Raw genomic sequence first — 72089 nt, 5'->3', positions numbered from 1 at the left:
GCACCCTTGTTGCTTAAGCACAGTCCGAAGGCTTGGGAGCATTGAGTAGGATTAGTGAGGCCGTTGGCTTCGCAAACATGCTCAAATTGCTCCACAAAGCTATATGGGTCATCGGTTGCTTGGTATTTATCTAGCTGCTTTACCACCATAGGGATTTTCAATTGGCTCCTAGAGCCTTAATTGACTCCCAACCCTGTCAGTAGTGATGTTGCCAATGCTGCGGAGCTTTGTTCAGCCCGGCCATGTTATCTACCAGCCGCTTTGTCAGGAGCTTGCTTAGCATGAGATATCCTTCTAGCACTCTGTCGCTCTATGACTGATTCCTGCCTACTAAGGCTAGCACTTTCTGGATCTTTCACATTTCTAAGCTCCAGCGTAAGTTCCTAGTTTATTGATATCATGGTTGTACGCAGCTAGGCCTTGCATAGCTCTGCGGGCCAGTTTTCTTTCCTCCTCTAGGTATACCATGATGTCCTCAACTAGTCTACCGCAGTGTTCTAGCCAAGTTTGAGCATCGTATTTGTACACTAACTATTGGATAACCTCAGGAAAGTCTCCTAAGTTAAGCTCCTCATCACTTCTATGGCCTGAGTTACCTTCTTCCATGCCTAAGATTTCATGTTCTGCCAAGTTATCTATCAAATTGATAAGGCCGGGCAGATCCACTTCTGTAGTATTTTCTGTCCTTGTTGCGTTCAGATTTTTGGTCGTGTTCTCCGCTTGGTCCTACCTTTGGGGATTCGATATCCCTTCTATGTCTTTGGGTCTTCTCTTACTGGTGGGTTTCTTCCTGTTCTTAAGTCTAGGTGTGTTCCTTGTTACTTAAAATCAATCCTCAACTTACCCTCACTCTATGCGTGGGTATGCGTGTATGCTCTTTTCTGTGGACTATGTGAAATCATGTTTTTAGCTTTCCTTAATTGAGCTTTGAGTGATGGAAATCAGAGTGGGTGAAAAAACAAAGTGTGTGTGGCTCCAGTGCTCTTGTTTATGGGTTGGCTTGAGAAGGTCGTGTGTTTGGTTTCTAACTGTTCATGCCAGCTTCTAGGTTTTTTTGCTACGCTATCTCATTTGGCTCTTGGTCTGAGTCGAGTTGGGATCTTGCAATTAGCCCACAACACTGAACATCCTTTCAAACCGTTCGACCACCATCCCTAGGTTTGTAATTGCATGTGAGGCGATCGGTTGGTTCTTCCAGCGCGGGTCATGCTTCTCATTAGCTAGGGTCCAGGCTTTCCTTCCCGTGCTGTGTTTGATTTACCAATGTCCAATTCTGGGGATCGGATAGGTTCGGGTCTGATTGTCACAATCAGACAGGTGTGTGTCCGATCGGACAGCTGCAGTTGGTTCAATTCTGGCAGTCTGATTTTCGTGTGGTCCGATTCTGGGAGTCCAATCCTAGGAATAGGACGTCCAATCAAACATTGTCCGATTTTGAATGGTCCGATTGATGTATGTCCTTTTGGACAAGGTTGTTGGTCTAATTCTGTGATCTGATCATTGTGATCGAATGGGTCGAGCATCAAATTAGACGGGTAGTGTGTCTGGTCCGATCAGCTAATTTGATGGTCTGAGTCCAAGCGGTTTGATTATGGATTGTCCGATTTTCAAAATTAGATAGGGTGTCCAATCAGACGAGGTGGGTTTGTCCGAGTGTCCGATTCTAGGAATTGAACGGTTCACTCGGTCCGATTCTGAGAATCGTACACTATGGGAGACGTCTAGTTCCGCCAGCCGAAACGTGTGTCGATCAATTATTTGCCAAAAATCTAGATATAGGTGTTGCTAGTGGCTACCAGAACTTCCAGGAATCAAGGAGGAGTGTAGGCCAAGGGCATTCCATACCTGAGCCTCATTGAAAGTCCCGATATGCTCCGATCAATATGATGTAGATCTGGACCTATAAGCTCTCTCTTTCTCTCTCTCACACAAATCCAGTACTGTAAATGAGGTTTTCCATGGTCACCCAAGACCTTAAGCCCTCACTGGCCTGCACCTTAGCCTTCCCAATCACTCGACCCTCGACTCCGAGACATCTGAGGACTCTTTTGTTCTCATTTTTTCCTATTATCGCCATGTTCATGACTGTTTTACAATAGTGAACTTCAAGATTCCCTCTCTGATTTTCTCTGATTTCTCCTACCTATCCTACTCTAAATGCAACAAAAATCAAAAGTAAGGTATTGAATGGATTTCTCCTACTCAACCAATAATCAAAAAACCAAAAATACTTATAGCACAGATTAAAACCCAAAACCTTCTGTCTATCTCAAGCTCTAGTTCAGGGATGAAATCCTTACTTCGATGCTTGATTTGAAGTGTGCAAGCACTCGAGCTTGAATCCGTTGGCCCTGGCAACGGAACCAAAAGAGCGCAAGCTCAACCACCAAGACCCACAGACCACTTATTGTTCAAGTATTTCAAGTGAGCACTAATGGCTACCTCTCACATAGCCCATCACTTCTGCATCCACATCAAATCTCCCATTCCCTACAACCTCTAATTCATTTTTTATGACCATTCATGCTCTATCAACAAGAAGGATATGATATGTACAAAATAATACCTTCCTCTATGCTGCTCAGATCGCCAATCTAATGCTTCCAATGGCTTCGAAAGGGGGGTTAAATACCAGGACGCCTAGCTAGAATGGTTCTGAAAGGGGGGTTAAATACCAGGACGCCTGGCCAAAATCCTGCCAGATCACTCCTTCTTCATCTCCCACTTTTGGAGTGCTGTTCACTGCCTGAAAATAGCGATCGCGCATTGCGCGATTTTGCTAATCTCTTTTTTTACATAACTCTCAAATTGGCTAAAAGCTACATGCTTTCTTTTACATGTCCTCCTAATCTAGAAGTTATCTATAGTTTTATGGATTTTTACAATAGATAATATCTAGAATATCAAAAATTGACTAAAAACTTGTCTTTAAAAAATCTAATATTTTGAACCATGGACACTAATACTAATGTCTAAAGTGGCATTGGATCTCTAAATCTAAAAGGAAGCCACACTCTAGATTTTTTTACATAGTGTGCGCGTAGCGGAACGACATTCACCCCCTCCTAACCTGCACATCCTCTGGCATGTGCCAAAGTCTTACGGATTTGCAGTGTCAGAAGAAGTATCTTCTGCCATATTAATGTCTTCATCTTCTGCCTCTTCTTCTTCCTCTATGTCTTCATGCTCTTGAATTATATTTAAGTCTTCTAGCTCATATGTTGAACTTTCTCTTTGTTTGAAGAGCTTGATTCTTTTTCCAGCTATGGGTATCTTCATGCTTGTTCCATCCAATTCAGCCAATGTGGCATGTCATGAACGACCTTTACCACATATGGGCCAAACCAATGCTTTACCATCTTCTTAGAAGCACTCTATTGATTGTCTAGGCTACTGTCATAGATAAGCACCCAATCATTTTCTTGAATTTCTCTTGGCCAAAGTTGATGTCGCTTATCAAATCTTCTTTTGTTCTTTAGTATTTCTTTCTTTAGCTTCTCAATAGCTGCTTGAACATCTTCAGGCCTTCTTTCTAGCTGCCATATGCGCAAAGTCAGCAACTCTTCTCTACTAATGCCTTCCTCCCAAGGTAGAAGACTCCATGTGAGAATATATTCTTTAATTGGCATAATTGGTTGTTGTCCATGCATAAGTTCAGCTGGCATATAGCCGGTCACTGAACTGTGAGTAGTTCGGTCAGCCCATAATGCAAAAGGTAGCATTTTAGGCCATTCTTTGATCTTTCCTCTACAAGACTTTGTTAGAGCTTTGAGAATAGGTTGATGACCTCTCTCACTCTTTCCATTGCCTTTAGGGTTGTAGGATGAAGTTAAAGCCAACTTAATACCCAATTGAGCAAAGAAGTTGCATGCCTCATCAGCATCCAACTCTCCTCTATCTGCAGTTACTTTACCCACACAACCATATCTACAAAACACTTCTTCAAGCAAAAAACGAAAAACAGCTTGAGTGGATTTGGTTGTTAAGGCTTTGCCTTCAACTTGATTGGTTAGATCCTCTCTTACAAGCACTAAATACCCCATATTCCATATTCTTGTAGGCATGGTTACAAGATCAATAACCCATCTATAATGTATAGACAAAGGATAAGTTGGTTGTAACCCATCTCGATGCTTGACCATAGAATACATTTGACACACATAACAGGTTTCAACAAAATGTGCTATGTCCCGATACATGTTTTGCCACCGATATTTTTCTTTGACTTTACTAAAGGTTCCCCATATGCCTCTATGGCTAGCCCACAGGCTTTCATGAAATTCCTTCATTACCTGTTGTTGCAATCTTTTGATACCTAAAACTCGGACATGTGCTCCTTTCTTCTTCTTTGCATGCTTCCATAGATGTCATTCTTTAAGAAAAAAGCCATAAGCTTTCCTCTTGATATGTTTGAACTTCTCATCATTCCAAGTCTCCTTCTTCTTCATTGTGCTCAAATATTGGCCACGATCTTTAGCCAATCTTCTTCATAATCTTCTTCAAGGAAATGAACTAGAACTTGAGCAATGCAATGAGCATGTTGGCTTTTAGTTGACCATCCTGTTGTTTTCAGCTTTGGACCAGTATATGCAGTAAGTGAAAATGTATTTTCAGTAGCCATGGAATGAAATTCAACAAGTAGAGATTCTTCAGCTTCATCTTCTTCCATCAGCTCTTCTTCGTTGTCATATCTTGCATGTGATAGCATGTCAGACTGGATTCTCCTTTCCTGCAATATGCTTTAATTCGGGGTTGAGTGACTTAATATATGCAATCCATCTTAGCATAGCAATGTTGGGTATAGAGCAGTTGGCAATCATGCTCAAGAGTGGAAGACAATCAGTTTCTACCACTACAGAAGCACCTATAAAGTATTCACGATCACACTTTAATGCTCTTACAACTCCCCACAATTCTCTTTTTACTTGTGCATACTTTCTTTGACGTTCATTGAGAACTTTTGTTCCAAAATGAATTGCATACATGTTACCTTCAAGATCCTCTTGGCCAACAGCCCATCCTATCCCAATGGGACTTGTATCCACAGTAAGGATGATGGGTTGACCATTTGAATAGTCAACCCTTTTGAGAGTGGGGGCTAAAATTAATAGCTTCTTTAATTTACGCATAGTGAGAGTACGCTATTTATTCCAATAGAATTTTTGGCCTTTTCTTAATAATTGATAAAGATTTTTGGCTACATTAGAGAAATGTGGTATCCATATGAGATAGAATACACATGCGCCAAGAAATCTTCTCACCTCTGAAACATTTGTGCATTTTTCTTGCATTCTGCTGATGGCATTTATCTTGATTGGAGAAGGTTTGCGTCCATAGGGGCCACAAAGATGACCGACCACTAGGACTTCTTCTACTCCAAAAATCAACTTAGCTCCAGAAAGGGTAAGATGTACCTCTTCTAGCTTTGTCAAAATCCTGTCACAATCTTGAATATGGTTAACTACAAATGTCCTGCAACCATCTTTGTCAAGCTCCTCATTCTTTTCATTGACTTCACATCCCTTGATAGGTACATCATCAAGAAATGGAAAAGTAAGTTGTGGAATAAAGTCCCTTAAGACTTTGTGCATGGCATTCATCATATGGGCTACGGAGTTTGTTGCACCTTGTGGTAGAGTGCACATGCGGACCAATCCAAGAGGTGTCTTCATTGTGGTAATGTCTCGGCTTTCTAATGAAAGCTGAAATTGGTCATATCCTAAATATAGGTCTCCCATAGAATAAATTGCTCTACCTGCAAAAGCTTTAGCAAACTCATCAACAATTGGACCCGAACCAACATTTCGGATTGTGACACGATTGATAGGCTGTAGATCTTGAATGAATTGCAAAGATCTATTTTTCTTAGGCACAGTAAACCATCGGTCTGAGTAAGGTGCTGAAGAAGGTTCTAAAATCTTCATTCTGATTTTCTCATTTAGAAGTTCCAATAATTTGGGCAGATGCGCCTTTGGAACGGGAATGGGCTTGAGGTTCCAAGGTACATGTGGGACTGTAAAAATGATCATAGGAACCACAATATTTGGATCCACACAGCATATTTCACTTGGTTGAAAAGCAAAAGCTTTTCCATGTTTCATTAGCATTTGCATAAAAAAGTGTTTTTCAGCCGGCGAAAGGAAAGAATTTTCACATATTTTGAGCTCTTTTATACTTTCAGATGTAAACTTGTGACCAATGTTGGAAGGATCACGAAGACTTGGCTGATTTGCTGCCCTATCAGCGAGCCCTTCACTTTCAAGAGGCGGTGGGACTCCCACAGGTTTGACTTTCTTATCCACTGTCTTGTATTTTGTCTCCACTTGTGCTTCAGCCTTGTTGAGTAAACCATTGTCTTCTTGTTCAACAAATTCTTAAATTGTTTGATAAAAATCCAATGTACATACTTCTATGGACTGATTTTTAGCCTGATTTTCTGCATGAGAAGCTGTATATATTTCAGCCAATGTGTCAGTAGTAATCAGTCAAAAAAAAATGCCTAAAATATCTTCATTTTCAGCCATCATATCATAAGTTTTCAGCTCCCTTTTTACATGACATAAATATTTTCTTTCAGCCTTAGTCATGGCTGGAAGAGACTTATAACAACCCATACTATTGGCTCTACATACATATAAATTTGCTAGAGACATAGTTTTTGTTGCATGAGGAGGTTCAATCTTTTTACATGACGCACTACCATAGCCTCCCTTTATAGTAGTGCAGCTCGAAAACCCTTGAATTCTCGAGTATTAGAAGGCATAGGATAATCACACAGTCGATCTCTATTTCGATGATGGTTAACACAGATAGTAAGAAATTGGACAGCTCGTTCATTATCCTTGCTTCGAATTCGAGCATAGGAAGAACCATCATCAAGAGCTTTTGTTTCCAAGCGGGCTTAAAAAATGTAAGGTTGCCCAAGAATGATAGGGTAACTACAAGAGTCTTGAAAAAAAAAGTGAAAATTGTCTTTTATGTCTCCAATAGTTACCTGCACATTAAGACATGCAGCATATAGCTCTCCAAAAGAGTTGTTTGCAGCTCTCATTCACCAACCTGGGTCAACATCTATGGGCCATCCGCCACTTTCATAGAGACTCCTTGCCATGACATTTATCTCCGAGCCATGGTCTAAGAGTGCAATACATGGTGTTTCTCTTTCTCCAATTTTAACAATTGTCTCCGTTGTTGCTCTTGCCCAATGCATACGAGAGTAGTGACTGCTTGGAATGAACCGAGCCTCTTCTTCCTTGTGCATGTGCTGTAGACGGCCTTATTTTGGAGAGGTGGGCTGCCCAACTGGTTTGGACCAGCCAACCATTACATTTTCAACTTTCACTTCTTTAATTTTTGCATTCATGTTTTCTTTATCTTCAGCTTCAATTGCTGCAATTAATTCTTTAACTGCTTCAAGTTGAATTCCTTGTGAAGTTAGCTTCTCTTCATCTTGCACAAAAACTCGAAGAACTTGCAAAAAAGCATACACTATTTCTTCATCACCAACATATTGTCTTTTCCTTTTGATTACATTAATAATTACATCATGGAATTCACGTTTGGCAATTCCAAGAATTTCGCCTAAGGTGAATTCAATTTTGCTTCCTAGAATTCGTTCTTCTAGGACTCGTTTGAGATCGTTGCAGATTCTATGTCAGACTGCAATTTGTAGCCTGGCTGCTTGCCTTTCTTCTTTTCTTTGGTCTTCTTTGTTTGTGGCGCATCTTCCATCTCTTGATCTGGGGTTATATTTTCAGCAAGCTTTGGTTGTTCAGGTGTTCTTTTAGTTACCCGTTTTGGAGGGCCAGAAGAGGAAGGCCCTGGTTCATCTTCTCTTCTTCTCTTTTCTTCAATCAAGACTTCTTTATGATTGATGTCAGCCAAATGTGCAAAGGCAGAAAAAGAATCTATTGGTTCTTTCCAACCAGTTGATCCTCGAATATGCTGACTGGCATTAGGCAAATCTTCTTTGGCTGCTTTACCACGTTCCATTTGATCTAGTGCCTGCATCCATACTTTAGATTGCACATTAGCTTTACATACATTCAAACTTGATTTAATTGGCTCAATTTGCAGCCCATAGGTAGCTGCATCAATTGCTGCATAGGCATTCTTTACAGCTAAATCTTCTAATCTTTTCTTCATTTCACCATTGCCAAAATTTGGCTCTAGTGAAAGACAAGTTTCAACTGCATGAATTTTTTCGTCTTTCCAAAAGACGAGCTTCTATGCTTCAGTCTCACGAAAGGCAGAACACTCCCTCTTGTCATGTTGTTGGCTGTCACACCAAATATAGCACCTCTTAAAGCCTTCTCTCATGGGTCTTTGAGTTGATGCTCATCCTCGCTCTTCGACTTTGACATCCAGCTTCTCTACTTTGGAACTAATTTCTGTAAGATTAAGATGAAGGTCACACATGCTTTTAATAAGTTCATCCATTACATCATTTTTAGAAGGAACAGAAGAAGAAAGAGCTGGTTGATTAGTCAAAGGAATAGGGGATTTTGAAGGTGGAACAAGCTCCATCAATGGAGTTGTTGAAGTTGAAGTAGAGCCCAATCTTAGTCGCATCTGCTCTCTTCGAGCAATCATGTTAACTGCATCAATAACATCTGTCCATGCAGTCTTGACTCCTGATTCAGAGGTGGCATCTTCTAGACGATCAGCAAGCTTCTCTTGCAGAATGGGATCTGCAGCCTTAAGGAATAATTCAATCTTCTGACCTTCCATACTTTGTTGGTCTTCAGCATCAAGTTGTCCAAATTTACTTTCAAACTCATGGTACAGAGTTGTTGCAGCTAAATCTTTGTTGGGTTTTTCAACCCATTCAGTGAAACTTTTCTTCGTCATTAGTCCAGAGTCTTCTAAGAAGAATTCTTTGCGTAGGGCTTTTTTGAATGCAGCCCAATCCGTATCTTGTTGAAAAAGACCATGGATTCTTTCTTGAAGACCATGCTTGGCTAGTCTGGCAAAATAACGGCTCCATGCATGTTGTGGTACACCAAAGAAGAGCATTTTTTTACATGTCCTCCTAATCCTCTCAAATTGGCTAAAAGCTACATGCTTTCTTTTACATGTCCTCCTAATCTAGAAGTTATCTATAGTTCTATGGATTTTCCAATATCTAGAATATAAAAAATTGACTAAAAATTTGTCCAAAAAAACTCTAATATTTTAAACCATGGACACTAATACTAATGTCTAAAGTGGCATTGACTCTCTAAATCTACAAGGAGGCCACACTAAAATGGCATTGGCTCTCTAAATCTAAAAGGAAGCCACACTCTAGATTTTTTTACATGGTGTGCGCGTAGTGGCACGACAATGGCAGGCTCACTCTCATGCACGTTATATTTATTACCTACAGTTGTATTTGTCACAATTGCAAACATTGTTTGGGTTGCACACATGAATATGTAATTACAATAGCATATGATAGGTCTAATTTAGGCTAAGGTACAATCATACTTAATAGTCTAGAGCCCATAAAGTGGATAAGACACCCAAAAGAGGGTGCAAATCCTAATTCATAGTCGTGGAAACTTAAAATACAAAGTGGGGTGCAAATACAGAAGGTGGGGTGTGAATCCTAAAACACAAACATGCCACAACCCTAAAGAATTGACTTAACCCTAACTCTAAGTTTGGTTTATATAAGGGTGGGAGGTTTCAATTGTATTTACCCTTTTGTGCATCCATGTTACAAAAGCTCTATCAGTGCAACTATTGAAGCTTTCTATTTAGTTCTTCTATTATATCATCTTGTCTCCGCCGGAGAGAGAGAGAGAGAGAGAGAGAGAGAGAGAGAGAGAGAGAGAGAGAGAGAGAGAGAGAGAGAGAGAGAGAGAGAGAGAGAGAGAGAGAGAGAATGTGTGTGTGGGTATACATGTGTTTGTGTGTGTGTGTTAGGTGTGTTTGAGTGAGGGACTAAGATAAGGTGAAGATCTATATCATATTCTTATTTTTCTTCTTCTCTTTCTTCTCTCATCATTGGCATACTTGGTGGTAGATGCAAAGAAGCAATGATATTGGATTGTGTTGTTTGTGTCATGGAACCATCTTTGAGCCTTTGAGCATGTGGGCTACAACATGAAAATTTAAGTTGGTGATTTCACTAAACCTCAAAGATAGTTTTGTATTCTTGCTTTCTTGGAATAAAGAGAGGGATGCATGGTTGGCTAGAATACACTGTTAAGAGAACAAGGTGAGAGATTTTCACCAAATTTAGTTGCAGCTTTTAAAAGAATAGAAGTCCATCCAATATCTTGATTACTTCGCATTTAGCCATATGGAAGTGCTTGTGTTAGTGTACGAGTGTAAATATAGGGTGTGAGTAGTAGTGTACACGTGGGATAGTCTGTGAATAGAGGTGTATATGGGAGTGTGACAAGAGGGGTATTGATTCGGGATCAAAGTAAATAATAAGAATTGACCAACTAAACATATAGCAACAAGTAGCAACCAACCAAACAATGAAAACAATGGCTGTGTATATTCAATCCAAACAACTTTAATAAGCACGATGTATTTTCAATCCACAATAGTATCATATAAATAATTCAAGTAATTTTGAGTTTTTTATTTTGTGATTTTTGAGTTTTTTTTGCATTTTTGAGTTTTGTGCTTTTTATATTAACTAAGCAACTAGGGCAGCATGTTGTCATAAAATAGGAACATCCATATCTTCAATGTTTGGAGCTCATATATGCTTCTTGGGATGCCCATATACCTATGTTTTGTTGCTGGATACTTGGGGGATCATATGTAATTGGTTTGAGATGCTACTAGACTAATTTGAGCACTCTTTTAGCTTAGTTTTCTCATAGACATCACTATTGTCATAACAGGGTTGAATACTATTTATTTGGGATTTGTCATGCTCTTGGCTTATGTGATGCTCCTGGGATGCTCATTTGATGTTGGACACTTGGGGGATGTTTGGTCAATGTATTAAAAAGCTTTTGGACAGATTTGAGCCCATATTTGGCTATTTAGTTTTACAGTCATTTTTACTGCTATAATAAGCAGGACTAGAGGTTATTTTATTAGTGAAAGCATATACCTATTGCTTGTTGATGCTTCCCAGCTACTTGGGATGATACATTGATGTCTATGCAATGCTGCCAAAATGCTTTTGGGCTTCGAATGAGCTCACTTTTGCTTAGTCTTGATTGTCATTTTACTGCTGTACATACAGTGAACAATAAGATTTTAATAGGGATAGTCTATGCCTAGTGCTCTTTCATGTTATTCGGGCATTCTACCGGATGTATTGGTGCATGAGATTGAAGCTCTATGCTTGGTTATGCTATTGAATGCATTTGAGCTTTGATTTGAGCTTACAACATTTGACATCTATTATTAATTACTTCATTGGATGCTTTAGAGGTCTAGGACCTTACGGGCTTGAAGCTTTTACTGAGTCTTATGCTCCTGGCTATGTACTTGATGTATCTTGGATGCTTGGATGTCACTCACATGAGGATTTGAGCTTTGTTTGCTTGTCTGGCATCTAATTTTTGTTCCAGTGGAAGACACTTACTTGACACTTGGATGTTACGTTGAGCTTTGGATTTTATTTGCAGTGAGCTTGAGTATGTTGTACTTCATTTTCAACATGATGTAATTGCATACTGTTGTACTATTTATGAAAGTAGTCTCCTCCGTTATGCTATTTTGGTCATAGTTTGTGGACAGCTCATTATTTGGCACGTACCTCTTATTTTTAGCTTGTTTTGGAAGTGGTTTTGGGGTTGTTTGTAGGTATAACAATAGCATGTTTGGTCTGTACTATGCCTCTTTTTCCAGTAGTATGGCTAGTCATTCAAATGAAGTGCCATCTTCAACATTGAAAAGCTAGATGGCAGCAATTATGGCTATTGGAAGACCCAATTTTGGCAGGATTTGGCGTGAAAATCTCAGATTAGGCCGATAAAATGTAATAGGATTAGACTGAAGGTCATGATCATGATGTATGGGATGACTTAGATGAGCTTTGCAGGTCCATGATTATCCTGTCCCTCAACAAGCAGGTTTATTATAATGTTGTCACAGAGACGGGCAGTTTGCATGGGATCTTTGGGAGAAAATCCGTAATCTCTATGATAAGCAGAGCCCTACTTCTCAAATGTATTGGCTAAAGTAGCTTATGGACATTCGTATGAAGGAAGATACTAGTATTTCTCAACATTTGAGCGAGCTTCATGCTATCATTGGCCAATTGTCATTGCAAGGTATTGACTTTAAGGACAATCTTCCACCTTCGTTCTTTTTGGTCACACTATTTGAGTCTTGGGACACATTTTGTACTGCTATGTGTGTGCAAATATGTGCGAGAATGGGTTGAAATTGTCTAATGTAGAGGGTACACTCATGACAGAGGAGATTGATATGAAGAATGTGGATGCTTCTTATACTTCTCATGCTTTGACTACTTGGGGTCACCATGATGGTAAGAGCGAGAATGTCCGCCATGGTAGAGACTTGTAGAAGTCTCGTTCTAAGTCTCGTGGATAGTCTCACAATAAGTCTCATGGATATAAGTCTGATTTGACATGCCATTGTTGTGGAAAAGCAAGACATATCATGCCGCAATGCCATAAAATGCACAACAAGCACAAGGAGGAAAAGGGCAAAGGGAAAGTGCGGGACAAGTATGATGATTAGAGCATTGTCCCTACTAAGTCCAGTGTTAAGATTAAAGAGATCAATGTAGTGTAGCAACTTGACTCTGATGATGATTACATCCTTGCAGCTTCTTTTTTGGATAAGTCACAGTTGTCTGATGCCTTGCCTAGTTTTACTTAGTGTTGGTTGATGGATTTAGGGGCTTTCTTTCATGTGATCCCTCATAGAGAGTGGTTCCACTCCTGTTGCAGTATGACTGTATCTGTCCGTTTGGGGAATGGCTTGGCATTACAGATAGTTGGTATTGGTGATATTTGGCTGTAGATTGGTTCAAGTAGTATATTTACTTTGCATGATGTTTGACATGTACTGGCTCTCACGAAGAGTCTTTTCTCAGCTATAGCACATTGGATGATGAGGGCTACTTTGTTTCATTTGGGGATTTTTCTTGGAAGATCACCTCTGGGAACCTTGTTCTGGCACGTAGAGCCAAGTTCGATACCTTATATCCCTTGGTTGTATCTAGATCCCTAGATCATATTTTGTATGTGGTTGTAGTTCCACATGTATCTCTTTGGCGTTATCACCTTGGGCACATGTCCTTAAAGGAAATGAAAATGCTTGCTCGTTTACAGTATCTCCTGTCCCTTGACTATAAGTGTCTTGAGTCATGTGATCATTATTTGTATGGCAGGCAAACACATAGTACGCATAAGAAGTCTAGCACTCTACACATGGGTGAGCCTTTGGCTCTTGTTTATTCTGGTGTCACTGGACCTATGGCATGTCAGTTGTTCGGAGGTGCTAAGTACTTTGTCACATTCTTTGATGATTACTCACATAAGGTCTAGGCATATCCCATAAAGCCGAAATATGATGTCTTGACTACCTTTCAGCATTGGCTTACATTGGTTGAGAACCAATCTCAGTATAGATTAAAATGCCTACAATCAGATAATGGGGGTGAGTATGTCTCTAAAGCCTTTGCGCAGTTTTGTGATGAAAGGGGTATTAAGTGTTAATTGACCACCCCATACGCCCCACCCTAGAATGGTATGGTTGAGCACATGAACATGACAATACAGGAAAGGGTCTATAGTATTCTTAGCTAGGTAGGCTTACTATAGCAATTTTGGGATGAGGCAGTGACTATTGCCGTACACTTGATTAATTGATCTCCTTGTAGTTCTATTAACTTTCAGGTTGCAAAGGAGGTGTGGTTTGGAAAATCTCCCTTGTATGATCATTTGCATGTCTTTGGTTGTGAGGCTTTCCACCATGTACCCAAGGACAAGCGCACAAAGCTGGATCCCAATAAGTCCGTGAAATGCATTTTTCTTGGTTATGGGGATATAGGTGAGATGGGTTATCACCTATGAGATCCACAGGCTCGGAAAGTGATTTACAGCCACCCATGATGTAGTTTTCCATGAGGAAAAGATGCGTAAGTAGCTTGACTGAATAGTCGAGATACGAAGGGTTATCTTTCAGGAGGAGCCTTCTGCTCCCATACAGCAAGCTAGATAGACAGCATGCAGTCGTAGCCGATGCTCCAATAGCCCATGACCACGATGTTAGATAGAATTTGCAGGCTCCGCAACCTACATTGAGATGCTCTGCTAGAGCCAGACGTCCTTCTAAGCGATTTGAGCTCTCCATTGATTATGTGATGGTGACAGATGTAGGTGAGTCTCTCACTTATGTATGATGAGGCCATGCACTATAGTGATAGTCACTCTTGGGAAAGGGCCATGCAATCAGAGTTTGATAAAATCATACGTGGGAGTTGGTTCCTTTGCTGGTGGAAAGCATATATTGCCATGCAAGTGGGTGTACAAGTTGAAGAGTACCCCTGGACACCCCAAGGATGCCTATAAGGCCAAATTGGTTGCTACGGGTTTTAATCAGGAGTATGGTATTGACTTCGAGGAAGTCTTTTCTCCTGTACTCAAGATGACTACCCTATGGTACTAGCACTAGTTGCTCAATTAGATCTAGACCTTTATCAGATTGATATTAAGATAACTTTCCTACATGGGGACTTGTATGAGGAGATTTATATGTAGTAGCCTAACGGCTTTTAGGAAAAAGGTAAGGAACACATAGTGTGTAGATTGAGAAAGAGCCTTTGTAGTCTTAAGCAGGCACCTTGGGAATGGTACCACAAGTTTGATACTTTTATGCATTTACAAGGCTATACACGCAATGTATGGATCCGTGTTTATACACAAAGAAGGCTCATGATGGCAACCTTTTGATTTTGGCACTCTATGTGGATGACATGTGGATTGTTGGGAGAGTTCCTGATGAGCTAGATGCTTTAAAAAGTCAGCTCAAGAAGAGCTTTGAGATGAAAGATGTGGAATAAGCCTCACATATTCTTGGGATGCACATTACACATGATCGCTCTTAGGGGCTTCTTTACTTGTCACAAAATGAGTATATCCAAAAGGTCCTTGAGAGGTTTCATATACAGGATGTTAAGCCTATTGGCTATCCTTTGCATTCTCATGTGAAGGTGAGCTAGGCCGATTGTCCGCACTTTGATGAGCAAAAGGCTAAGATGGCCAAGATCCCTTATGCATCCATAGTGGGTAGTTTGATGTATGCCATGATAGCCACTCGTCCTAATATAGCTTTTGTAGTGGGAGTTGTGGCATGCTATATGGCTACACTTGGAATGTGGCATTAGGATGCCATCAAGGGTATTATGAGGTACTTGAAGGGCACAATAGATATGTGCATATGTTATGGTGGCCAAGATATCAAAGTCATAGGGTACACTGACTTTGATTATGTAGGACATGCAAACAGTAGAAAATCCACCTCTAGCTACGTGTTCACCTTTGATGGGGGGTGTTGTTTCTTGGATGTCGAGGGTGCAGAAATGCACAACACTCTTTATTACAGATGCCGAGTATGTTGCAGCCATTAAGGCTTGCAAGGAGGCTCTCTGGCTAGGTCGTTTGGTTGTATACCTTGGTATGGCTAACGTGGTTCCTACACTGCATTCGGATTCTATGAATGCTATCAAATCAGCCAAGAATACGATCTTCCATACACAAAGATGAAGCACATTGAGGTGCGATACTGCTCTATTAGAGAGGTCGTTGGGGAAAAGTCTGTTGATCTTGTCAAGATCTCAACTGACCAACATCTTGTAGATCTGCTCATGAAAAGTCTCTCAACATAGCATTTTGCCTTCCTTAGGAAGTTGATGGGCATTGGATGAGATGACCTCTATTTTTCATCTTATTATATTCTATGTACATATTGTACTTTGTTATACTTTTTTTTATTTTTCCCTCTTCACTCGAGGCACATTCACCTTTAAGTGGGAGGTTTTTTGGGATAAAGGTGCCTATGCCTAGCCGCCTGTGTATTACTACACAGAAAATATCCGCACTTGCACATTGTAGGCGACAGGCGCCCATCACTATTACTTCATTCTATATTCTTTCAATGACATTTGAATAAAGAGAAGACCGGTCACACATTGTGACTATTGGAGTTCCTGCATCGTGAGTCTCTCTCTCTCTTGCTTTCTTGCTCCATCCGCCATAGCTCACACCTCTCTTGCTTCTCCTTCCACTTGGGCTTCTCCCTTCACCAACAAATCCAATCTTTCCAATCCAAATATAATGAATCAAATTCTCTCAATTCACAACCTTCTTAAACTAGTTGCATGTGTTTCAAAGTATGCAAGTCACGAGTGTGGACAATCAATACCCCATTAATCCCATCCATACTCAAGTGACAAGCCTTCTATTACACTGTATGGTAGGAGTTTGAGAACCTTGGAGGTTACACTATCCTTTGTCCTGGCAATGGAACCAAAATATTTGGCTAAATACAAATAGATGGGACATTGAATGGACTTCTATTGTTTCAAAAGCTACAATTTGCTTCGGTAACAATGTCTCACCTTGTCTTCTCAACATTCCACTCTAACCAACCATGCATCTTTCTCTCTATCCCAAGAAAGTAAGAATACAAGGCTAGCTTTGAGGTGTGGTAAACTCACCAACTTTCCTTCTTGTGCCATAGTTCTATAGAGCTGATCAACCGCCAAGACCCACGGACCGCTTGTTGCTTCAAGCGTTTCAAGCCGAGCACTAATGGCTACCTCTCACATAGCTGACGTGCTATCCATCTCTATGAGTTTAATGACCTTACCTCCATGCCCGATCGAGTTACCTCCTCTCCCGAGCACTCCGGTAGCTCCACGATCCAAGTGCAAGCTTCAAGTAACCTCCATCCTCAAGCTCCACGCTCCAAGCTCCATTGCCGCGAGCAAGACAAGAGAAGAGAAGAAGAGAGGAGAAGATGGAGAGATTCTCCTCCCCGATCCCTCACTCTCACACACTCACTCCCTCTCTTAAGCACAAGCTCAACCAAGCAAGAGAAAGAAGAAGAAGAAGAAGAAGAGAGCTACTTTTGGGCACACACAAGAATGAGCTTCTCATTCACTTTTCAACTTTATATACAAAGCCCCGAATCCCATTTGGGTAATCATCCCCTTATCCCCTTTTTTACATGGCCGGGTAGTCCCTTTTCCCCATTGTCCTTCTATCTTCGTAGCTTCCTTCCCACCGCCCATTTACTTTTACAATTTGCACGAATGAGAGCCGACGCACTTAAAACAACTCATGGTGTGCCTTGTGCTCTTTTACAAAAGTGTTTATATGCGCTTTTTCTTGTGCACGTTTCTCCTTGATTTAGGACTTTTCTGCACTTCTTGTGTTTCCAGATTCTTCTTGGCGTGCCTTCATCTTTCGTTCCACTTTTATCTTGGCTCTATCTTCTGCTTTAGATTTTTTCGATTTTCCACCTTGTTAATTTGAGGGTTAACATCATCCCTCTCCTAGTTGAGTGCCAGTCCCATGGCACTAGTTAGGGGATGAGTTGGACTCAATTATTGGAGTAGCCAAGTAGCTCTTTGGATTTTTGTACGACTTGGGGTGGAAGGTGTGTTGGAGGGATTTATGGAACTGTGAGGCCCTGGAGTTAAAGATGATCCCTTGGAGGGAATTATGGCCCTAAAAAGGGCCCTTGAGCTTGGACTAATCCCTGGTCATGGAGAGAGGCTGATGGGCGAATCTAGCGTTGAAATTGAAGATTGTGTTGGATGAATTAGGCACCTGGCCCTCTATGGCGACCTTCTTATGCACTGGTTGAAAGGAGCTTCCTCATTCACTGGTCAATTGGCATTGTTGCACCCGCCCCTTGGTTTGGTGGGCCAGCATGGTAGGATGTTTCATAAGATGGGGAGCACATTGCATGGATGATGGGGTTGCTGAAGCTGGTAGTGGGGCCTTCGGTTGTACCTGGAAAGAAAAGAAAGGTGCATTACGTGTGGGTGTGTCCAGTTTCGTGTGGTGGATTGTGTGCGTACTAGTGGGATGGGGCTTAGGGTGACAGGTCTAACCACAGGGGAGTGTTACCTTGTTGGGTGTAACTTGCCCTTGATGTGCCCTAAGAAGGAAGTGGGGGATCGAAACATGGCTAGGGGGTTAGGAACAGAGCCGACTGACTGGGCCACTGGATGTGCCTATCTTGAGGGCCCCTAGGTGCGGTGGTTGTAGTGGATGTGCAACTTGTGGGGGCGATTTATTTATTTATTTATTTGTTTGGCCACTGGGGTGCTCGCAGACTATACCCATTCTTACTTAGACGAGTCACAAGGTGGCCTTAGGGATTTAGTCAAGAAGGCGTGGCTTTGCAAGTATTCCTTGATGTTAGCCCTCGCATTGAGAGGTGTAGTTGACAAAAAAGGGTGGCTGCACCTCGTAAAGTGGCTATCGTTCATGCCTTTAAGGATCCTCATGCAAAACAAGGGAAGCAAGGTTGCCCTCATCATGAGCCTAGCCATAACACAACTATCTATTCCTAGGTTAATGTCAAAAGAGAGTGGGGGAAGGTGGGCTTTCTCAGCCATTGGCTTTTGTTTCAGCAAAAACCTAATGATCCTCAGGTAATTACAAGTGGTTATGAAGGCTGGGTTTGGGCAGGAAAATAAATCCTCGAGGAAGCGATTAATAGAAGGGCACAAGTCCCCTACTCTGAAAGTCATGTATTCCTCGGGATTTGCCACATTGACATTGTAGATCTTCGGAAAGTCATACCTGCCATGCACCCCCCTATCGTAATCCACCCTATGTCTGCGAGGGTAGGCATGTAGGTAGGATCATTCCGTTCTTCCTATAGAGTGCCGTAGAAAGCCATCCACGCATCAAAGTTGGTGTCCCAAATCCTCCTCTGCCACTTTGGCTGCGCCTCGTATCCTTGGACAATTTTGGGAGCCTGATGAACCTTGTCCTGCCAATAGTCCGTGGGCTTCTACCTCCATTGTGTGATGATGATGCTCTGCTCCTCAACCCATCGATTTTCTAGAGTATTGCCCAAGTGAATAATTCATTCCACTAATCCCAAGGGTAAGACTCGGTTTAAGGGCTGTGGATAGAGGAAGGAGAACTCGAAGGGTTGGGATTGGAGCTCTTGTTGTTGCCAAAAAGTCAACTCCTGCAGCCAGTTGATGGGGTGGTGATCCTCGGGTGGTGGCATGGGCTCATCAGGAAGCTACTTTGGTCATGTCTGTGCCCTCTGCACTGGGCTTGTTCTACAAGTTCCCATCTTCTTCTTTTTGCAGCAATAACGCACTCGGGAACCTGGGTGCCCTCCAGCTCTTCTGGTGGTAGGTTAGGTAAGGGCGACTGGCCTCCCTAATTTGTGGTTTTCTTTGAATGTTTGCTTGAGGTCAAGGCCCTTCCTCGGTGTCTTGCTCGTTAGAGAGATGGATTGGAGATGGGTGGGGCTGCTCTTGTTCCTCAAATCCAAGTTCCCTGAGCTGGTCGGTGGAGAGGCTGGCTTGTCGCAAATAGCTACATTACTACTCCTTGGTTATGCCCATGCCGGTTGGAAGCGTGCGCTCTTGCAAACCATATCTTAAAGCTCTGGTTGTCAGTTCCAGCTTCCTCATTCTCTCCACCGAGTCCTCACCTTCAAATTGTGTGAGATGAAGCACAGTGCTCAAAAAAGCTTGCCACTGCGTGTTGGAGCTACTTCAGCAGCCTCAACTTTGGATTCTGTTAGCACCCTCTCATATTCTGATACTACCAGGCGCTCTGTCAGTCCTCGCACTCTTTCAAGGTTGCATTCATCCCATTGCTGTGCCTTTTCTTCCATGTTTCCTTACCCTTGTCCATCTCTTGAGACAGTATCATTACCACCTATTGCTGCTTGCTCCAGATTTCCAACATCTAGGTCTTCTCTTCATCTCGATGGTTCAACTGCTCTTTGGCTATCCTCCTACCTTGTTCAGCCAACAGAGCACTGTTGGTAAGCTTCTGCAATCTACTCTGATAAATCTTCAGTAGTTTGCATAGAACTTTCAAGCTCTGCTCTGTGCAACTTCCTTTCAGCACAACCATGGCCATTAGTGCCTCCACCTCCTCCTAGGTGTTCTTCAGGTCGTCTTGTAGGCTTTCCGTGGCTTTGTCGATGGCCTTGTCCCTCATTTCTAACACAGCTTCTATTTCTCTCTCGAGCCGTCCCTGCTCTTCCATTGCCGTCCACAGCTGGAGTACCAGGGCATCCTCCTGTTCTTGGCATCGTTCTTTTGGTGCTTGGTCTCCTTCTTGCGGGCTTCCTCGTAGTTTTGCATGCATAGCTTCTGTTAGAAATGCGGGATCTAGAGCATGACATAACCGGAAGCTATGGAGGATGGAAGGAGAAGTGTAGACTCATGATGGAATGGACACTGTTTGTTACACAAGTGAATTAGGTTCCAAGATTGAGACTTGGACTCATAAACACAATCTTGTGTATGTGGACAATGACATTGACACTTTACTGAAATGAAAAGAGTACTATCATTGCATTAAGAAAGGAAGCAAGTACAATGCTTTATAGGAAAGTAGGAAACTGCAGTAGGCACCATTGTGCATATGGGATAAGTTAGCCTGCATGTCCTTGACCCTGAGACTCCATACAAAGAGGCTGTTTGAGTGTGATTGCTGATTCTCAACACCCCTCCTCAATCACAACTAGGAAAGGCACAAAGTGTGTAGAGGCTGTAATGAGAACCACCTGCAAAGTGTGGGTATACCACAGACATGGCAAAACACCAGAGGCTGTCGCAGAAAAAGCTAAGTGTGGGTACCATAAACATGGTGGACATCCAGAGGCTGTAACAGGGGCCTCACAAAGTGTACAGGGACTGTAATGCCAAGTTACATAAGGAGTTTACATAGCTTATGGCAGGAAGCATTAGGGCAAGGAAAAATACAAGGCTATTAAAACAGTCTATCAGAATTATGAGAGTACAAGGACTGATGAGTCTTGTCCTTCCGATCCTGGTGATCTTCATCTTCTTCTTCCTTTGCTTCATTTTCTTCTTCTTCTTTGACTGCGACTAGATAGGCCTTTTGGGATCTCTTTCTTGCGTGGCAGAACTTCTCGGTGTGTCCGGTCCTTTTGCAAAAGTCACAAAAGAGCTGATCTTTCTTGCCTTTGTACCTGTTGCCAACATATAATGCATGCTCATCTCTAGAGGTACTTGGTTCTTCTTTAGTTTTTAGCTTCTTTTCTTCTTCTAACAGTGATGCCTGGATATCAACAAGTTCAGGATTTGGCATGTTGATTAAAGTTGTTGATACGTTATTATATTCAGGAGGCAAGCTCTTAAGTAGAACACCGATGCAAACATCTTCATCCATTTTAATGTTGATTCCTGCAAGTTGGGTTAGGAGTCCTTCCATGTAATTAAGATGTGTGGCAAGTGATGTGCTGGACTTCATTTCAAGCCTGAAGAATTCAATTAGGAGACCATACTTTGATGATTTAGATTGTGCACCGAACAGGGTGTCAAGTCTTTTCCATGTATCCTGTGAGGTCTCACAGTTATCCACATGATGGATATAACTGTCATCTAGCTCCAATTTGATAATGGCCTGGGCTCTGTCATCATTCTTTTGCCAAGTAGTTGCAAGGTCCGCGTCCCGCGGTTTCTTCTCTTTGCCATTTGTGATGGCCCAAAGACCCTTCTTCATCAGGATGAGCTTGATGCGGGTTTGCCAAGTGTAAAATCCGACTCCTTTGAATCGAGCATTTGGCGAGTCTTTGCCCATGTTAGATTTACGGGAACAGTAGCAAATCAACTTCAGACTTTATTAGATTTGAGCAACATAAGAATTGATTGAGAGACACACAAGTGCTAAAAAGCACTAACTGAGTGTCAATGAATACCAAATCTGCAAAAGTCTTTTACTCCAAGTGATCTTCCCCTTCTTGATTTGATGCTGATGTCTTCAGATCTGAGTGACAGTACTTTAACAAACTTCAGAGAGTATTGCTCAGTGATTAAAATCACAGTTGATAACTTCAGTGAGAGAAACAGTGAAAAATGTCAAGATTTTGAAGCTTTTGGCTATGGTGGAATTAGGGTTTCTAAGACAGGGGCCTGGTTTTTTGCTTATTGCAGGAGCTACAGTGCATCATTTTCAAAACTTTTTACATATCTAGGAAGCTTATGTCATGGGCTACCAAAGCCCCATGGAGATTGTGCAGATCGCGGGCTGTACGGCGCACGCAAAGGCCACGAACAGAATCGGCGCAGATCTGGACAGCGACAGTCAATTTCTGCAATGCTGGAGCCAGGGAGCATCAACGTCATCGATTATTGTGCCAAGATGAAGCACCTTGAGCAGAGGAACAACTCTCCAGAAGAAATCGTGGGGTGAAATGGCCTGGTTGAAGAGTTATGGAAGCTCCAAGCAAGGTAGGTCCTGTCTGGCTATGGCAGACACAGAGCAGAGATTGGGGATTTTCACAATGCTGAGCTCCAGATGGTCCAATGTCCTGGATTGATGTGATACATGGAAGCTTTATGAGTTGGGGAATACTTTTCTAGAAGGAAGCTCCAAGAGATTTGACCTGTGGAGTGAGATATAAGCAGTTCAATCTGACAGGGTGCTGCTGGCTATGGCTGCCATGGAAGCTTCAGTGAGAGTAGAGTTGAGAAAAGAAGTCATACACTGACACTGAGCTGGATGGAGGTTCAGAAGAAACAAGAGAGGCTGGAGAAGCAATGCCATGCCCAACTGGGCTCTGATACCATGTTAGAAATGCGGGATCTAGAGCATGACATAACCGGAAGCTATGGAGGATGGAAGGAGAAGTGTAGACTCATGATGGAATGGACACTGTTTGTTACACAAGTGAATTAGGTTCCAAGATTGAGACTTGGACTCATAAACACAATCTTGTGTATGTGGACAATGACATTGACACTTTACTGAAATGAAAAGAGTACTATCATTGCATTAAGAAAGGAAGCAAGTACAATGCTTTATAGGAAAGTAGGAAACTGCAGTAGGCACCATTGTGCATATGGGATAAGTTAGCCTGCATGTCCTTGACCCTGAGACTCCATACAAAGAGGCTGTTTGAGTGTGATTGCTGATTCTCAACAGCTTCCACCCGCGCCATCCATTGTTAGAGCTCAGAATATTACTGGATGAGCCACTTGTGGTCCCGCTCCTCCACCACCAAATCCTGGGCCTCATCTTCTAGTCTTTGCCTTAGCTGATCTTCATTTTCTTGGGCACTGAGTTGCTCCTTCAGGCTCCGAATTTCTTTCTGATGCTCAGAGTCTTGCCGTGTCATGCCTAGTTGCAGGGTTACGACAACCTCTCTTTCGGCCTCTAGCTCCATAGCAGTGGCCTTTTTCTCTTCCTTAGCCCTCTCTAGTTGGGCTAGGAGCTTTGACACATAGGCGACATAGTCCCTGGCGGCTAGGTGCATCATTGGCAGTGCAGTGGTGGACGCTTCCAGCTTTTGCCGCTTTGGGTCCTGCCTGGATTCAACGTCTGTTGCAGGCAACCTTTTGGCTCCTGTCCCTAGCACCATCTCGTGTACTTTTGTGATGAGGAACTATATCATGGACATGAGCTGAGTGGTATCCATGGCAGGCGCTGGCTCCTGTGCGGTGGAGGTGGTGGTGGTGGGTTGAGGCATGAGATTCGACGGAATGGGGTGTAACGGGGCCTTGCCCTTTCCTGCAATGATTGGAGCTACTTCAACATTGCTGCTTGGTTTGCCTTCATGCCGTGGGCTCAAGGCGGCCATTCCCCTAGGATCGTAGGCCTCCTCTATAAACCTATGCATATCCTCCGCCATGTCTTCATCTTCCTTCCTTTTTAGCTCTTATGCCTCTCTCTTGGCTCTTCTCTTTCTCTCATCTTCGGCCCTCTTAGACTCTTTCTGGGCCTTTCTCAACTCAACCCATTCTTCCCTTGTCATCATTTCTTTTGTCTCCTTCTTCCGCTGTGATGGGGTTTCCTTTGTTTGTGCCTTCAGCTCTCCATGGCCCGAACTACATCTTCTGCTCTTCCTTATCACTTATAGTCATTTCGCTTGATTGCACTTGTTCATGGTGAGGCAACTGATCAGGGGTTTCCCCTACTCCCTCTCCACCTTCCTCTGTGTCCTTCAAGGCCTCCTGGATGATGGCCATTAAGATCCCATCGAACATGATGGTGGATACTTTGGAGGAGGACTTCTTTCGAAATGATCTTGCTGTGGAGGTCGAGGATTCTCCTCCTGCTACCGTTCTACCAGTGGTCAAAGCTTTTGTTGAGCTTTCAATAGTTTTGCGCACGAAGGTGTTCCAATCGATTTCGTCTGGGTATCCTGCTGCAATGCTCTCCAACAACGACACCCCGATTCTATTCATAAGGGCATTGTACCTTTGACTAGAGAATAGAGTATGGGCCATCTTTGCCTGTAGCTTGATCTCACGATTTGGAATATCCGCTAAACTTACCCCATCCACTGTGCATACGACAGCCTTGTTCATCCTTAGCATGTTGTACACGTCCCTTTTTAGGTGTCACTCGGTCCTGCTAGTTAAGCCTAGGGCCCTCTCCACTACCTTAGGGCTCAATTCCAACTCCACTTGGTGGGCTTCTTCCCCTTTCCTAATTGTCACTATGGCATAGTTCCTTTCGGCATTGAAGCTCCTTAGAAACTCTGTGCATTTTTCATAGTTGACCTTTTCTACATACTTCTACAAGTTGCACTGGTCCACGAGTCGTTTTATGGGTGGCTCTTCGATGATGACGTCTTTTAGGTTCATGGCATGCTTGAATGCAAACTAGCTATAGACCCTCATTTCTACCGTCAAGCCATACTTAGCTTGCTCTTCCTCCATGAACAGAAGCTTGCAGCCTTTATCTTCCCCTGCCATTTTAGGTTCCCGCCACATATCACGGTTCACCATTAGTATTCCTAAGACATTCTCTTGGAAAATAAACATGAATAGATCATGCTTTCATGGCAAGAAGAACATGCTTTAAGCAACAAAAGGAATTTCCCCTTAAGTAGTTCTATTCCTTTCCAAGCTCTTATGACACTTTTCCTTGATTTCACCTTTCTTCATGTTCCCCCCCCCCCCCCCCCCCCCCCGGCCCTTAAGAAGGATCCTCCTAGGATTGGACATGGGAGAGCCAAGACATTTGAGCATCGTAGGGTGCCATTTACTTGGGCATCATCCAATTATAGAAACCGGGGTTGTATTCCAATTGGGCATGACGATCAAGATTACAAGGGCTAATGCATACTTGGGTAATGTAGGTCAGGACATCACTTAGAAAGTCACATGAGTTGATGCGACTAGCCACATGTAGCTGTTCTCTTGTAAGGATACGATCAATGTAAGGATGGGCCAAGACCTGGTTGTCTAGGTGTTTGGCGCGAGTGGTGGCCAAGACCCTAAACGAGGTTGGTGCTACGTAAGTCGGGTCATACTCAGTTGCCTTGATGGCATGTCGCTGCTTAGCGTTAGTCATTATTTGGCAACCCCTTTCTCCCATTGGAGATGTAGGTTACCCCATTTTTGTAGGAATGAGGAGTTAGGGTCAACGAGGCATGTAAGTTCCTCAATATCAATGGTTGTTGTAGGCCTTTGGGGCTTGCAGTAGGATGTTATCAGTCATTTGATGAATGCGTGCTCTTTTGAGATTTCATCATTATTGATCAACTTATTTGAGACTTTGGGGGATGTTACGGTTATGAACTCATATTCTTCCCAAGTGCAGGACAAGAAACGACCTCAGAGGCAAGGAGTTCATTAATCAAGCTGAGGTCAAGTCTTTCGTAGCTCCTAGTGAACTTAGTAAAGGTGTCCTCCAAGAGCTTGATGCAAGTCACCAAGTCATCTCCCGTATTCTCAACAAGGTCCTTGGCAACCGATAGAATTGAACGCCACTCATAGGAAGTCCTCAGACCAATTGGTGGTTGGGGTGGAATTGAGCTCGACAGCAATGGTTTGAGGGGTGGTGGACTAGGGATCACTGGATCTAAAGATAACTTCGTAGTCTTATCCGCTTGTCCAACGCTACCTTGGGATACTGAGGGTGGCTTTGGTGGCATGGGCGGTGCATTGCTTCTTCCCTCTTGCGTAGCCATTGGGGTGCCAAGTTCTTTGGACTTGGATGATTCCGGGATATTGAGCTGTTGTTTCAGTCGATATATTGGTTGGTTCTTTTTTACCGCACCCGTCACGAGTTCAGTGGGCTTTGAAGCTTGGGTTTCTTGGGTATTCCTTGCCTTAGCTAGAGCAGGGCTTCCTGGAGATGGGGTGGCAGTCAATGGTCGTGGTTGGGCTATGCTTCTAGGACCTCTCGTCTTGGGTACCCATATCCAGGTGTTGCCTTGGTAGTATCCTTGGGCTCGCAATAAATCTTTGGGAATCCATCGTGGCTTGATTGTGCATCTATGTTGATAGCATTGGCTTGGTCACTTAGGTTTCGAATGATAGCTGTTGGCCCTACTACGGGGCCGTGTTTGCTTGCTGTGTGTAGGACATTTTCAGTGCCTTGGCACCCATTTAAGTGTGGGCTCTACGGCCTTGGAAATGGCCTTAGTTGGTGGTGGTTTTGTGGTCTGGGTGGGTTGTGATAACTCACGGCCCCCCTCCTTAGGCTTGGTCCCAGGTGGCTCTATCTGTGGCATAGTAGGCTTTGGTGGAGCCTTGCTACCCTTGCTGGAAGCTATCACGATTCAAACATTGTCAATAGAAAGGTAAATCCTTGAATATCATAGTCCACATTGCAGTGTGCTTGCTTCTTGAAAGTGTGTCCTAATAGCGTTTCTTGACCTGCATACTTTGTATTTGGCAATACGTAGACGATAACTGGTAAGCTCTCATACTTGATAAGACTACAATCTTGCACTTTCATAGGAGTGCATATGACTTGCCCCTGAATGGGCTGAGTTTAGCATTGGTGGGTTATAACTGTGCTGACCAATGAGGGTCCAATGAGCATAGGTGAAGACATTGAAGTCAGCTCCCTTGTCAATCAAGACATCAAAAGCATGTGTGTGCCGAGCAATGGCCGTGATGCATAGGTATGCTGGTGCTACCACCTCTTTATCCTCGTCCTCTAGTTTGGTGATGGTGGCTACTCGAACATTGATAGGGGATTCTAGCATAGGGGGCTTATGCCGTGGGTATGTGGGAGGATAGTATTTCTTTATGCAACTACCATTAAAGAAGCTTATGCCCTCACCTTCAATGTCAAATTCTACGGTGTCTACCTCCTCCTTGGTCTCCTCACTACTGGAATAGCAGTCCTCGTACTCAACATCAGAGTTGGGTTCTTCTTTTTGCTCGTTATCCCCTGAACTCTCATCTTTGGTATGTCTGTCATCGATAACTAAGGCCCAATTGTACATGAGGTTCAGGTTATTCACCTTAGTCCATCTCCACTTAGGAGCATTCAGGAGGTTTTTGAGGGGCTTGAGATTAGCAGTGGGATTGCCAGTCAACTTGCCCACCAGATACTCGAGGGTCTCGTGCAGTTCTAGCTTGTTATTAGGAACATGGGAAGGGATAGGGCTAGGTCAGCTGCTTGAGCTCCTAGCCATCGTACAAAGGGTCACTACGAGCTCCCTCCTTGAGACACTTGTAGTTTTTGCAGCTTGTTTGTATGTCTCCTCTTCGTCAGAGAATGGAAGATTGGTGGTTGCTAGTGCGTGCATCCGATCTCGCTCATTGTCAGGGCAAGGAATGCATTTGGTCAGAGGTCCGTGAGGCTCCCTTACTAGTGTATCACCTCTGAGCAAGGCAGGGATGGCACCCAGGTTGATAGGGGTCCGTGAGGCTCCCTTATTGGTGTATCACCTCTGAGCAAGGCAAGGATGGCACCCAGATCGATAGGGGTTGTCTCCCCAAGTGTCCATGTCAACCTTTACCGCTTCCGTTTGGTTCTCTAGGAAGATTAGACCATTGCCCCAGTCTTCCATGACTCGAGTGTTCCTCATCCAGGGTCGTCCTAGCAGAATGTCATAGTCCACTCCCTTCATGACAATGAAGTTTACATAGAGCTAGACATCCGCAATCTTCAGTGGCCACTTTTTTGAGACTCCAAATGACCTTACTTTCAGGCTGACTCTAGCAGTTTTGATGGGCGGGTTTCCCCAAGCCTGGAGCCCAGTGTGGCTCAACACACTTACTCCTGCCCCGGTATCCATGACTCCTTTTTGTGTGGCGTCTCCTAGGGCTAGGATAGGAAAAATAACTTGCGTCGTCTCAATGCCTTACCCGAAGGCATTAACATGTAGTGACTTCGGCACTAAGTGCAGTGTCAAGCTGGGTGTTTGCGTGACTGCATCATGATCCTGCAAGTCAGCGGCAACATGCTCCATCGTTCTTCTATCCAATGTTTCAATTGTTGCCATAGCGTGGGGTGCTGTCTGAGCGGGTCTCCTAAACTCAAGGTCACTAGGGTGGTTACAAGCTCACTCAGCATGAGGTCTACCTCTAGCATGCTCTCTCTCTCCACGTTTGGTCCCGCCTTGCTTTTACTGGCTAAGGCTAGCACTCGTCGAGCTTTGTGCATGTCCACGTCCTGCTACAACTTCCTAGCTCTCTGCTCGCGGTTGCAGGTCGCTATGCCCTAGAGTGCTTTCCTAACTGCTCTCCTCTCTTCCTCTAGGCCTGCCACTACCCCTCTACTAGTCTACCATGGATTACTGTTCTGGTCAGCAGGTCGTATTCATTGACCATGTCTTGGACCGCGACTGGGAATTCACCCACTTCCAGCTGGTCGTCTTTTAGGTCTACGTTTACTCATGACATCATTCATGCTTCTTACTCCGCGAGGTTGTCAACCAATCCAAGCAGCTTTGGTAGCACTCTACCCTCAATCTTGCTGTACTTTCAGTCCCCTTACTATCTTCGTGGGTCCTATTAACGAGGCTCTGAGGCACTTGACTATGTTTTGGGGTCTCCTCCTATGGTGGGTTCCTTCGAGTTATTAAGTTCGCTTGTATTCTTTATTATCGAAAAAAATCCTCAACTTACATACATTTAGTGACGGGTGCTCTGTTAAGCATGGTTCACAATCAAGATTTTCTGTCCTTTTCCAGTGCACTTATGTGGAAGAAATCATTGTGTGGGGTGCACCTACAAAATGATTATGCAATTCTAGCCATCCCTCCTGCTTGTCTATGACCTAATATGACTCTAAGTGCGGTCTCTAGTCGCTCCTAATGATTGTCCAAGGTTCGTGCTACTCCCTCTATGTTCCATCAAGGCTGGGTTACAGTCTAGAGGCCAACCTTTGGGCTACACATCTATTCGACTATGTGACCGGACTCCTAGAGTTTGCCTCTAGGCTGCATAGTCATGGTTTCCTCTAGTTACTAGCTTTGGCGACGAGCCAGGGTGGATTTCCAGGGGTGTTTTGGTTTCGATCCTGGCTAGCTCTAAGCCATGAAACTAGTCCTGGGTCTGTATCTTCTTACTCTAGTTTGTTGGTTTGATTCCCAGAATCGGACTGTCTGATTCTAGGTGGTCCGACTCTCAAAGTCAGATGGTCCGATAGGGCTGGTCTGACTTCACTGAGTGGTCCGATTATGAGGGTCTATTGTCGCACTCAGACGGTTTGAGTCGTCTGATCGGACGATTGTATGTTCGATTGGAGTTGGTTGGTAACTATAGGGCGATCCAATAGTTAAGTACGTATGATTGGGACAAATGGGTACTCAATCGGACACTTGGTTCGATCGGCCCAAAAGGTATGGTCCGACTCTCGTAGACAAATGGTTCGACTGCCCGATTCTGGGAGTCAGACCAAGACACAGTGGTCCGGACTGTGAAGCGACAAGGTGCACATGACGATTTTGGGTCGATTTCTTCAAGCTTGGTCCTCGGCTGCCTGCAAGGCTCTCAAGATCACATCTATGCCAATCAAGGAAGGGTTTTGCATACCTGGATCAAAGGAATAGCTCCGAAATTGAGTGCTCCAATGCTCTCCATAATCTCTCAAATGCAAAATGAGGTCTCCTTCCTGGCCTCTTATTGCCCTGCCCAGGCCTGCATTCACCTTAGCGTTGCTCCTCTTACCAGCATTTAACCTAGGATTTCATTTTTTGCCCTTCCTTTCCTTGTTTCGGCTTGTTATATAACAATAGAATCCTTGCTGTGTGCTCAAATGTTTTGCTCCTATCCTACCTAAATGCAAGCAAAAATCATAAAGAAAATACCTACACTACTCCAACCTACTTTTCCAAATCCAAAAGACCAAAAACCTACTTGCTAAGGAGATTGAATACCTCTTCAAACTCCCTCACTTCCTACCTATCTACCTCAAGCACCAGTTCGAGGAAAACCCTCTTCAATGCTCGATTCGAAGAAGCGCCCAAGTGCTCAAGGCTTGGATCTGTTGATCCCGGCAATGAAACTAAAATGTAGAGGCGATCAACCCCCAAGATCCACAGATTTCTTATTACTTCAAGCGTTCCAAGCCGAGCACTTGCAATGAGCTTACATCCATGCCTCCCCTCCTGAGCACTCTGGTAGCTCCATGATCCAAGCTTCAAGCAAGCTCCATCCTCAAGCTTCAAGCTCCAAGCTCCATTGCTGTGAGCAAGAGAAGAGAAGAGAAGAGAAGAGAAGAGAAGAGAAGAGAAGAGAAGAGAAGAAGTGAGGAGAACATGGAGAGCTTCTCCTCCCCAGTCCCTCACCCTCACACACTCAATCCCTCACACTCTCACACTCCCTCTCTCAAGCACAAGCTCGAGCAAGCAAGAAGAAGAAAAAGAAGAAGAGAGCTACTTTTGGCCACACACAAGAATGAGCTTCTTATTCACTTTTCAACTTTATATACAAAGCCTTGAATCCTATTTGGGCGATCATCCACTTATCCCCTTTTTTACATGGCCGGGTAGGCCCTTTTTCCCATTGTCCTCCTATCTTCTTAGCTTCCTTCTCACTGCCCATCTACTTTTACAATTTGCACGGGTGAGAGCCCAGTGCTCTTAAAACAACTCATGGTGCGCCTTGCGCTCTTTTACAAAAGTGTTGACATGCACTTTTTCTTGTGCACGTTTCTCCTTGATTTAGGACTTTTCTGCACTTCTTGTGTTTCCAAATTCTTCTTGGCGCGCCTTCGTCTTTCATTCCACTTTTACCTTGGCTCTGTCTTCTGCTTTAGATTTTTCCAAATTTCCACCTTGTTCATTTGAGAGTTAACAAGTTCAAAAGCTTGAAGACTCAAAGATGGTTCCATGACCCAAACAACACAATCTAGTGCCATCGCTCCTTCGCATCCACCACCAAGTACACCAACAATGAGAAAGAAAATGGAGAAGAAGAAAAGCAAGAATAGCCTATCACTCAAACACACATCTCTTTCTTACACACACACACACACACACACACACACACACACAACAAATGGAGGAAAATAGAATACAATAAGTAAATAGAAAAGCTTCAATATTCATACTTATAGAGCTTCCATAGCATGGATACACCAAAAGCGTAAATACAATTGAGATATCCCACCCTTATATAGACCAAAATTAGGGTTAGGGTTAGGTCACCTCTCTAGGATGGTGCTCCATTCGCGCTTTAGGGTTTGGACCCTTGTGAATTAGGGTTCGCATCCCTTTTGGGATGTGTTATCCACTTTCTAGGATCGATCATTCCTTGAAGTATGATTGTACCTTAGGCTAGACCTAGTTTGCACTATGGCAATTATATATTCATGTGCACAATCCACACAATAATTACAGTTGCTATAAATATAACTATGGATGATAAATACAATGAAGCATTTTGAAAATAATAATCGCTACCATTAAATAGATTTAGCACAATATGATACTTGGACTTTGACTTTGCTTTAGCCTTTCCAAAATATTGTGAATATCCATGTGTTGGTCCTTCCATGGCCCCATCTTTAAAATATTGGATTGCCCATCCATAGGATTTTCATAAACAATTTCATGTATGCTACAATTTGAAGCTAGTAACATAAAAAATAGAGACAAGCATAGCTCTTGTAAACTTTGTAATCTTATCAGTTACAATCCTAAATCACAAAATGACCTAATAAAAGCCGTCAATTAGTTTTACAATATAGACGTTAAGAGCCATGGGATGGTCCTTCCATGGCCCCACCTTAAAAACATTAGATTGCTCAACCATTGACTTTTTTCAAACAATTTCACTTATGCTACAACTTGAAGCAACATAACATAAAGGACATGTAGAGACATGGCTCTTGTAAACATTGTAATTGCTATGATCTTAAATCACACAACATAATGAATTAATGAAAGATTTGAAAATGTTTTACAATATAGATGTTAAGAGCCATGGGATGACCCTAGATGGATCCATTTTTAAAACATTAGATTGCTCATCCATAGAATTTTGATGAATACTTTTACCAATGCTACAACTTGAAGCAACACAACATAAAGGATAGATACAAAGGTGGCTCTTATAAACAGTGTAATCCTAGATATAATGCCATATCACAAAACACAATGAAATATTTAAAGCCTAGAATCTGTTCTACACTATAGATGTTGAGACCAATAGGGTGCCTCTTCCATGGGCCCCTTTCTAAAACATCAGATTGCTCATCCATAGATTTTGCATAAAATCTTTAACCCATGCTATAACTTTTAAATTGCATGACATAAAAGCTAGATAGAAATAGGAATCTATAGAATATAAACCACATAAATATATAAAATATAGATAGAAACATTTATCCATAGAATTTCCATAAACACTTTAGCATATTCATGGGTCTATATAATCCTCTTAAACAATAGAACTTGAAGACTCTATAGAACCCCATTCTTAAGACGCAAGACGTGAGATCAAAATGTATGTGAATGTGATCAAGCAATCAAAATAATAACTACAAGTCAAGTCTTGCACATAAGCAAAATACTCCAAGTGAAGTTGCATGCAATCTATTGCAACAATTCATTTAGGAAAAGTAAGAATGAAGCACAAGTAAACCATCTGCAACTAAGAAATAAGCATTAAGGGAAGAGAAATAAATCCAACACATTGTAAAATATGTAGTTATTTTGATACCTAGGGGCGATTGGGTAGTTAGAAGATTTGGAGAGTTGTAGCAACTAGTAACGCAAATTGTTAAGTGAATCCCTACATAGAAGAAAAAAATCAATATTGAAGCTCCATGGAATTGGTATCAAGAGTTTGAAATTGAAACATAAGCAAAGTTGCATGCCAATATACTTAAGCAAAGTATAATGCCTCCTATGTGCAGGGTTCCCTACCCAAACAAGACCAATGAAAGCAACCATTAGATCTACTTGGCACTAGGAGACATTGTGTAAGCTATTCTTTTTTTAGAACTATAAACTACAAGCTCGATCCATGTGTGACTACTCATCCCATTGGCAATGCTGATGCAAAGGCACATCAAGAATTCATCATTTGACTTGTAGGTAAGCACTTCATTCTTTTGTATTTATTTCAAAGCAATGTGTATGCTAGCCAAATGTTGCAACCTATTGTAATATATTACCCCTTATGTGGTGGCATGTGTAGTCCATTGCTTTTTGCTCTTATTGATTCTGCTAGCTAAAAATCATATAATTGATGTACATGGTTTGCATGAAGGTCTTGAAATCAATGGTATACATTTCCCAAATGGGCGATGCATAGAACTTTCTAGACTCCATAGAGAGACACACATAGTATCTTGGACTCCATGGCACTCTACTCATGCTCCACAAAGCCTTGGACCCTTCCTTCTGCTTTGCCACGCTCCAAGGTCCTTCATCTAGCCCACTCAGGTTGAGGTGAAGGGGCGTTTTCTTGTTTTAGCCCATGTTAGCTTTATAAGTGCCAAACCCTAATAAAAAATTAGGGTCATGAGAGAGAGAGAGAGAGAGAGAGAGAGAGAGAGAGAGAGAGAGAGAGAGAGAGAGAGAGAGAGAGAGAGAGAGAGAGAGAGAGAGAGGTGTTGCACATGTAGTTGCAATCAAGGTGGTGAGTGATCAGAGCATGGTTCTTAATTTTTGAATTTAATATAGTTGAAAATCTAGGAGCATCAAAATGAGGTTCGAGAAAAGCTTTGTGATTTGAGCACTACCTTAGCCATAAAAAGATTACAACACTATATACACATACATATATACATGTACATACCCGTGTGTGTATACATATCAATGTGGTGAGTGATGGGAGCACGTTCTTAACTTTTGAATTTAATATAATTGAAAGTCTAGGAGCACCATAATGATGCTAGAGAGAAACTTTGTGATTCGAGCACTACCTTAACCATAAAAAGATTACAATACTATGTGTGTGTGTGTATATACGCAACAAATTCTAGTCTCGACAAGTATTCACAAAAAAATCAAGGTTTAGGGTCAAGTGAATATTGAGATTAAAAAGGCTTTGAAAATTACAGAGAAGGTATTTTAGTTTTAGGTGAGGTGAATATTTAAATTTAAAAAAAGTTGTAAAAAAAGCCTTTGAAAGTGAGAGAGAAGGTATTCTAGCCTAGAATTTTTAAAAGCCTTCAAGCCTTTAAGCCTTGGGGTTGGAGGGTTCTGGAAGACAAGTAGGCTACAAGGCGCTAAACTTCGCGACGTGTCATATATGACGTTGGACACATCATTCCTTGCTCGCACAAGGAACCAACAGGAAGGGGAAGCAAAGGGAAGAAGGGCCGACCCAGCGTGTCTGGCTGCCGCGCAGATCCCCCCCCCCATTCCCGCGCCGCAGCAGCCTCCATATCTAAGCCTTTTCCTTCGTCCAGATTCACAAAGCTTTCGCCATTCCGGCCTTTGCTGAGCATGGTAAGCTTTCCGCTTCCCCCTCTGCGTATTTCTCTGTCTTTTCTCGTTTCCGTGACCGCCTCTGCTCCTCGTCATAATTCTCGATACGGGAAAATTGTTCACGATTGTTTCTGTTGTTCCCATGAATTTACAGTTTCCGTGTCTCTGTGTTCTTTCGAGCCCACTCTGTTCTCGTCTGTTCAAGAGGACTCTAACCTTCCTCACATCCCCTTTAGGGATTTCCCCTGTAGAGCTTCTCGAAGCTGATAGCACTCGCGAGAGAGAGAGAGAGAGAGAGAGAGAGAGAGAGAGAGAGAGTGTGTGTGTGTGTGTGTGTGTGTGTGTGTGTGTGTGTGTGTGTGGCATTTCGAGCATGGTCACACTAGAGCTGCAAAAATGCGACAAATCTAGCGTTTAAGTTGTACTCGCCTTCCTTTGGCGTTGCCAAACATTCCTCATACCAAAATGCAGGGACTTATAAGACAATCCATGCAAAGTGAAGAGAGTAGCTTTGTATGAGTCGATTTTCAATAAGGTGCTGTACGCTTCTGACGGATCTGTATGCTGGAGTTACACGAACCGTTTTTTGGTTTGTAAGACTTTTTAAGGGGTGAAAGAGACATTGATATATATTCAAAAGGAAAATTTGTGTGGCCTCTTACACAAAGTGAAAAAATAATAAGAGTCATATAAGAGGAGCCAATACATCGATGTTTCTATAATAACGGACAAGTGGATAGGATAGTTGTAGAACTTTTGAATGCGAACTCACATGGGCTTCGCATCAAAACTTAGATTATCAACCTGATTACTTTGTTATTTGCTAGAAGGGACTTGTTTTTGGGTAAACAAGTATGAAGAATCCATTTTTAACACCATACAAGATACTTAAAGATGTGAAATTCTAAGTTAGTCTTGATGGAGCAGTCAGAAATGGGTTGTGAAATTCTAAGTTAGTCTTACTGGAGCAGTCAATAAGGCAGTAAAGTCACACTCTAAATGCAAAACACAAAATGCAGACACAAATAGAGAAGATAGAGAGCTTTGAAATGAATGAATCAATGCTATAAATGAATGAGAAAAAGTACAAAGTGCTCAAGAGTAGAGCTGTCCAACAGTTGGTGGCTCTTGTGCGAGCGGACTGAGGGAGGTGTTGATGTGTGCCATCCACTAGAGCGGATCCGGAGTGCAATAACTACCAGTTGAAGCAGAGGTCGACGAAGAAAAGTGTTGAAAATGCAAAAATGACCTATTGTAGATATCAAATGAAAATTGGGTTTATGTTGGAAATGGAAGGGCAGCAGGCTGGAAACTAGAACGTAGTAGTCTTTGGGGTTGGGACTGGTAAACACAGCAATGTAATTGCCTAAAGATGATGTCAGCCGATCATTGACATCTGTGGGAGGTTGGGTGAAAATTGTAGACCATGTAGTAGCTGTCATTGGGGGTTGGATAACTATTGGAAGAGGGTTGATGGCTGCAAGATAAGGATAGATTGAATGGTGGGCAGCTTGTTTATTTATAGATGTAGAAGGGTCCTTCCAAATTAGAGTTTGACTTATGAGACACAAAAACTTTGTAGGACCTTGCACCATTTAATGAAACTCTTGGTAATGTACATGTTTTGGGGCTGCTTTAAAGAGCTGATAAGTTTGTAATGCATTTTAAGCTCAACATTTTCTCTAAGGCCCAAAACTAGAAGGATGTACATTGGTTGTTCGTGGCCTACCAAGACTATAGTGGTGATAGTTATCTTACCAAGGGAGCGGAAGTGATCAGTGTAGAGAGGTCAAGGCATCAGGCAAGGGGTGCTCTTTGGCTGCCTAGCGGTTCACTAGGACATGCTTTTTTTGGGAGAATTGATGGTTTGTAGCTTGTCAAGTAATTGTATCCCATGGGGAGAATAAAAAGGGATGGTTAGATCCACCACATTACAGAATAGACAAGCTATGCCAACTATCCGTGGATGTCAGCGATGAAGGAAAAGGAAGAAGTATGTAGGTGTGGTGGTAAAGTGGTGAAATAATTGCTAGTGGAAATAGTTGAGGATCTGCTTAGGGGTGCTTTGCGCAATGAGATGCATAGAGTAATGTTAGATGATGAGAATGCACATGCAGTAGGTGTCACTTGGATAGTAATTATCATGGAAATTTTTTCACTTGCCCAAGCGTTTTTTTTTACAAAGATGATGATGATGATGATCATGCAATGCAAAGGGAAGGTACAATATGGAAGAGAGGCCGATGTTTAAGACAAATGTTGAAACTTGTAGAATACCAATGAAGGGTAGGAGCCCCCTCTCAACCATGGATATTGATGTTAAAGGAGAAGGAAGAACTTGATGTTCGTCTTTGTGTGATATTGAGAACCACGATGAATGTGATAATGAAGGTAGACCTATCACCCCTCAGGTGGAATGGCCAAAGTAGAATCAGCCTTTGGAAACTTGGAATATATCTGTATTTGATCTTGAGGGAGGGCTCCAATGCTGATCAAGTGGCACAAACAAGCTTGAATTTGAACCTTCTTGAGAAGTTTCAAGAGAGCAATCCACCATGCAAATAGATCGAATATACGAAGAAGAAAGACTTAACCTTCCATAACTAGAAGAGCGTAGAAAAGTCAATCATGAGAGTAGTTGGGATGGGTTTGTACTTGGTCTTAAGAGAGAGCTTCAATGTTGACTAAATATCGTAGGCATGCTTGAAACTTGACATCAGGAGATGGCTCTGATGCCAACCAAGAATACGAAGGCACAACCATCAAAAGTACCAATCCACTTGACATGAAAAGTAAACAAATGAGTATTGTAGGTAATGATGATGAAATGGTTAAAAATACATGAACTATAAGGAAAGAAAGATGGTTGCTAAGATAAGGGAAAATGATGCTTGATCTTGAGAGAGAAGATACTATCTTTCTCTCCATGCTTGTGAAGTCAATACTCACCAAGGCAAGAATCGAAAAATAGACCTTTTGCCTTGGTAGGACTTGCAATGTTAGTGCTAATTGAAATCCAAAACCCAGCACGAAAAGATTGATAAAGAAATTTGAATACTGGATGCTTCATATCGAGATGCTTTAGATGCTCTATTTAAGGAAAGCTTGAGTGTAGAATGCAATGGAAGACTTGAAAAGATATGGCTAAGCCTAAAGAAAACTAGTATGAGATTCCTAAGGATAACCTTGGACTCCTAATAGACTAGCTTAGGGGAAGGTAATGACAAAGCCAATTAGAGATGCTATGAGGTAGTAACTGAGGGGGAAATCCAAGATCCACCGCATCGATGTGTAGCCATTGATGACCATGGATACTAGGGAGTGGAGAAATTGTGCTACCTCCCTAGGGAAGGATCCCTCAACCTTGTTGGAGTGGCACTATCATTGCAAGAAGGGGTTGAGGTTGGTTTATGAATGGGATTGACTGCATCGATGTGTAGCCATTGATGCCCATGGATACTAGGGAGTGGAGAAATTGTGCTACCTCCCTAGGGAAGGACCCCTCAACCTTGTTGGAGTGGCACTATCATTGCAAGAAGGGGTTGAGGTTGGTTTATGAATGGGATTGGATTTAGCTTTGGTGTGGGTAGAAGACTCTTAGTTGGGATGAGGTGATTTTAGGTGTGGATCAAAGGCCCTTGGCCCGTGAGGGAAAATTGTCATCTACATGGCATTGTTTCTGGCAAAATATGGAAAATCTATTCTTTTTAGGCAAGAAGTGCTAAGAGGGTCTTTTTGAGGGTGTGAGTGTACCACTCCCATTTTTCCTCAAAGGAGATTGATCATCGGCATCAGAATGTGATCCATGTTTAGGGTCAATTGGAGAAGGTGAAATTGGGTCTAAATGTGGAGGTGATTCCTTTTCGCTCCATGTTTCCTTCAAAGTAGGAGGTGACTTATGAGCACAAGATAGAGATTCATGTGTTTGAGCAATCAGGGGTGGTATAGTGTGCAAGAGGGGGATTCCCCACACAATTGGATCAGAAGAGAGAGTAATGTACTTGTAGATGTGCGCAAGGCATAGTATTAAAGGGTGGCATTTCCATTAACGATATACCAAGGTGTAGAGTGGTATACATTCGAGTGTCTAGGGATGGCCTAAAAAGTTGATGTGCATCAAAGACAATGTGCGCTAAGACTGGATAACCTATTGTAGGTCTAAAGTAAGGATCTAGATTGAAAGAAGAGGAATCTAAATGTGAAGTAAATGTGGGAGGGAACGGTGGGAAATGTAAAGGTGAATGGGAAGCATCAAAGAAACAGAGAATGAAGGGTCACCTTGTGGAACATCTAAACATAGAGTTTTCTTCAAAACCATATTGGTATCAATCTGGGTCTTCATCGTGACTTACAGTTGGTCCTTGCAGAATGTTAGCAAAGTGCTCCAATTGAGATGTACCTTGTAAAGGAGTATGAGACGAAGAATGGCCTCAGTGACCCCTACAAGAAAGGTGGGCCTTCGTTGAAGGAGTGTAGCTAGAGAAAGCATTAGAGAATTTTGAAGATGGAGTTGTTTGAGCCATTGTGGAGTAGATATGTGTCATTTGTGTATCTCGCGCAAAACCAAGCTCTGCGCGATAGCCATAGGATACTCTTTAAAAGAGCACCAGCTCGATACCATGTGAAGATATGCTAGGGTTTGCATAGAGAAAACACAAAATGTATGAACATGGCTAAAACACGAGAACTTAGACAGTAACACAATAAACACAAAATGCAAACACAAATAGTGAAGAAAGAGAACTCTGAAGTGGTTGTAAATGAAGGAGAGAAAGTAGAGAATTCTCAAGGGTAGAGCTGTCCAACAGCTAGTGGCTCTTGTGGGAGCGTGCTCTCCAACGGAGATGGATCCCTAGTGCAGTAACCACTAGTTGGAGCAGAGGCTGATGAAGAAAAGTGCTGAAAATACAAAAACCACCTGTTGTAGATGCAAATGCCAATCACGCTGATGCTGGAAATGGAAGGGCAGCAGGCTGGAAACTAGAATGCAATAGTTTTTGGGGCTGGAGCTGGTAAACACAGCAATGTAACGGCTTGAAGATTATGGCAGCTGATTACCGGCAGTAGTGGCAGGCTGGGCGACAATTGTAGATCATATAGCAACAGTTGTTGGGGGCTGGACAGCTAGTGGAAGTGGCTGATGGTTATTTATAGATATAGAAGGATCCTCCCAAATTAGGGTTTTGCTTATGGGACATAGAAACTCTCTAGGGTCACACACTGTTCGATGAAACTTTTGGTAATTTACATGTTTTGGGGCTGTTTTAAAGAGCTAATCAGTTTTTAATGCATTTTTAGCTCAACAGGGCGAGCTGTGAAAACCAGAAAATGCAGTTGTTATTGCTTGTAAATAACCTCCAGCAGCAAATGCAAGGCTGAATGCGAAGTTGACTACTGTAGATCAGCGCAGAGATGCAGGGGGCCTGTGGAGCAAGGAAATGCAGGTCATAAACTGATGTAACTGGTCTGGTGCCAGATGCCTCAGTGAGGATCGTACATGGGCAGCAAAGAGAGAAGATTCTGATGATGTGGGTGTGGGAGCATTCCAAATGTGGTTGCTTGCTGTGAGGACTTGTGGGCAGCTAAAGAAAAGGGAGAGGATGACTGGATGTAAAGAGTGGTTGGGAGAGGGTGAATTCTTTCCACAAGAACAATCTATGTCTACAGGATTTGGGGTGCATTTGCCATCTTATGTACAATAAATGCCTAAAATACAAATAATGCCTTTTTGGGGCTGTCAATGGAGATCAAAATTAGGGATCAATGCAAGACAAATAATGTGGTAGGGGGTCTAAATACTTTGATTGCACTACAGACAGATCCTTGTGTGAAGCCTGTGTTATATAATGCCCTAGGCACATCATCTCAGGTGGGGCCAAATGCAAGATTCAAGGCAAATCATGGTTAATAGTGAACTGGTGGAAGATCTGATGGGCAACAACTTGAGGGCCATTTGCTATGTATATCTGATGGATAGTAGTATGGCCCATCATCCAGTTGGACCAACTTAGAGACCTGATAATGGCCAATTAAGGCCATTCTCATAGCCAGAATCTGATCACTGCCATTGTTTGAAATGTGTCTCTCCTCTCTTTATCTTGATGAGGTGAATCGTGCAACCTGGAGATACTGGTAGCGCATGGAAGGAATACCTCTTGGCAGGATGAGCATGTGTCTATGTGCAAGAGGAGGTGCACTAAGGTCCAGAGAGGATGTTCGAGTGAGACAGCATAGAAAATGCGTATGTTCGATCTACGCCCAGCACACCATATTTACTGCTGTTGCACAGTCATTGCCTTTTTTCTTTCGTTTCTGTCTGAGCTGTGCCTTGGGGTTGGCCAATGACACCTTGCAATCAATAACCCTCTGATTTTATGGTGAGCTGCGATATCCTCTTTGTATCTTAAAAGATTATTCTAGGCACTGGTTTTCTTTTAGCGAGCGCATGTTTGAAGATCTCAACTGTTGGAGGATAAGGTGGCCGGCTAATCAAGTTTTGCACTTGTATTGAAGGCAGGAAAAATTATCGCCAATCTCATTATTATGGGATCTGGGGTTCTGTTAAGAGCATTTTCACAAGCTTATCGTCAAGCTATTGCTAGTAAGGAAATTTGCTCAATGTGTTTTTACTCAAGCTGCAGAATATTGTTCCATATGTGAACCTATTTTAATGTTGCTGCAGTCCCACATTTTTACTCTTTTTTTAAAAACCTTCAGATGCTGCTAAAACGGGTGTTGCACAAGAAACAGTGCAGAACATGGTGAAGTCAAGCAAAGCTATGACTGAGCAGGAGGCAAGAATGATTCTTGGGATAAATGAGAATACATCTGTTGAGGAGATGCTGAAGGTGGGTGCCACTTGTGTTTAGTCTTCTATGTTTGAACCTGTAGTCCTACGGTTGACTTTTGAAGTTCAGCCCTAACAATAGGTAGGTGTTTTACTGCATGCTTCATGTTTCAAGCATGCCTGTAAATCAGTTTTATCTGGGGAATCTTGTATTAAGCTTAAGCAGGTAGCAAATCTACTTCAGTTTTGAGTAGCTGAATCAGTTCAACAGCTCTGTATGTGAGCTGAATGGCTTTTGTGTGGGGAATCTTTCATTAAGCAAAAGCAGCTGGCAGATCTTCAGTTTTGAGTAGCTGAATCAGTTTCAACAGCTTTTTATGTGAGCTGTATGACTGTTTCGTGTAGGGAATTTTGCATTAAGCACCAAAGCAACTTTAGTTTCTGTTTCACTGTAGTTCTATGCCTCCTCATAAGAGGTGTGTATCCATTGGACCTGTCAGAAGAGTGCAAGTGTGTACAACTTTTTCAGAAATCTTCAGATTTATTAGAAATTAGCAATCTATTTGCTAACTGCACTGCACATGGCTTCTGCAGAGATATGAAACTCTTTTTGAAAGGAATGCAAAGTCAGGGAGCTTTTATCTACAATCTAAGGTCCAGAGAGCAAAAGAGTGCTTAGAAAGACTGGAACAAAGCAAAGCAAGTGAACAAGGTTAATGTGAAGCCATTTGGTGCATACTTGTAACCTGGATTTAGTTGAGATTATTTTTCTGGGAAGGCTGTCAATGATGACCCTAACAAGGTCTTGCAAGTACATGCTCTCTCTATCCAACTGTGTCCATGGGAATAATCTCTGCTTCCATAGCGAGGCTGTAAGTTTGTTGCTGGTTCCGGTGTTATGATCAATGCCTATGCCCTGACATTAGTCTGAAGCCCTTAAAGCTTGATTCGAGGGTCTCTAGCTTTGAAGAACAAAAATCTGTACAGTTACCTCCCATGAGTGATAGCTATAAGCTCGCAGAAGATAGCATATACATGTGCCTTCTTATTCTTTGGATATGCAAGTGTTAAACACATGTTGTCCTTTGTTGCATTTAAAGTTACAAGAACTGAGGATGGGACAACAGTTCTATGGCAATTGTATCATGGAATTTGAATAAATTTCTAAGTTCTTGGTATTACTATAAACAAGAGCATTCGCTAGTACTGCTCAGTTGAATATGGATTGTATATATCAGTTCTGTAATTGTTGTCTACTCTGATGAGCTTGGATTTAGGGATGAAATTTGTATGCTATATTTTTGGAGTGATGGATACTGATGAAGTAAAATGACTTGAGTATCGATCGTTTGGAATTCTGTCTGTTGTTCATGGTGTCATGGTGATTAATGTGCTTACTAGAAAGCTTGCGTGTTTGTCACTACCAAAGCAATAATGGTCTTTAAACTTATTTAATAAATGTGGGTGGTTTATGAAGCCATTTATCCTCAGCTGGCTAACATATATTTTTTTGGCCTTTTCTTGGCTCTCAGATTCAACAACAAAGGAACTGTCTAAACTAGATATCCTGTGGGTGTCAACACTCCTGGTGCTAATGAAAATAATAGATCATTGATGAACTCACATGAACACAACGAAAAGTGCGAATAGATGGAAGTAGGAAAGTGAAGAGAGTAGTCTTTTACTAGTACTAAATTATTGTGTACATCCAGTGTGTACTACACAAGTAGATAGAATAAGAGGGAGGCATGTATAAAAGCAGCTCAAAGGGAATATAGGTACAAACTAAGAGAAGGTTTGGGGGAATCCCATTTTACTTAGAACACAACCTTGCCATTTTTATTGGCATGACATGATGGGTTACCCACAATATTTACATGCTTTTCATTTTGGAATATAATCTTATGCAGAGTATGGAATCGCTTTATTCTTGCCAGCTCCATGCAGCTAGGATGCGCTCCCTCTTCTGACTTTGGAGTATGAGCTTGTTCTACTCGTGTTGTCACTTTGCTAGAGCTAGCTATTGTATCTCCTTGTGATATGGGATGTCAAGGGCAAGATATGCATTGCTAACAATGCATTGAGGAGCTGATGGGTGTAGATATAATAAAGGCTACCGAACATGGCACATGGGTAAAGAGAATGTCTCATTGCAAGTAGCGGCCTATATAATGGCAGGGAGCGAAGTATGGCAATTGGTTGTTGTTGGAGCATACTCATAGTCTTGGAGGCCAAGTAACAAGGAGTCCTCTTGCTTTGTGCCATATCCTGCTTGAGTCTTTTTGCCAAGTCTTCTTTGACTGGCATCATGGATGCTCTCACAACATCTCCTATCTTGTAATGTTTCCCAAGTCCTTGTGTTTGGTAGTAGTACTAACTTGGTCATTATATCCTCAAATTGTTTAGTCCCTTGTATTGTGTTATGACCATTTGGTCTTGAATTGATGTACTAGTCTCTACTTTGATAATACACATTTTGGATTGAGTTTGAGTATACTTTGTATTTGATCTCTATGTTGTGATTATGTCTCGCTCTCTAACTTGAGCACTATATGTTGAAAGTGATGTTAATATCTGTCAGTGTTGACTCTTGAGTATGCCCATTTTCATTTTTGTGGCAACTATGCTTGGACAATGATTACATTCCAATTTCACACATATGAACGCCTTTAAAAACCCAATTATTATAATAAGAACACATTGATCAAGCATTTAGAAAACATATTTTTGATTTTTATTTAGCATGAATGCTTTATGTGCACATTCAAGTTAGAATTAGAGCTTAGGATATTTTCAAAACCGCGAATATGGCTTATCGCATGCCATAGCAAAGACTGGCTATATCGCCAGAACCTAAACCTAGCGTGTCTACCAATTTCACCAAAAGGCATAACTAAAAACTCATAGTATTCTTTTCCTACCCGGGATTGAGGCCTCCTCCCGTGCAAATAAGTGAAAATGCGTAGACTAGGCCTAACGGGGCTGCTGGGGCCGGTTGGGAATTATTTCAAGACGTTCCGGTGGCGGAAAATGACCCGAATCTGACACAATTCATTTTTTCCATTTTCAAATAAAACGAGACTTATTGTATAATATTCTATAAAATTGCTCTATTTTTTAGGATTTTAGGATCGCCTAGGTAGCTCACTCATGCTCCACATAGCCGCTAACAACCAACTTCATGCTCCTTCGCTCCATTGCTCACATCATATCACGATATGACACCCCTTTTTCCTCTCCCTCTTAGCTCGTATCAATAGCCATTATGGCAAGAGAGAAAGAGGAGAGAGAAATACTAAAAACTGATCTTTTGATAGAATGCATTGTTTTGTGTGATTTTTGCAATGATGGAGAGTGAAGAAATTCAAGAACTCATGGTAGAGAGCATTCATGCTAATTCTAACAGTTGTGTGAATTGAGGATTTCATGGAGATTCAAGAGGTGCCGACCACTCCCCCAATCGTGAGAAATTTGGTGTTTTTAACATATTTTAAGCTTCTTAATCACTTTGTTATCGAATAATTGGTTCACTTCTTATCGACAAGTGGTGTCACTAAAATTAGAGGTATATGAGATTTGAAAGTATAGCCACGTTCATGGCATTGTTTTCTATTGACTTGGCCTCCTAGACATTGTTTCCACCCTCTAGATTGAGTAGTTGCGTTGTAATGCTAAAGTTGCACCTCTTTAAATGGTCGATCTAACATACTCCGATTGATAAACAAATGCTTCCAATGCATTTCAGGCCACCCTCTTTTGCTTAGAAAACACCACTGGCTCTTTATTTTTACTACAAATGCTTCATTTTCTACTTTAGTTTTGGTGCCTACTTGCATCTCTCACCCTTACTTCTCCACACAAATCTCTACACTAAATGTGTTCCTTTAATCAACATCCCACAAGATTCCTTTTCTCTATGTAACTTATGGGCTTTAAACCCCTTTTTTTTCTTTCATGGAACATATTCTTTATATTGCAATTTACACTTTTGAATTCATATTTTCCTCCCATTAACATCTACAATAATGTATATGCACCTTGTATTTTTCTTCTATTGTGAAGTCGTGGTCCTCTTCCTATTCCAGCCCTTGTAACCATCAATATTGCTTTTTATGATTTACACTATAGGTTGGGATTTTCTTTGATGATAGAAATAATGATATTGTTAGTGATCTTCAACGAAAAGGTCTAGGGCTTAGTACCTTATGGACAACTAGCAATCTATAAGTTGTTCTTAATGGATCTCATGTGTAAATGATGTGGTGATTCTTAGACAAAACTATAGGGGCTACATAATGAACTTCTCATGCTATATAGGAATAAACTTTGAACCATTAGCCTCCTAGACAAAGGCAATGTCCCTCAAAATTCCCATAAGCACTACACTTGTGGTTGTCTTAGTGTCAAAGAAGCCTTATCTTGATTGGTCAATGCCCTCAAATACTCAATTCTTAAATTTGTTGTCTTTGTTTCTTCAATACAAACCCAAAGAGAAACCTTTGCAACATACTGTAAGGAAGTTGATGCAAAAGTCCCAATTCTAATGGAAGAAGTTTTCACTATAGTAATTTGATTAAAAGTGAATTTCAAACTTGTAGAAGAAAAATTGTTGTGTTAAAAGCAATCAATATTATGGCATATTCCTTACATCGCCATTCACCTACCTAGTGTTGTATGCTAAAAGCACAAAATACAATAGTATCGTATTCATACATACTAGTTTTCTTTGATAAGAAAATATATACTATACAAAAGTCCAATGTTTCGAAAAATGATAACCTACCTTGATGACCTTGAAGTATTTCATTATTGTCTATACATAGGCAACCCTTTTGTGCCTCCTTGGTATTTTTGACATTGGTACTGTAGTGCATCTATTAACACTCTGGTTCTTCTCATCATTTACCTTGTGTTTCTCAAGTGCCATAGTGTACCTTGCTCTCTCCTTCAATGCCACTTGCATAGACATTGGTTTGCACTTGGATGGGCTCGCTACACTAATTGGCAGGGAATCACATTGAATATTTGTGAAAATTAGTTAACAAACCATAGAAAAGTACCTTAATCTCCCCCTCTAATGCCCTTTCACGGATGTTGCACTTGGATTGCCTCACCAGAGTGATTGCCAAGGAATAATTGGCAAGAAACCACCAAATGTATACACTATGGAATGAAGTAGATGCATTTTTTGAGGGCAATTTGAAATCACTCCCTAAGCTAAAATGTGTTGTTCAACTCTGAAGGTCCTAACTTCATGGGACTATAATAGCCTTGGTAATAGTGCACTTGTTATCATAGCAAAAGGATGCCACCTCTTGAAGAAACCCGAACGATGCATGATTTCCTTTGATGCTAGAAAGAATGCCCTTGTTGGACCATAAGGTTTGCAAATTGCAATGCATGAGAGAGTTCTCCTTCTTGCTAAGGTCCACAAATTGCAATGCATGAGAGAGTTGTCCTTGGTGGTAGAGTTTCTTGCAAAAAGAGCATGTGTTTGGGTACACAAGAAGAAGTGAGCATTGTTGCATTAAACTTTTCACCATTAATGACTCATAAAAAGAGCATAAATCGCTTCCACACACACACAAGCCAATATAGCCACCAATAAGCACAACTTGAGTCTTGCATAATCTATAGGCACTTGTAACAACACTTGATATGTGATTTCCATGTAACTATCATAACTAGATTTTTCGTCCCCTAAATGTAGATGTTTCACACTTTTGTAAGACATTGTGCATAAGATCCTCATTAAGAACATTCTTAACAACAAAAAGCATCTAGCTTTGGCATCAACATTTTGATCTCGACACTTTTTCTTAACATATGCCTTATGTATAGCATGATATTGACTCAAATGGGTTGGCTTAATGTCATGTTTATAAGTTGGCTATATTCAATATTAAACAAAGTTCTTGATTTGTTGGTGTTCAAACTTTACATAGGGTTATTTCGGCATTCAAAAACTCAAAACAATAACTTATTCTTGAAATAATTTGTAGAATAGAATAGTACAAAGCAACATATATACTTATTTAAATGTATATGGGGGAATGACACCTTCTTGTATAATTATAAAAAAATAAAGAGACTTGTGCCAACTCTATGCCATGCTATTTAAATAGCATGGTTGTGTGTTTTAGTGTATTGTTGTGTTCTCCCCAATACAACAATATTTGTGATACTACTAAAATACTTGAAGTCCTTAAGTAAGTCTTTCATTTGTTCTTATTATGTTTTACAAGGCAATATTCATCAAAGGCAACATAAAGTACATGAGCAAAAGCAAACATCACAATGTACATAATTTGTCACAATTAATGGTTGATGCATGACTGAGGTACTTGTGGGTTTTATCACATACTTATTTATGAAAAATTTAAATATTTTTTGAAAGGTTTGAACATAATTTCTTATTCAAAATACAATTCTTCCTTTTAAAAAAAATGTATAGCTACACATCGTTTTTTCTCTAGTTTACATGTGTAGCTATATATGATTTTTAACCTAAAATTTTATCATTCTTCTTCTTAGGATAAATAATTAAAAGAATTTATTTTGATGTTTAGTCATTATTGTCTATACTAAAATTATGGAAATCTAAGTGATTTATTTGAGCATCTATACTTGAGAGTAAGTAGCCCAAAGGTAGAGCAATTCATCCCTTATTCCCTCAGATCAAAAGAAACTAAAAATGGTCCATTCTTTCTCAACCAAAATCCAGTGAAAAATGAGCTCTACATAGGTCCCAACTACTATGGCATCAGGAAGGTCTTCAAGGAGAAGAAAAGCAATGGCTTTGAGGAAAACATTAGTAAAACCATGTGCAACAAGCTAGTTTTATATGTACACAATAGAATCCTCTGCTTAAGGAATGTGCAAAGATCATTGGCACACTATTGACATGAGCTACTTGTGGAATAGTCTCATTGTACCATCAATCCAAAATTTCCACAAAGCTTGTAGAACCAACTGAAGTTTCAATAGCTCTTGCAAGCACCATCATTATTCTTGCTTACAAAAAACACAAGGTGGACATGGTTATATAAACATGCCTCAAGGTTCATTAAAAAAATAGCAAGGGCCATTACAAAAGAAACACTAGATCATAGAGTAATCCTTGATAATCCTTTGGTGCATTGGAATGATACCAAGGCATGTACTAAAACAATTGGTTATGAGTTGATGAAGTCCATTATCACTAATGTACTTGCATTCAATATGTTGCCCAACCCAATCATCAAAAAGTACATGACAATAGTTGAACATTGCCATCTAGAGAAAGGGCTCTATGTCCTTAGGAAAGAGATGGTACAAAAGATTATAAAACTACATCATGAGAATGCTCCATTCAACACATAATACAAGTTGAAAACACTATCGGCTATAGTGTGTTGGAGAACATAGTTGAGCATAGTCAAAGACAAGAATTCCAAAGATACGATTGACATAAGTTTGCATATACAACATGACAATGGTCAAATTATAGAAAGGACAACACTATTCAAGATAGATGGTTTACTTGTATCAGAGCCACCTTGCCTAGACATCATCTTGGAGAATACAATGTTCCATCCTTATTTCCATTTGGGCATGGCTCATTTGATTGCACAATGTATCTCATTGGATACATCAAGCTGCAAACATTGATCTTATTCTCAATGTACACTATGCACAAGCCTTACATTCGAATTCTATACCAATTGAAACAAGCTATTATGGTTGCAAAGAGCATGACAAAAACATGCTCGCAAAGAGACATTGATAATTATAAGTGTGGAAATAAAAATAGCTCAAATGAAGAAATATTGTGACATATGCTTTGCTATAGAATTCATGCATCAGTCCACTCTCTCTATCATGGCACATGCAAAATTTGAAGGACCTAATTACAATGTTCAATGCTTGGGGTATGCCACAGTTCTTCCTCACATTCACTACTTGACAAAGTCACCAGTACTACATGATGGTTGGAGTGCAACACATTGGCATCGATAGCATGCAATCTTGATCTGAAATTCTCATGGAAAGATTGCCCCTGTAGAATGCATAGTCGTATTCCATGCTAGATTTCACATTTTCTTTAATCAATACATCCTCACAAAGGATGGTTTCCTTGGATGTATCCAACATTATGTTGCCAAGTATGAAATGCAACACAGAGGCTCAACACTACTACTTCTTTGTTTGGTATTGTGACTACATACACAATGTCTATACACAACAACATGAACATAAATGAGAAAAGCCCAAGTTTTAAACAAATATCTGAAAATGAAAACATGATCACTAGTGAGTTATACTCGGCTTAACAACAACAGGGACAAAGGAAACCTTGCACTGAGCAAATTCATGAAAACCAACAACCACATACGTACACATTAAAGACATCTTATGACTATCCAAGAAGATAATCTTCTGATGCTAGGAGGCATATTCCATGGTGGATTCTGTGAGACCACGGTGGATTACGTGAGGTTTTTATTCCATGGTGGATTCTGTGAGGTTTTTCAGTGGATTCCGTAAAACTATATTTATTGCCAGGGCTTGTACACAAGGTGGATTCCTTGTGCAAGAAGTTGATGAGGACGCCTGTCCTTTTCGGGCATTATGTTAATTTAATGTGCACATGGGTGATTTCGTAAAATTTATATTTAAATTAATGGACGTTTATGAGTTTAGAGTGCACTCATATAAAATTAATGTTAGGATAAGGTTCCAACCTATTTATTTATTTTGTAGCTGAAGATTGCAATGTATTCACTTTTGTCAATTTAATTTTATTATTTTCTAACCATTGTAAATGCTTCAGTTGATGTGTCGAGAAGGCAGCGATGGCGTTGGGAAGCACTGGGCAATAGCGTGTATTCAAATTACCTAGAAGAAATTATCATTTTTGATAGGCGCACGCCTTATCATTAAAGGCATGGTGCTAATATTTATTTAGGCGCGTTTATTTATTAAAGCGCTTGTCAAATATTTATTATTTTGTATGCGCATAGGTGCTTGGTTTAAATATTTTATTATTGGACATTGTATTTGGACACAACTCGACTCTTAGGACGCCCAAACAACTTTATTCTTTATTTGGACAAAAGCAAACACAAAAGCTAAAAGCATGCTAATTGTAAAATTGGGCTATTTTTGAGCTTTGAGATGAATAAATTTATAAATACATGTCTTGTGAAGTGCTCACACAAGGCATGGGAGGAGATTGTACCCAATTTGTCTCTTTTCATGTCGTGCAAATCTTTCTTCTTGTTTTATGAGCTTTAGTAGAGTTCTTTTGTTCTTGGGGACTTTCCGGCGCTCGCTACGTACACATCCAACATCCGATTTATGCACTAGTGGTATCAGAGTGAAGCTGAGATCAAGGGCTTCTAATAGCTTACCATCTCGCGCCAAGGCAAAGCTCCTAGAATGAGTGGGCTCTACAGGTAGTCTCGTGACAAATCCTCAATACCAGCATGTCAACACCAGCGTGTTCCTGGCGATGAAGAACCCCCTGCTGTGCTGTTGGATCGCGAAGGACCACTCTCTGGCAGTGGAGGACCACCTCCCAAGCTTCCTTATAAACTAGTCTTATTGACAGTGAACACTTGATTAAGTGTGGGATTAAAAAGCTTAATAATCTTTATAAAAAGCTTAACCTTCCTAATTTCAATAAATTGTTGCAGGGGGACGTAGGCGTTGCAGTCGACATCGTCAAACAGATGCCGCCGTCCTGTCGAATTTCCAAAAAATCATAAAGCTTTTTATAAAGCTTAAAGCTTATAAGACTTACTAAGGCTCAAAAATCAAATTTCAATCTTCCCATAGCAACTGTTCACACCAAACTCTTCTAGAACTACTCTCGAAAGCTTTAGCAAGGCTCTGTTCATACCTGCACCCTGGCAGAGTTGATTTTTAGCAAGAAAATGGTCATACACAGTCTACTCGGAAGATGTATTTGTTGGAAGAAGACTGACATCGGTTACCATAACCGCAAAGAAGCAAGATCGCAAAAACCGATATATATAAAAAAAAGTAAGCCTTGTAAACCCAAACTTGAGCTATGCTCATCCTTCTAATGAGATTTCGAGTGTGTGAGGTTGTTTGAGATTTTGCAGGATGTTCGATCAAACCATGGAAGATTTTATGGCCAAAGGTGATTTACCAGAACCAACGGTGGAGCAAAAATTGGACCTAATCATGATGCAACTTCAAGAAGAACGAAGAGTATGCCAAACTTTGCGAGCTCAACTGGCTACTCTTCAACGATCCCCTATTGATCAAGATGGAGTGCAACCTGAAGATGTTATACGACATACGATCGATGCGATACTCGAAGCACAATCTCTCAGGAAAGAAGCCAAGATAAGTAAAAGTAATTTCAAATTCCGTACATTTAATCGGCTATGTGATGGAAAAACTGTTCTCGCTTTTATCTGTCAATTTGATGATTATTTTCATGAAGAGCAATATGTTGAAAAAGATAAACTCAAATGCGTCACTAATCATCTAGTGGATAGAGCATCGTTATGGTGGATTGTTGTCCGCAAGAGTATTGATTGTTCTACTACTTGGGAGGCTTTTCAAAAGAAATTTTTGCTGAATTTTCTTCCACCTCAATTCCATGAAAGAGAAATCAAACAATGGGATCTTCTGCAACAAAGAGATCGTGAATCTATTCCGCAATACACTGAGCGTTTCTAGAGTGTCTTACTGCAACTTCGAATGTTTGAAGATGTTCATGAGGTGATCCACAAGCGCAAGTATATGTCCAGTTTGCTTGGTCACTTCTATGCGGAAGTGAACAAGTTCAAGCCAAAGACTTTGGAAGATGCAATTTCTTTAGCGCATGATGTTGAAGACAAAATTCATGGATGAGAAAAGCGACCACAACAATTTCCAACTAACGGTAACTTTGGTATAAAGCAATTCAATTCTAACTTTTGAAGATTCAATCAAAATCACTTTGTTCCTTGTTCTTTCCGTAAATCCTGGATATGACCCCTTACTTTACCATTAAACAAAAATTCAAATCCTAACCCATCTCTCTAGCCAAACCCCAACATACCTAAACTTCCAACCATCACCAATAATGTTTCCAAAGCAAAGCCTATAGTTTGCTACAAGTGTCAACGACTTGGACACTTAGCATTATGAACATCTATCTTTGGTTTTCAAATTGTTGAAAGAGAATCAATTGTATGCTAACCCTGGAAAGAGTGAATTTTACCAAACCCAAATTAAATACTTAGGTCATATCATTTCTTTTGATGGTATTAAAGTTGATCCTAAAAAGATAGAAGCAATTTTGAATTGGCCGTTAAAATGTGCATGAGTTATGTTCTTTCTTAGGTCTTGCTAGATTTTACAGAAAATTTGCAAGAAATTTTTCATTGCTTGCATTACCTTTGACAAAATTGTTAAAGAAAGGTGTTGTATATCATTGGTCTGATAATCATCAAAAGTATTTTGATTTATTAAAACATGCTTTAACACATGCACTTGTTTTGCAATTACCCGACCATTCTTTCTAGTAGTCACTGATGCTAGCGGATCAAGAATAGGAGCTGTCCTTATGCAAGACTCACATCCAATAGCCTATTCTAGTTGCAAACTTAAACCCTCTGAGCTGAAGTATTCTACCTGTGATAAGGAATTGTTAGTTGTAGTACAAGCTTTACGCCAATGGAAACACTATCTAATGGGATCTGAATTCATGATCAAAATTGACCAACAAAGTATCAAACATCTCCTTAGTTAGCCACAAATTCTGACCGTCATATTAGATGGGTTGCTTTTATTCAAAGTTTCCATCCACTTATCCAATATCAACCCGGAAAAGAGAATGTTGTTGCCGATGCATTGAGTAGAAGACCAAGTATCCATAATATTTTCGTTATATCTTTTGATTCCCTTATTCCTATGAAGGATACTTATGACCATGACCCCAATTTTCAAGCTGATTGGAATAAATTAGTTACTAATAATTGGATTCCAATTGATTCATTATCATATTATGATGGATTTATGTTTTATGAGAAAAGGTTGTGTGTTGCAAATTTTGTTTGAATGCTGAAATCTAATTGGCATGTGTCCGGTGGTGTAAGCAAAAGATCATCAACATATAGATATATGACCAGTAAGGATCCCCCCTCTTTACATATGTAAAGGGTGGATTCTAATGAGATGTTTTAACCCTTGGTTGAGTAAAAAGGCATCAATCTTTGCATATCAAGCTCGAGGAGCTTATTTCAAACCATATAAAGCCTTTTTTAGCTTATAGACCAAGTGTTCAAATCCCTCAATTGCAAAACCAATGGGCTGATGTAATACACTTCTTCTTGAAGTTCCCATGTAAAAATGCAGTCTTGATATCAAGCTGATGCACAATCCATCCATAACGGGCAGCCAAAGCAACCATAGACCGAATGGTAGTCATGTGGTATGTAGGAGGAAATGTCTCCTCATAGTTAATGCCTTTCTTCTGTGTGTAGCCCTTGGCCACAAGCCTGGCCTTATATTTGTCAATGGATCCATTTGCATTCCTTTTCAGCTTATAGACCCACTTTGTACCAATGGCTTTTTTCTTAACAGGCAAAGGCACCAAATCCCATGTTTGATTCTTTATGATGGAATCAAACTCAGCTTGCATTGCTGTCATCCAATGCACACTATGTTGTGCATCCTCAACATTCAAGCTCCTCATCATCAAATGTATCTACTGTCATAACAAACTCCATGGTATGTGCACCATCATGCATACAAGCTTGCCTTCTAGTACGACTAGCAATAGGAGCATCCAAATGACTATCTTTCATAGTCTGCAAATACGATTTAGGCATTTGTCTAGCCTCCTGACTGTGTACAAGCTCTTGTTGAATTTGAAATTTAGCATTTTGCTGAATATGTAGATCAACCATGGGCTGATTTTCTACATTACCCAATGGAGCAATTGGCTGAACATTTTTTCTTTTACTGAAGCTCTAGCTGTATCACCAAAAGAAATGGGCATCAGTGCTTCAAATACAGGGCAGCCTGATATGTGTCAAAACCAGTAAGGGATAATTCTGATTTTTCATCAAAAACCACATCCCTATTGAAAAATACATTTTTAGAGACAATCATATAATCTATACCCTTCACTCTCATTGCTGTACTCCACAAAAATGTATTTACAACCTTGTTATCCAACTTCTTCCTAAGTACCTTGGAAATGTGTGCATTTGCAGCAAGGCACCCAAAAGTATGAAAATGCCCAACAGAAGGTTTCCAATTGTTTCAAGCCTCAAAAGGCATGACATTCTTCAATGCCTTGGTGGGGCACCTATTCAAGACCTGGCAAGCACACATAACTACTTCCAAAAAACTGTGTGGCAAGCTCTTTGATTTTAGCATACATCTAACCATCTTCATGAGTGATCGATTTTCCTCTTTGCAACCCCATTCTCCTATGTATAAGTAGTAGTGTACTAATGAACAATGCCCTTCTGCTTCAAAAAAGGATTCAATATAAAGGATATGCACTCCCCCCTCGATTTGAATGGAGAGTCTTTACCCTGCAAACTGGATTGATTTTCACAGCAACAAGTGCTACAAAAGCCAAAATTGCATCATACACTTCTGAATTTTTCACCAAAGAGTAGACCCAGTAGAAACAAGTAAAGTCATCAATGAAAGTGATAAAATAGTAACAACTACCCAATGACTTTGTCTATATAGGGCCACATACATTTGAGTGCACAATCTGAACCAGGCAGTTGCTCAAAAAGCAACATCATGGGGAAACAAAAAACAATGCATTTTCCCAAAAATACATCCTTGCATATATGCTTAGGAGGTCTCTCTAAGAGAGGTAAACCATCAAGCATCTGTGTACGCTGCATAAGCATCAAGCTACCATAGTTTACATGCCCCGTGTGAGCATGCCATAACTCCACCTTCTGTTACATAGCAAGAGTGAGAGTGGACACTAGATAGACCATGACTAATCAATTGAAAAAGCATCCAACTCATATGATCCATGACATAAAGTGCTAGTCAAAACCAAAGTCATGTGTTCCTTATTTCTCTTGTCATCATCAAAGGTGACCTGCAAACCTCACTTTGCCAAAGAAGAAATAGACAACACATTCTTCTTTATGCTTGGCACAAACAAGGCATCCTGAAAGCAGAAAATAGAGTCATCAATGGCTATCAACACAATCTCCCCAATGCCTCTAACAGGGTATGATGCATTGTTGGCACACTGTACAGACTTGCCAACCGGGGTTGCAATAACAAAAGCAAACAAATCTCTACGAGATGTGATATGCCTAGAAGCACCACTTTAAAAAAACCATGCGATCACATCCTTCGTAGAGCTAAATGCTCTATTAGCCCAAGAAGACTCATAACTACATCTGTAAAGATAATAGTCCCTATTTGCAAACAGAGGATGCAGACTCAGTAGTAGTAGTAGAAGGTGCACTAGAAACAAACACCCCTGATTCATTCTTCTCCTTGGCTATGCTCTTTCTACATTTAGTGATGTAGTGTCCTAGCTTCTTGCAATAGTGGCACTTTTCCTTCTTGTCTTGTATGCCCCCTTGTTTCTTGCTTCCTAGTGAAGTGCCTGAAGTCCTAGAGCTCTACAAAGCATTTTTTCACTTGATTGCCCTTACCCTTCTGCCTTGCCATAAAAGCCTGCTAAGAGGCTATAACATCCACACCACTATTCTTTCATTTTTGCTCGTTAAATTAGTGCCTTGTGCCACTGGCCATACTTGTGGAACCTTGGGCGGTGCATGTTGAATGGAAGAACAAATGTTCCATGTATGGTCCACACTATCATTACAAAACCACATGAACTAGCGCCACATTCGATGTTGATTGCTAGCTTCTCCTCTTGAGCTAGACCACTCCATGATGCCCCAAAATGAAGGTGCAGGCACCCCATGTGTCCTTGATTGGTCGGAAGGCAAAGGGCCCTCAAAGTTTAGCTTTCTTGTATCCTTTCTTCTAAGTATGTTTTCGGTCACATACTTAGGCCTATGAGAGGCGTTGGCTTCCTTGGACCCCACTTTCCCATCAACCTTGCGTTTTCCTACTATAGTCATATAATCCCCTAAAAAATCGAGACATTTATGCAATTCAGTTCCTCTTGCCACCTCTCAACCATCCTTACCGTTGCTTGAGGTGTGGGGCTAATTCCTTGTTGTAGTCGGCTCAAAAGCTGCTCTGCACTGGGTCCCGCACCATGGAACTTTCCACCAATGAATGCATGTCGTTTTGTGCTCTATAGTAGAGTGTTGGTGAAATCACTAACACATGCATCGTACAAGATGATAGATCCCTTGAATCCCTCCCTTGCTAACCAACTTGCATGCATTGGCTCTACCAAGTTTGTGGTTGGCATATGAGCAATATCCTCCACCACTACCTGGACAAAAATATAGCACGAGAAGGTATGGAGCATGAGAAAACAAATGCACCACACGTCACATCCTACTATTACGAACTAGTCTTACCTCAACAAAGTGCCGCTTCCAACATGGATATTTGATATGCCACCAACTAAGCCAACAATCCATTGCTGGTATATTGCAATCTGCAACTTTCCCTGAGGCCCACCAAGCCCAAATGAATCGATATTGCATTGTTGCATCATCTTCCGTGATTGCACACCTCCACATGCGGCACAAGCACTTATGCCCATCTTGAAAACTCTTGTGCACATATTGTGATGTGTGTATTTGGAGACCTTGTTCCCAATGAAATAAGCAAGATATCTCCCTTCCTTGCATTATGCTGTCTGGACCACCATTGAACATTGTGCGGATGGCCCTCCAATTGGCAGCTACCTCGTCTGCTGCCATGAATCCTAAAAAATGAGCACTTGGGTGTCCACACTTCTCCATCACCTCATTCATCTTTGTCCTAAAAAGAGCTTGTGCATCTGTATCCTCTTCTTTCATCTCACATATTTCCAAATTCATCAACTCTTGTACACAACAGAAACACAAGAAAGGAATGGGAGAGTAAGAAAAACTATGTTGCTTAAGTTTGTGTTGTGATGATAGAATTAGGTAAGAGAAACTACCTTGGGTCATACACATGTGCTGCCATGGTGGTCCAATCATTAATGCGATGCACGTGGTCAAAGCATACCCAACTATTGCGTAGGTCCCCAGTGCCATTCCTTTGCATACAATTCACTAAGTCAACCCCTGAGGCTGGCCCAATTATTGACATTTTGAATATAAAGCACCTACTATCATTGTCAATGGCTTGCCCAAGAAATAGACTACCATGGAAAAATCTATATGCACAATGTTGCTTTAACTATAGAGGACAAGATTCCATTCCTTGATCACTCTTAGCGCATACTGCACGGACCATGTGTTTGAACCTGCATGCATAGAATATTGATCTTCATATGCATGGCCTTTTAAATATATTTCGAAATTTATTGTGAATGGAATAATATGTTACCTGTTCCTCTGAATGAGTGGTTGGAGTTCCTCGAGCATCGTCGAGAGTTCAGTGTTGGAAATGGGGACACCTTGCTCATGAACCAAGGCACCCATCACTAGCCTTTTAGCCACAGTCATTTGTAGGTGTCGAGGTCTAGCTGCACTAAAGTCTCTTACCATTTCCTCTATGGTCTTTTGCACCTCTTTGACATTAGCTCTACAAGTGCCTCTTTGCACCTCATGGTTATGTGTGCCTTGATGAATAAATAATCTTGACATTGGCCTTGTTGACATCACATAGTACACTACACACTCGTACTTGGAGAGCAGGATGGGGGGTTCTTACAATATAAGCATCCAAGGCTTCCAAGACCAACAACTGACATTCCAACATTCAATATGGTGGTATTGAGTTTACCTGCATGGCATGCATTTGGACTTGATTAGTGTGATGTACTTGTGATAGGGTACTAGAACCATGTCATGCGACTTTGCAATCACTTTAATGATAGTGGAGTGAATGAAGAATCTTGCACTTGTCCATGCCACCTTGTTTGGGGAGCTAAAAATTGACCTGCCAGTACAATCTCTATTGGGACACTCTAGCTCTTCGATACATTTGCTTTGACAAACAATACTAAATAATGCCATTGATGTTGACGTGGGCTTTGTGCAACAATGGCCATCATACTTTTGCTCCATACTCTCCATTGGATGCATATTGTCTGCCATTGGTGGAAGCTCGTATGCCACATTGTCATCATAGAAAATTGGGATCTCCTCCACTCTCTCTATAGTGCTCGTATTCTGAAGCAAATGATGTAAGACTCGGTGTCGCCCCCCTGAAAACATTATGTACTCAACCACACTTACAACATAAGAGGATTGTCGCAACCCCTCCTCTTCCACATCAAGCGTAATGGAGATGGTTTTGTTTTTCTCAATGTCCAAGGGGGGTGGTAAGGCTTCCACAGTGATTGTTGTTTTCTCAATACTACAAGGGCTCTGGATGAGGTCTATGGTGGGGGAAGGTTGCTATGTAGGCCCATTTCCTTGTTCGACAAGATAGTCTTGTGAGACAAAGGTATCTAGCACATATACCTGGACAGCCTCATGGTCATTGTTACAATGGACCGGTCTGCTTTGTATTTGGCCATTTGCATGGGTGATAGCAAGAACACGGGAGCCATTGCCATTGCAAATGTCTTCCTTCTTCAACATCAGGAATTGACTACTTGTGTAGTGTGTAATAGGTTTGGCAAAGAGGGGAAATACATATATGCGGACCTCGGTATTTGGTGAGCACTGGATGTTGGATCCATTTCCAAAGCTATCTACACATGTATAAATACTCATGTTAGATATGGGTGTCATTGAAATACTTAGTGTGGGGGTGTATGTCATATACAAGAGAAGGAGAGAGAGACAGGAGGATATATAAAGTGTGTGCATGAGAGAGAGAGAGAGTGAGTGAGTGAGTGAGTGAGAGGGGGGAGAGAGAGAGACAGGATATAAAGATTTGTGTGGGAGGGACAAAGCAAAAGAGAGAGATAGAGAAATAGAGTGTGTGTGAGTGGATGTGGGTGCCACGGAGAGAGAGAGAGAGAGAGAGAGAGAGAGAGAGAGAGAGAGAGAGAGAGAGAGAGAGAGAGGTTTGAACGAGTGTGTATAAGCTTCTACTTTGTATGACTATTTCATATTATGCTTCTAGGAGTGTAAAGATCTACTATTTAGAAAATTATATATCTCTCTTTCGCTCATAAAGTTAATGAAGTAAATATTTGTTAATTAGTTAAGAAAATGGGGGGGGGAGAGAGAAAGGGTGATGAGAGAGAGGGCATGTGATGTGTGTAATTTTTTCTCGCTGGAAAGGGGTCGCCGGTAGGTCCTTATCAAACAAAATTTTTTTTGGGCGACCCATTCCTTGTGTGTTGAGAGTGGAAAAAGACTGAATTTTTGACTGATTTTTGTTGTTTTTGAGGTCTGAATGATTGATTTTTGATGGATTTAGAGTGATGTATGATTGTTAATGGAAGTATTTGAGAGTGTTTTGGATGATATTGATTATGTTTTGGAAGTTCATGATGATTTTCAGTGGAGATATGAGGTTCTGTGATGTTCTGATAGGTTCTGATTGGTTTTGTATACCTTCTGTATAGCTTCTGTTTTGTTCTGATTGTCTTCTGTATGAAGCATGGATTGATGATTGATGAAGATTGAGATCTTGTGAAATCTTATTGAATAGCTTTTTAGAGTTTGGAATGGTTTGAGTATGAGTTATGAGGTTTTAATGACCTTCTGTAACCTTTTGTAGATCTTCTGTAGAGCTTCTGTCTCTGTTCTGTAATAACTGTACTGTAGCTGTTTTGGTACTGTTCTGTGACTGTTTTGTAGACCTTCTGTAAGTGTTCTGTAGAATTTATGTGTGACTTTGGGAAAGTTTTCTAACCTTTGGAAAGGATGAATCTAAGTTCAAAAGAGCTAAAATAGGTGGAAGAAACAGTTGCTGAAGACTGAAGAGAAGACTAAGTGACAGTGACAATAGTGAGCTGTGAAAAGACACTGTAGTGGCTCTGGTGACTCTTCATATCAGACATAACTCTTGGGAGGTGCATCCACGACCTAAGAAGGATTATTGAGGGATATTATGAGAGCATTGTAGTGAGGATATGATGTACTATTGATGGAGAGAGAGAGAGAGAGTCAGAGATAGTCAAATCTATGAAAACAATGTAACTGTATGTGAGAGATTGAGAGAGAGAACTATGAAGATATTGAAGATGAACAATATGTGATTGATTTCCATTCAAAGATGGTGTATTTCTTTGTGTTCTTTGTTCTATTGATGGATTTTGTGAAGATGTTGGAGAATATGGTTGATTCTATCAAATCCGTGGGAGATATCTACTATGATGTTGCGTGAAGAATTGTTGTTTTCTTTGTTTTGATGATCAAAAGAATGAAATAAAAGCTTGTTGATGTTACAAGATAGATTTTCTTGCAAGAAAATTCCTTTTTCTTAGTGTTCCTCTTGGGGCTCCATGTTTTTGGTGTGCAGCCGGGGAAACTTGCCATCAACAAGCACCAGAAGAGGCTGAAAATGAAGGAAATGGCATTGCCAAGAAGATAAGAATTCAATGGATGTTTGTAAGGTTCCTTCTTCCACTGAAGAGTTGGAATTTCTCATAATCAAAGCCACTTTCCATAAGAAGTTCATCCCACAATGGCGGAAACATATCACCATCATGATGCATGCTCTATGTGGTGGGCTATTTCCTCTTCCTGTTGAAGTAGCATAAACTTGCATCTTGGTGGCAAACTGTTTGGGAACAAACTGAAGAGCAGAAATAGAGAGAATGACCATCCATGGAAGATTTGACATTCATTGAGAAGTTTCTAGACATCATCAAGTGGGAGATTGTGAAGAAGCTTCAGGAGTCTTGGTCTGTAGAGGTTCATGAAGACAAGAAGGAAAAAAGTTAGAATTTGTTCGTGGATGCTCAACAGCAAGATACATGGGATGCTTGGTGCACTGATAATCTTCTGTTTGTTCAATTAGCAACCCACTGGAAGTTGGTAGACAGAGTGTTTTTCACAACATACACTATTGAAACCCTCAGAATCTGGCATTGTTATAATGACGCAACAACGATCCTAAGAAGAATGAGTTTTGATACTTTTAGAATAAAATATCTTCCCCTCTGTAGTGATTTGAAAGCTGAATTCAGAGATGTTGAAAAGAAGGAAGTAGAGGATATGTTGGCTAGAGAATCCCTCAGAGACTGAAGTCCTCTCTGATACTATCATGTTGAGCCCAGAACAACTGGTTGAAGCCAACCCCCTGATGAATGACGCAATAAAGAGGCAAGCGTTAGAACGAGTCCAGAGGTATGTGAGAAGAGAGAAGGAAAAAATCAAAGCTGAGAACGAGCTCGCAGCAGAAGCTTCCTTTGACGCCCTAAAAGCACTCTTTACGGAAGTCCCCATGGCGACTCAAGGTCCCCTTCCTAGTCAGATTCGTCTTGGAAATATTGATGATAGGCCAGCAAATGTAGTCCCATTGCCAGTTTTTAAGGGAGAGTACAATGAAGACCCTGATCTTCATGTAGTAGAGTTTATGGTAGTATGTGTGGCTAACAATGCAGAACCCCTGAGCATTGGTTAGCAATATTCCCTGCCACTTTCAAGTGTGCGGCGTTTCGGTGGTATGAGAGACAAGCAGCAGGAACTTTTGGCACATGGGACGACCTAAAGTTGGCATTCCTCACTAAATTCAGGCGTGAAGGTTTTGAAGAACGGATGCGAGAGGAGTTCATGAACCTAAGTCAGTCCTCTGGAGAAAGAGTAGAAGCTTATGTCTCGCGAATGGAATCCATCCTGAAGAGATGGACTAACCATCATTTGGATGAAGGTATCCAGAAAGGAGTGTTTCTCAGGGGCCTACAACCAGAAGTTCGCAAGTTCGTGGAATTGAGAAGACCAGTCAATCTGCAAGCTGCAGTGGAAGGTGCAAGATTGTATGACGAAGTTGAAGCAAGGCTGTCAATGACTCCAGGAAGAGGAGTCTTACCTCCTCCTATGCCTGGAATGGTATACCCACATCAAATGCGGTCCCAGGGATAGTTCCCTACCCCTATCCCCAGATGCAAACAGTACCACAGTATAGTGCACCTAATCCAGTGTGGTCCCCGCAGACGACAGTGCCTCAAATGATGGTTCAACCACAACAACAGTGGCCTCAAACAGTTCCTCCAATGGCAACTCAACAACAGTGGAATCCTACCAAGAGGAGCCCTGAATCAAAACCAGAACAGAGGAACTTCTGGATCTACCCAAGCAGTGTATGCAGTAATTACAGAAGCTTCCCAAAACCCTACAACAAGCACTGCAGGAGGTGAAAATCTGAAGGACTACTTATCCAACTCAGTTGCAAGTATCAAGAAAGAGCTTCTGGATGAGCAGTTACAGACATTGAAGGTGAATACTACCAATATATCCACTTCTGCAGGAGCCGGAAGAGATGTGATGCAGTCAAAAACTTGGTGTGGAAAGTGTCATCAAGCGGGACATTTAGCCACTGAATATACCCGAAAACCAACCATTCTTGGAGCCTTCTGTTCTTACTGTTTATGAAAGAACCATACAGAGGATATTTGCTCTCTGAAAGAGATGCATGAATGAAGACAGAAGGATGAAAATGCAAGATTCAACTTGTTGGAATCTAAAATGACAACATAGGATATTGGACCCAAGTCTAGAGAGTTTGGTCCTAATTTCGGTCCAAGGAGGTTTCCCTCTCAAAGTTACAGAGGACGACAATCTGGCGGTGGTTAGAGATATGAGGTGGAGTGTTACAGATGCGGAGAAAAGTGACACATTTCACCAAATTGTCCAAATCCCAGAAGGTCAGTGGATTACAAGCCCTTATGCAGTCGATGCAAAGGAGAAGGCCACACTGCAAAGGACTATCCCAGTCCAGCCCCTGTAAAGGCCAATGTCACTGATAGCCAATAGAAGGTACAAGAACCTGCTTCCAATTTGGTCGAGTTGGAAGTTACCGCTGTGACGCGCACCAAAAAGAAGGAACTAGTGGTTCAGAATGGAAATGACTCTCCTTCCAAGACTGTGAAGTTTAACCTACCTACTACAGAGGGACAGAGCAGTACAGAATAGTATAGTATAGTACAAAGCACTACAGTGCCACAGAGGCTACAGAGACACTCCCAGAGATAGGACCAGAGGCCCAAGAGATAGATGATATAGAAGCACTTTCGAAAATAGAAGAAGTGCCGATGCAGCAATTGTTAGTAGAAAAAGGAAATATGAAAATGGGTGTAGCCCCATTCCCCAGCCGGTTGGAGAGGCATGTGGATCCTAAAAAAGATTATGACTTGGTCAAAGACCTAGATACTTTTAAACCAAACTTAACATTCCGGCAGTTTACTGATGCTATCTCCCAGCTGTTGAAAGAGATTCAAAAGCATCTTGACACGAAGGCGTGGACTAAGGATTGCTCCTTCAACAATGACCAAGACCAATAATGCCTCGGAGCCTGTAAAGGAAGTAGATGTGGCTAATGCCTTTTTAGATCCTGGAACCCCAGAGATTAGTGTATGGATAGAAGGATGCTTCATTTCAGATGCATTGATTGTTGATGGAGGATCATCAGTAAACATAATGATGGATGTCACCATGAGGGACTTAGGGTTGCAAGGAATTCAACCTACACAGTGGCTTATCAGATTGGTAGACCAAAGTACAGTCAAACCGTTGGGCATCCTCCCATATGTAAAAACAACCCTTGCAGGAAGAGACTATTGGCTGACATATTTGGTGGTCAAACCAAATTCTTATGGGACCTCATACCCTCTGCTGTTGGGAAGACCTTGGCTTTTTGAAGCAAGAGCCAGGACAGACTGGTTCAAAGGAACCCTAACTCTAGGCTGAGGACCCAATAAAGCGGTGTTAAAGCTGTATGGATCGCAAAAAGGCTATGGATCCATATCCATTGAAGTCATAACTGACTCCTTTAACGAGGTAACAAATGATACATCAGGAGATGAAGAAGCTGTTAAGCAAATCTTTCCTAAGAAAACAGAGGCACAGTCCCTAACAGTGGGCATTGTAAGCCAACTGCCAAGGGAAGTAAAATCCTTGACCATGGGTGAATATCTCCTACCTCAATTAGAATTAACTTTTGAAATCACCTCTGATAGTGAAATAGAAGCATGGATGTACTGTTCTCCCTGTTACATGACAGTTGCAGAGACAGAGCAGAGTCAGTACAGAGGCAGAGCAGATACAGAGCGTCTACAGAACAGAGACAGAGCGGATATAGAGACAGTTACAGAGACAATAACAGATACAGAGCCAGAACCAGAAGCAGAAGTAGAGTCAAAACTGGTGACACAAGCAGAAGCAGATGCAGAGGTAGAAGATCTGTTCTTCTTCCACAGAGCCTCTACAGAGGTCGAGGCAGAGCCTCCAGAGGATGAGAATGAAACTGATGAGGAAGAAAATGAAGTAGGCTATGGAAGTGCAAATGAAGAATTTCCTCTGATAGAGGATGATCTGGTTGATGTCCCTATAGAGACCTCAGAGGCCGAATATCTCAGGGTACTGGATGGAATGACTATGGTTCCGTTTGGGTTGGTCAATGGACCACAAAGTATGCAGAATCTGTATAAGCAATGGATTAAAGGCGTAAAAATTAAGTTCACCAATGGCTCCTGTCACCCTGACTGTTCAGTCCAAAGAGAAGATGATGATGATGATGCCCCCTGCCAATAGAAGCCCAAGCCCTCAAAGTCATAGCCTCTAGCATGTCCGTGCTATGTGACATTCCTAGACGCATCCTCTGAAGATGAAGCCTTGAGTCCGAAAGAGGTCACCACTCAAACAAAAGCAAATAAGGCTCTGATACCCTTTCAGCAAATTAAACAGATGAATGAGTCATCTGTTCAGAAGGAGGACACTGGTTCTAGTGGGACATCAGACGAGGATACGACTCTCCTGAAGGAGTCAGACCTCTACCCAGAAGCAATCCGTGGGACATTTATCCGCGAAGTGGAAGGTGAAAGACAAGTAACGTTCTTGGATGCTGAGGGTATTGAACGTCACCTGAAAGTGGGTTTCAATCTTCCAGAAGAAGAACTGGTGGTCCTTCGAGACCTACTAAAGGAGAACTTAGATGTGTTTTCTTGGTCCTATAAAGACCTAAAGGGGATTGATCCTACAGTATGTCAACATCACATTGACCTAGCGCCCGATGCCAAACCTGTAAGGCAAAGACAAAGACAGATGAATCCTAATTACTCTGCTCTAGTGAAGGCTGAATTATTGAAACTCCTTGATGTAGAGTTCATTTATCCCGTGGCTAACAGTGAATGGGTTTCGCCCATTGTGGTAGTACCCAAGAAGAACAGGAATCTGCGAATATGTGTTGACTTCCGAAAGCTCAATTCGAAGACGAAGAAGGATCATTTCCCTATCCCTTTTACAGACCAACTGTTGGACACAGTGGCAGGCCATGAGTTATATTCCCTCTTGGATGGATTCAGCGGATATAACCAAGTCCAAATCGCAGAAGAGGACCAATCTAAAACAACCTTCACCACGGAATGGGGGACCTATGCCTATAGAGTGATGCCATTCGGGCTCTGTAATGCTCCTGTCACCTTCCAACGAGTAATGATGGCGGCCTTCCAGAACCATCTGCATGATTTCATTGAGGTGTACCTTGATGACTTCTATGTCTATAGTTTGATCCGTGAGCACTGGGGATACCTAGAGCAATGTTTTGACAGATGCCAAGAGTATGGGATTTCTCTCAACCCCGACAAATGTGTCTTTGGTGTCTCCTCAGGAGTTTTGTTGGACCACATTGTCTCTGCACAAGGAATTGCAACAGACCCTGCAAAGATCGAGAAGATCGTAGCTTTGATAGCACCCACCAAGCTCAAATAATTGAGGGGATTCCTAGGCCATGTGGGTTACTACAAAAGGTTCATAGCCCATTTTGCAACAAAGGCAACCCCCTTGCACAAGCTTCTGAGGAAAGATACAGAGTTTATTTGGATGGAAGAATGTGACAAAGCCTTCAACACTCTGAAGCAGTGTCTGATTGAGGCACCCATCCTGCAACCTCCTGATTGGACGAAGGAGTTTCATGTATACACAGATGCATCAGTTGAAGGGCTAGGTGATGTCCTATGTCAAAAGGGTTCCTTGAAATTAGATCAACCGATATATTATGCAAGCCGAAAGGTCACTGATAGGGAACGAAACTATACAGTGACAGAGCTGGAGTGCTTGGCAATGGTGTTTTCCCTAGAGAAGTATCGCCACTACCTATTGTCTATCCACTTTAAATTTCATGTGGATCATGAGGCCCTGTCCTTCCTGATGAACAAAGCAGACGTGAAAGGATGAATGATGAGATGGCTCCTTCTATTCCAAGAGTTTGACTTTGAGGTAATTACCAAACCTGGTCATTTCCATATTTTGGCTGATCATCTGTTGCGTATTCCACAGACTGCAGACGAGGAGCAGGATGATCCAGACCTCCCTGATGCTTCCCTATTCCTGGTAGAAACTATAACCCCCTGGTATGCAGACATTGCCAATTTGCTGGCAACCCAACAGTACCCTCCTGGCATTTCTAGTCGGGAAAGGAAGAAGCTTATGTTAGAATCAGCCCCCTACACCATGTTAGGCAGTGCACTATACAAGAAAGGCAAAGATGAAGTGCTCAGAAGATGTGTTGTAGGAGATGAGATTGGGATTGTTTTGAAGGCTTGCCATGACGAGCCGTGTGGAGGTCACTTTGCAAGAGAAGCTACAGCCAGGAAGGCTTTGCTAGTAGGTTACTGGTGGCCGACCATTCATAAGGATGCCCATGATTACTGTAAAAGATGTGATGCCTGTCAGAGGATGGGGAAACCCACCAAGACCAGCGCTATGCCACTTCAATCCATTCTTCCCCTAAATCCGTTTGAGAAGTGGGGCATCAACTTCGTCGGCCCAATCAATCCACCCACCAAAAGAAAATAGAACAGATACATCTTGGTATGTACGGATTATGTCACAAAGTGATGTGAAGATAAAGCCCTAAAGTAGGACGATGGTAACAGCGTGGCTCTGTTCATGTACGAGAATATCATCACTCGTTTTGGCAGTCCCCTAGAGCTGGTAAGTGACAGAGGCACTTATTTCATTAATAAAGTCATGGAAGAGTTGACAGAGCTGTATAAGATCCGCCATCGCAAGTCCACTCCGTATTACCCTAGAGCCAACGGCCAAGTCGAAGTCATCAATTGCATCCTCTGCTCGATCCTGACAAGGACAATTGCCACACATCGTCGTGATTGGGATGATTGACTTATAGAGGCCCGCTGGGCATACAGAACCTCCCATAAAGCAGCAACAGGACAGACACCCTTCCAGCTGGTGTATGGTATAGAAGCTGTTTTCCCTGTTGAACTAGAATTGCCCTCTTTGCGAGTGGCTATCAAAGAGCGTTTGGGGGACGATGATTCACTGCAACGCCGTCTCTTGCACTTGGAATGCTTGGACAAAATTCGTAGGATGGCTCTATAGTGCATGGAAGCCACTCAAGTTCGACGTAAGGCTTACCATGACAGCTTCATTAAGCACAATGAGTTCAAAGAAGGTGATTTGGTCCTAGCCTATGATTCACGATTTGGCAAGTTTCCTGGCAAGCTCCAATAGTGGTGGATGGGCCCATATAAGGTACTTGCTATCAACCCTAATGGCTCTGTCCAAGTGGAGACCGTTGATGCCTCTGATGATCCCTTCCTGATCAATGGATATAACCTGAAGAAGTACTTCCCTCCTTGGGGATCTTGACAATCACGGTCACCTGATCCTTTTCCCCGTTGGCGTGGTACTATAACTCTTATGATGCTACTTCTGATAGCCGTTCTTCAGCCACTCCTGATGAGGTGGACACAACCCTCTGTCCCCTCAGCCCCACCTTCCAGCCCTGATCTCTTATCCTCTATTTTCCACCAGCGGCAGTGGCGAGGTTGGTTCTGACAAATGGTATTTCTACAATTCCCTTGTTTAATTTGAAAAAAGAAAAAAATATACATATCGGTCATGGGAGAAAAGGACTTCTGTCCCTGTCATGCCGACCTATTCTTCGAGAAAAGGTGGAGACACCCTCGGGAATAGGAAAAAAAAACATAAACAAAAGAAAAGAAGAGAAAAAAAAACAAGAAAAGAATAAAAAAAACTGTTATGGGAGAAAAGGAAGAAATTCCCTGTCATAGCAGGCCTCGTTCCAAGAAAAGGTGGTTAACACGGTTGGGCGAGAAGCTGGCTGTGGAAAAGGTGGCAATACCCAGCAGTCCAGAAAGTGGATTCATCAATTGACATCCCCAGGATCCAGTTCCGAAGCTGCCTCCCTTGGTATGCTGTGTCTCGTGCCTTTCTGCAGAGCGTTTGACAGTCCTCTAGCAGACGCCATGTTCCTATCTAACCCCACGTTCGATCTGATGGCTACCTCCCTGGGTACGTCTTTTCAACAACAACTGATGACGCGATCTTCATCGACAAACAATCGAGTGACGCGAGCTTTCATCCTAACCGGATGGGAAAGTGAGTATGGTTGCCCTCTGTAACTATCAACAGAGAATGAGACAGAGGGTGGGGCGAGTGACTAGTTTTTTTCCTTCAAATCAAATGAGAGGTGAGAAGTGTGAATGAAGTGTTGCAGGCACGGGATGGGCCTCTCAATGCACAAAGCACGATCTGTTTCTATGCATTGCACCATAAGGCTCCCTGGCCTTCCTTCTCGCACCGTATGCCGACACAGGGTGGGATGCACAGTTGTACCATCAAATGCGCACAAGGCATACAACCTTTGCACAAGTGACCGTGAGGATTACATCAATGGGTTTCAGGACATGGCTGCCCTCCTGTATCTTTCAGTAGAGCGTGAGACAGAGGGTGGGCTGAGTGTGACTGGAGTTTCTTCAATCCATTACCAAGAGGTGAGGATTGAGGGACGTTATGACCTTTGGAGTTAGGTACATTTCCATTTTCCTATGCATCCATGGGCTGGGTGTTTGCCATCAACACATGACACATCATTTTGCTTTATACACTGTACTACAAGGCTCCCTCGCCTTTCTCCTTGCACCAATGCCAGATGGGTTGGACGCACTAATGCACCATCAATTGTGCACCCTGGCATACTCCCTCTGCACCATCCCCTTGTCAATTCCTAAACTGGGTGTGAGATATGGGTTTCAATCATTATTCATCGAGTGATGTCGTAATGGGGCGAGTGACTGTTCTCTCATCCCATTTGAGTGCTGGAAGTTGAGTGACTATCCTTTGTCTCAGCGACATCGACTTGACGAGATTCATCCACCAGCTACCTCCCTGGGTACTGCCGCGTGGTCCCTGCCACAAAGGACGTGTGCTGTGAAGATACCTTGGTATCTCCTGCAGCCAACAAGACAGTGGACGTGCCATCGACAGTCAACCTTGATTCTCGACAACATGGGCCAAGTTTTTCTAACCCTACACTTTTTATTGTCAGTAATGTTTATGTTTTAAGTTTGGGGATGTTAGTGGTTGGTCTGTTGTGCGGTATTAGGTCCCTGTTGCTCGGTCAACCCTACCCGTTAAGGTTTTAAGTGTGGGGACGCGTCCTTGTGCGTCTACATTGCATATTGCCTTGCATATGCCTCACTTTGCTCATGCATGTACACCATGACTTTCTATTACACTCCTGGGGTCCCTTCCCCACCCACCCGTCCACTGTCACCCCTCCCTTGGGGATGTTCCTCCTTCATTTTCCTTTCTCCTTTATTTTACTGTGTTTTTAAGTGAACGCATCCTACGTTCCCCCAAATTCCAATCTAAACTTATAGCCCTATTCATCCCTTTGAATTGTCCAATTTTCCTTTTTACCTACTCCTGTTCCGATGCACGGTTTTTGAGTTATTAATTTTTGAGGGATTTTGCAAAAATTAGACAATTTTCCATGTGAATGAGTCTTGCTTGCTTCGGAACGGTGATCTGACATGATAGCCCTGTCCTACCCTTTCTCTATGACATTTTTCCTTTTTACTTCGTGTCCTTCCAATGCACGGTTTGTCCAATATTAATTTTTGCGGTTTTTGGGGACCTTTTCATGTGTCTTTTTGACATTTTTCCATGTGAACCTGCCTTGTTTGCCTCGGAATTCCAGTTTGACTTGACAGTCGTGTCCACTGCGCCTTTCCCTATATTTTTCCTTTTTTCTCCCCCTTATTTCGACTTCTGGATTTTTTAATTATTAATTTTTAAAAGTGTTTTTGAGTGTCTTTTTGGTGTTTTTTGCATGTGAACGCCTCCTAACCCTATCAAAATTGCGTTTTAACGTGACAGTCTTGTGCAACCCCTTTCCCCACGCATTTGTCATTTTTACTGCCCCTGTTTCGGTGAACCGATCTTTTGTTATTAATTTCTGACCGTATTTGCGTGTGTCCTTTTTACGTTTTTTCCATGTGAACGCATCCTATTTCGATCGAAACTGTGTTTTGACATGATAGGGTTGTTGGGCGCATTTTTTTGCACATTTTTTCTTCTTTCCGCCCTGCATTCCGGCGTGCGGGTTCCCGAAATTAATCCTCGTATGTGTTTTCAGGGCCGTTTTTCGTGTTTTTTGCATGTGCACGCCCTTTATTCCCCCCGGAACCCCTGTTGAACTTTTCCCCTATCTTCCTCCTGCCTTCTGGTACATTTTTTGTTTTTACACCATTTCGTTTCGACGATCGGATTGTGAGATATAAATTTTTCTTTATTTTGACGTGTTTCGCGCGACTCATCTTGCGCGTGAACGCATGCATTTGCGGTTTTACGCAACTTGCCACGCCCGATCGCGTACGTGCACCCTGTGCCGATGTCGCAATGCCATTCCAATCCTGCCACGGCAAATTTTTTTTACCCACGCCTTTCTTTTAATTCCTTTATGTATTCTTTTAACAAACAAAAACAAAATCTTTCTTATTTTTCAAAAAAAATATATTTATTATTTTTTAAAAAACATTAAATTTACCCCCCTCCCGCATCTGTTGAAACCACACACCCCCCCTTCCCTCTTCTCTCTCTCTTTCTCTCTATCTCTCCCTTCTTGTTCTTCTTTTTCTCTCTCCTCCCCCTCCCTCTCTCTCCCTGTAACTTCCTCCTTCTTCTCCTCCTTCCTCCTCCATCACCCTCCTCCTCTGCTCCCTCCCACTCCCTCTTCTCCTTCTCCCCATTCATCCTCTCCCTCCCTCCCCTCCTCCTTCCTCCACCTCCTCCTCTTTCTTCTCCCTCCCTCCTCTCCCCCCTCCACCCTCCGCCTGGCGCCGCTCCCCACCACGTGGCCGCACCCCCTTAGCGGTCCTGGGTCTCCACCTTCCCTGCAGTCCACTTCGCCGCGTGGACCAGCCGCACCGGCTGTGGCGTGGACTAGCCACACTTGACGTCCGCCCTGCTGATCGCCAGCGCCCACCTATAGGATCTCCTTGCCGCCGCCATCACCCGCCCGTTGCTACCAGGGATGCCCGCCGTCACCAGGGCCACTCGCCAGCGCCGCCACGCCGTCTCCC

General features: G+C 41.8%; 1 protein-coding gene across 2 annotated transcripts; it reads left to right on the top strand.

Moving 5' to 3' along the window:
- The first annotated feature begins 34527 nt into the window (after positions 1-34527).
- LOC148016082 (mitochondrial import inner membrane translocase subunit PAM16 like 2-like) lies at positions 34528-42804 on the top strand. 2 transcript variants are annotated; one of them, XM_087663844.1, is made up of 4 exons: positions 34528-34773; positions 41270-41353; positions 41470-41600; positions 42134-42804. In XM_087663844.1, the coding sequence occupies exons 2-4, from the start codon at positions 41296-41298 to the stop codon at positions 42254-42256; spliced, it is 312 nt and encodes a 103-aa protein (XP_087519970.1). In that variant the 5' UTR covers positions 34528-34773; positions 41270-41295; the 3' UTR covers positions 42257-42804. The 2 variants fall into 2 exon arrangements, with proteins under 2 accessions (XP_087519970.1, XP_087519969.1); XM_087663843.1 differs by having other exon boundaries at positions 34530-34773; positions 41266-41353; positions 42134-42800.
- Positions 42805-72089: the final 29285 nt, after the last annotated feature.

This window comes from Lygodium microphyllum, chromosome 23 (genome assembly GCF_053477565.2).
Source record: "Lygodium microphyllum isolate KBCC chromosome 23, Lygodium_microphyllum_v1.1.10, whole genome shotgun sequence".
Taxonomy (NCBI): domain Eukaryota; kingdom Viridiplantae; phylum Streptophyta; class Polypodiopsida; order Schizaeales; family Lygodiaceae; genus Lygodium; species Lygodium microphyllum.
Note: the sequence above shows the minus strand (reverse complement) of the source record. Positions and strands in the feature narration are given on the sequence as shown.

Excerpts from the sequence above, each read along its gene's own strand:
- LOC148016082 (XM_087663843.1), top strand. Across the intron at positions 41,354-41,469 it reads TTATCGTCAAGCTATTGCTA|ATGCTGCTAAAACGGGTGTT; the intron begins GTAAGGAAATTT and ends AAAAACCTTCAG. Across the intron at positions 41,601-42,133 it reads CTGTTGAGGAGATGCTGAAG|AGATATGAAACTCTTTTTGA; the intron begins GTGGGTGCCACT and ends TGGCTTCTGCAG.